This window comes from Vulpes lagopus, chromosome 1 (assembly GCF_018345385.1).
Source record: "Vulpes lagopus strain Blue_001 chromosome 1, ASM1834538v1, whole genome shotgun sequence".
In the NCBI taxonomy this organism is placed as follows: Eukaryota; Metazoa; Chordata; class Mammalia; order Carnivora; family Canidae; genus Vulpes; species Vulpes lagopus.
In genome coordinates, this window is record NC_054824.1 from 177,653,044 (window position 1) to 177,715,410 (window position 62,367).

Below are 62,367 nucleotides of genomic sequence, written 5' to 3' on the forward strand. Positions count from 1 at the left end.
GCGTTGCTTCCGGCCGGTGTGGGGGCAGGTGGGGGCGTCACTGCCATACCTTTTCCAGTCTGGAAAGAACAAGCCCTCAGAATGCTTCCCCTTTGGCTGCTGTTGCCTCTTCTCCAACCCTGGCCTCAATACCCTCCAAATCCAGAATAAATCATCAACGTTCTCTTCCTGGAAACGGTTTGCTCTGCCTTCCCCCAGGAGCTCCCCAAGGAAGGACAACATAAAGGGCTGGTTAACTGCTTGGTGGGAATTTGCAGGAACATTCTAGCAATATAGTAGCATCACCTGGCTTTGTTCTGATGGCGCGTGAGGAAAGTACCACACTCCCTTCACTCACAGAGCTGTCTTTTTATCAGGGGACAGCTGGAACTCTGTCTTGGTAGGAGCTAGGACAGGACTCAGCTGGCATTCCCCGCAAGCTCGGATCCTGCGGGGGGCCCGGCGGCAGCTGGGTGACCCCTTCCCGCGACCTGGGAGCTAAGTCAGCACAGCTAGATTTAGTCTTTGCCTCAGGTGGCATGACGGATGGAGCAGAACCGAGAAGTCTCCCTGCCCACCCGGTGGCTGGGAAGAGCTCTGTGGCAGGTGCGACACATCACTCGCCCCGGCCCGCCGGCACCTCTTCACCCCGTGGAGATGGAGCAGTGGGGGAGTCCAAAAGCCCAGTTCCAGGGGCCGGCGTGGCTACTTTTCAGGGACTGATAAGGACCCCAGGGAGACCCTGAGTGTCTGATGAAAAGGGCGAGCCTGCCCTCGTGGTGGCGCAGGGAGGGCCTGGCTGGCTCACCGGCCACTGCGTCCCCTTGATGCCCAGCCCTCCTTCCAGGGCCCCTGGAATGCGGCCTCCTGCAGGAAGCCTTCTGGGGCTTCTTAGAGGGAAAAAGAACCAGTATCCCTCCTGCTAGGAAATGTGGGTTTTCCTCCCCTACCCGCCTTCACTGCTACCACTAAGACAGACAGACAGACACACACACACACACGCACGCGTGCGCACATCCCACGGTGTGATGTTTCATTTTGTCATTCGTTTGGAAGTTTGCTCCTTTGATCCTCTGGAGGTGCCGGGATGCCCGCCCCCTGCCCCCCATTCTCTCAGTGCTCCCCCTGTTTGCCACTTGGGAACTGGCACATGGGGCAGTCGCGTGGGGGGTGAGGGTGTCAGTTTTCCTCTTCAGAATATCCAAGAAGCTTCCATGATGGACAATGGTTTGGAAAAATGCAACAATGAGCAAGAGGAAGTGGTTGTCCCCTGCCTCACGGCCACATTTAGACAAACCGATGGGAAAGTCGAAGGAAGGCATGAGGAGGAGGTGTGACGGCGAACCGGGCCAACTTCACAAAGATGATCGTCTAAAGGGGGCAAGGGGGGCAGCTCGGGGGGCCCAGCAGTTTAGTGCCACCTTCGGCCCAGGGTGTGATCCCGAGGACCCGGGATCGAGTCCCACATTGGGCTGCCTGCGTGGAGCCTGCTTCTCTCTCTGCCTGTATCTCTGCTTCTGTGTCTCTCATGAATAATAATAATAATAATAATAATAATAATAATAATAATAATGGGGGCAAGGGTTGAACAGGGGCAGAAATGGGGATTGGGTACTCTGGGCACAGGAAACAGGATGCTCAGAGATCTCCAGCCTTGCTTTATTTTCCTCCAGCATTTAGCACCATCTGCAATTATACTTTTATGTAGCTTATTGTTTACTTCCTGTCTCCCCCATGAATCGGACTCTCTGAGTGCGGGGAGCAGGTCTGTCCTACTTACTGCTGTGTCCTAAGTGCCTGGAAGTGTTCCTGGTGCATCATGAGTGCACGTACATGTTTGTAGAACAAATGAATCAATGGGCAATCCGGGCGAAAGGGAGAGAAGGGGACTTCTGTAAGCTCCATAAATACGTATGTGGTTTCATTCCATCCTTAACAATATCACTCTCCAAGAGGACATTTTTTTAAAGATTTATTTATTCATGAGAGAGACACAGAGAGAGGCAGAGACACAGATGGAGGGAGAAGCAGGCTCCTCACTGGGAGTCCGATGTGGGACTTGATCCCAGGACCCCAAGATCATGACGTGAGCCAAAGGCAGATGCTCAGCCACTGAGCCACCCAGGTGCCCCCAAAAGGCATTGTTATCTGTGCCTTGCAAATAAAGAAACTGAGGTCAGACACTTTCCAAAGCCACTTTCCAAAGACCGCACACCCGGAAAAAAGGCAGGCTAGGATCAAAGCCTAGGCCAGCAGCTTCCAAAGTCTGGACTATACCAGGAAAAGGGCAATAAAGGCCTGAATGAAGTAAAAATGTGGGAAGGGGAAGGGAAAGGAAGGGAGGAGCTCGGGCTCGGAGGCACTGCACTGATAAACCCGACCGGACCCGGCCAGGCTGAAGGGGAGAAATCCCTGTGCAGATCCTCTCCATCCCAGGGCCTGCTCCTGACCTCTCTTCTGCCTGGAGCCAGTCCCATGGGGATGACAGAAAAAAACACATGGCTTTGGCTGTTTAACTTTGGGGGAAGTACTAACACCTCGGAGCATCTGTTCCTCATCCCCCACAACGGTGACAGATTCTAGCTCTAAGGTTGTCCTGAGATGGTGTAGGGAAGGCACCCAGATGGCTCCCTGCCCACAGTGTTCAGTCAGTATTAATTGACTTAGCCTTTCCCATGGCCTCCTGAGGTCATTTGACCTGGGCAATACTGTTCCTGAGAAGACCAAAGGAGGAAGCGTCAAGGGGACATCTGCCCTGGTGCAGGTGCTGTAGTGGAGAGTGTCACGACAGAAGGGAGTGACAAACTAGGCCTGGGACACGTGGAGGGACGACGGGCTAGGGAACTATGCAGCAGGGAAAACCCTCCTCTCGGCGAGGAACTCTCTGGCCCCTCTGGGATGACGGTGCAGACAAGCACCCTAAGTTCTAAGTCTGTGGTCAGTCTCTTCTCCACTGAAAAGGTGCTGCCAGCGCGTGGTAAAGGGGAGCCAGGGCTCCACATGGCTTGGGACTCATGCGTACAAATGGGGCTGTATCTCCAAAACAAGTTATCCATAAAGTTGCTATACTTGAGGGTTTAAAAAAAATGTCACCTTCTGAAAGTTATTCGCAAGCTGCATTATGCCTTGCACCTAGTAGGAGATTTCCCATTTCTTACGACATCATGCCCACTGCTCTACAAACGTGTCTGGGGATAAACACAGCATCTGGGACTGTTTTGTAAAGTGTTAACTTATAAACAGTTAAATCACGCCGCAAGTTTTTGCAACTGTCTTTGAATCTCTGTGAATCCTCTTTGAATTTCCCATGTGTTGGAGGGAAAGAGAGAGAGAGAGAGAGGAAGGAAGGAAGGAAGGAAGGCAGGGAGAGAGGGAGGAGAAGAAGAAGGGAAAGAAAGAAAGACAGGCAGGCAGACAGACAGACGGACGTGGGTGCCTGGGTCCCTCCCGCTCCGAGCACAGGACAGCAGCCACCCGGAGGCCGCAGAAGGGTGGGGAGAAGCCGCTACTGCGCTTGTTTACAGCGCCACCTGCTGCCCACGGCTCATGAAAATTCAAGCTGCTTCATCCTTAAAGAGCTGAACATTACGGAGTAAGATCCCCCAGCTACCCTGGGAAGCATTCTCTCTCAGAATCTCTTGTCCTACACTTGAGAAAGTAGGAGTCTTCTAAGCAAGAATAGTCCAAAATAACAGCTGATTTCCCTTTGCTTTCACTGAGCTTTGTAACGTGTAAGGGAAGGTCTGTGTGTAATGCAAGACCGAGCCCTACGTGCTGGGCAGTGTCCGTAGCACCCAGCGTGGGCCAAGTAACTTCGTCATTGTAACAGCTCTAGAGACAGGTCTTACCATTATCACGCCCGTTTTGCAGATGTGCCAACCGAGGCGCGGAGTCTAACGAATTGGCCAAAAATCACAGCCTTAAAGCAGCAAAGCAGGAGTGCCTGGGTGGCCCAGTCAGTTAAGCGTCCAACTCTTGCTCTCAGCTGAGGTTTTAATCTCAGGGTTGTGAGTTCAAGCCCCGTGTTGGGCTCCATGCCCAGTGTAGAGACTGCTTAAAAAAAAAAAAAATAAATTAACAAAGATTTAAACCAGGGCAGCTCTGCTGCCGTGCCCATGATTTTAACCACCGTTATGCTGCTTTTCCATATTGGTGTGTTTCAAGAAAAGATAGTTTTTGTATTAAGAATTTAATTTCTCTGTGTAAAGCTTGGTGGACCAAGGATAAACAGAGCAGCAAAGAAGTTAAAAATATGCCTTCAATAATCCTCTGCTATATGAGACATTAAGCTTTCCAGAAGCCCTGATTACCTTTAAGAATGTCATACAATCCAGAAGGATGGTATTCAAAACAACTTCATTAGTGTTTGTTTATAATAGCTTCCCCCCAAGAAAATATTATAATCCCCTCAGTGCTTTTAAGAATTCAACAAGTCAGGAGGTTTCTCCCTTAGGAAGAGTGATAATTATAGCTACTACTTATTGAGTGCTCGCTTTGCATTTTAGAGAAACGATTATCTACAGACAGTCACTGACCTACAATGACCCGATTTATAATTTTTAAAGTTTACTACGGGCGTGAAAGCCATACATGTTCAGTAAAAGCCATACTTTGGATTTTGAATTTTGATCTTTTCCTGAGCTACTTACTACCCAGTCGTGATGCTGGGCAGTAGCACTGAGCCACAACGCCCAGTCAGGCCACGATCATGATGGTGAACAATCAACACACTTATGACCACTCTGTGCCCACAGAACCGCGTGGCTCTTCAGTATAGTTTCCGATTACATGACAAATTCAACACTTTATTTTAAAATGGGCTTTGGGTTACGTGATTTTGCCCAACTGTAGACTAATGCAAGTGTTCTGAGCACGTTTAAGATAGGCCAAGCTAACCTGTATTTGGTGGGCAGGCATATTAAATGCATTTTCAATTTACAGTATTTTCAACTTATGATGGGTTTATCAGGACATAACTCCATTCGAAGTCTGGGAAGATCTGTAGTGAAAAACGATTGTAGGTTTTTGGGATCACACTACCTGGGTTCAGATCCCAGCTGTGTTACTAAGCAAGTCACTTCACATCTCTAAACCCCAATTTCCTTTATGACAGAACAGGGAAAATAACGTTGCCTATACTTCAAACAGGTACACAAACATTTTTTAAAGATTTTATTTATTCATGAGAGACACAGAGAGAGAGACAGAGGGAGAGGCAGGCCTCCCTAACGAGGAGCCTGATGCAGAACCCGATCCCAGGACCCTGGGGTCACGACCTGAGCCAAAGGCAGACGCTTAACCACTGAGCCACCCAGGTGCCCCTATGGGTTGTTTTTTAATAAGAAGACCAAAAGTGCAACCTTTTCCAGAAAAAAGAAAAAGAAAAATTATTGAAGGAATGAAGACTGACTTGGAACAAAGAAGTCTCACAGAAGACATGGTAAAGGTCTTCAAATAGATGAAAGGGTTTCTTCAAGTGGAAGAAAGGGTTGTGCTGTCTGACCTCAGAAACTGAACTAGGACGGATGGATGGAAGCTTCAGAGTTCTGGTTTTTAATTGGAGCAGATCAGAAGAGCCAGAGAGAGAGAAGTGCCTCATCCTGGGAAGCATTCACATAGAGGCTGCAGACGGCCTCTCAGAGATGATCTACAGACGACAGACACAGGAGTCAAGTGGCAGACTGGGTCACGAGACCTCTGACTTCCTACCCAACTGGGGATCCTGATTCATTACCTAATTTTGCCTTGAGACACAGCGGAACAGATAAAAGGCAGGTGATCACCAGCTTTTAGAGAGCTAGTCTGTTTTCTTGCCAATTATTTCTCTACTATCAAAATTCCATTAAATCCTACAAGAAGACATGGATCCAGTGTGGACTGCAGGGGACAGCAGTGATAGCACAGTCACCTTGGCGCTCACTCCCCACTGTCATGGAGTGGCCAGGCATCTAACCCTGAAGTACAGTCCCCATGTGGGACCCTGCAGAGAACAGAAGAAAGGAGAGGTAAAGTCTCTGGACTTCAGGACTCTGTGATCCCATTTTTGTCCTCTATTATCAGTTAGGAATTGCTAATCATAGAGGCCTGGCCTCAGTGGCTTAAATAAATGAAGACTTTAGGTTTTCACCTACAAGTGCAAAGGGAGGCCACGTAGGACTGGTACGGCACCTTCAGGGTACGATCAGAGGACTAGGCCACTCTTTCTGCTCCACCATCTTCTCAAGAGCTTCATTCATCACTTCTGTGTTCCAGGTAGGCAAACGGGAAGAACAAGGGGCAAAGGGGAAGTGTTAAAGAGCTCTCCTCACATGAGCAATGGTTAGTGCTCCTTTCCCTGGCCACACCTGCAAGGGGGACTGGCAAATGTAGTTGTAGCTGGGCACTGTCACCCCAATAAAATTCAGGGTCCTGTTCCTAGGAAGTAGGACGTGACTACAGAGCAAACAGCAGCCTCTTCCACATCCTCCCATGTCCCTCTGTCAGGCCAGCAGGATCCTTTCCTACTTTATAAAGAGGAGAGAAGGGACGGTGGGACCCATGCAGAGCCACAGTAGGTCAGCAACGTCAGTCGCAGCATCCCGCTCAGGGCCAGCTTTGAAAAATGACGGCAACTGCAAAAAGCAGAAACCCGTGAACATCTGTGGGCACACACCAGCTGTGGGCCCAGGGCCGTCTCTCTGCAGGGAGTCACGCTGGCATCTGAGACGGGCTACAGAGGGCAGGCAGGACACCGATCTACATGTCCTTCCCTGAGTTGCCAAGAGGTAGATAGTGCTGGCCCTGGCTCAGTTGGGAGAACAGATGGGCGGGAATTCAGTACAGCTTCCAAAGCAGCCAAGCGGCAAAACTGCCTTCCTTCCCTGTCAGCCGCAGCTAGTTCCCACCTGGTCACAGCCAGCTGCAGAGGCCCAAGCCTGAAGACCATGCCTGCTTGGCCAGGAGCAGCCCAGGAATGTGTCATTCTGCACCTGATGTGAGGGGCTGTCAGGGACCAGCAAGTGCAGCTGTTGGTCCCAGCGGCGAGTGTGACACCTGGGTAGAGTTGCTCGCCCGGCAGCGGGTGGCTTCCTTAGTGGGGCACTAACCGTTGAGGACCTCACTATTGAGATGGCCAGCCTGTTTCATGGAGGCCTGGAGCGTGTTTTCTTGTGCCCTCGCCTCCCACAGAAGCAACGGCAACGTGGCCAGAGAGGTAAAGGGAACCCAGGATTTACACTGAAGTACGTGCCAGGTGAGCAGAGGTGATTCCTTCCCACATCTGAAGCAAGCAGAGTCCTCAGGGAACAAAGCAACTTGATGAAGGGACAGAACCATGCACTGTTTCAGAAGCAGGACGTAAAATGCACAGAATTTTATTGCAACTCTGATTAGAGCATATGGTATAGGAGGAAGGGCTACAGGTGTTTACAAACACACACTTTCCTGTCAGCTGAACATGGTGGGGTTCACCAGGGAGGGGGCCGACAGGCCCAGAGGAGAGGAGAGAGCTCTCCTCTTGCCTTCCAGAGACTACATCAACTTTGGGTTATCTGTGTATCTACTTCCAATTCCCAGACTCTAATTAAAAGCTGACTGAAATTTATTTAGAACCCTATTGAGCTAGGCTTCCAGAAAAGCTCTTTTAAATGAATTATCTGGAGTAGAAAACTGATAATAAAGATCACTACCATAAGTCTTTAAAGACAGAAAAATTGGGGAAGAGACTGGAAGGGTAGGGGGTGGAAGGAGAGGCAGGCTAGCTGCGAGGGCCCCTGCCCTGGGAGGATGCTCCCTGGGAGGTGAAGTCCATGCGTTTCCATTCCTCTCCTTCCGCAAGCTGCTGGCACCTCACGGCCACCTAGAGGTTGCACAATGAAGCTCTTCAGAATATTATAAAGAACTTCCAGCTCTGTTCCTGCACCCCAGGCCTTCTCTCATCTTGAGGCCCTCGACTCATCAAATCTAAACTCTGCAGCCTTAAGATCTGCTCATGTGGCCCTGGGAAGGCTGGGCAGACGGCAGCCAGCAGGCTTCCACACCATCTGCCTCTGTCTCCTCCCGTAGCAGCCTGGCTTCTTGTTCCGAGGGCGCATCAGGGCCAAGAGCCTTCATGAGCCCCCTCTGGCCCTCTGGGGTGCAAGGAGTCAGCAGGGACACACTCCCCATCCTGTGGGGCCATCTGCACCAATTATAAGCCCTTTGGAAGCCAGTGGAGGGCTGTTTAGCTGCTGGTTCTCTATGATTAGCTAGTTCTTGTTTTATGAATATCACGCATGGTGCAGCCAGCTGTACGAAGCATTCATGATTCAAAGCTTTTTTTCCCCTCAAAAAAAAAAAAAAAAAAAGTGCTCCAGCTAGTTGTTATCACTGTGGGGAAGGAAAAGTTTAAGTCTTGCTTTCTGGAAAAGTTCTTTTTCCCACCTTATAATTCTACCTCTTCCCAGGATGGAGACCATTCTTTTACCTGTTTTCTATAGGCACTAGAGAGGCCCTTGCTTGCTGCAAATGAGTCTTGCTAAGAAATACCAAGATATATGTAATTCCAGCTCAGGCATTATCATCCATAGTCCAAAAGATTCTCTTCTCTCCCTGACTGCGTATGAGAGACATGATATTAAGGCATCTGTTTAATGAAACCATTCCAGAGAATCAACTTTTTGCAATCAACTCAGGAGCCAGGGCCAACTGCTGAGGCTTACCTTCTTTCCCAGGTGCTGAGCCAGGAACAAAAGCAGTACTTTGTTCACACTTGAAATCCTCAGTGCTCTTAGAGGTGAGAAGCAGTTGGCTGGCTATAAACCAGCACTAAAATCACTAGGGATGCTTAATCAAATGCAGACTCCTGGGGCTACATTATTCTCTTCCAGAATCTGGGCTTGAAATCCAGATTCACAAGGGTGTAGAGATCCAGAGAAGCTGGAGATCCGGGAGTCTTGTGAACAGTGATAATGAAGGTCATGAGATCAGCTACAATGCACAGGGTGATGAACATGCAAAGAGAATGGGGTGGGGGGTGCTTCTTCCTCCTATTTCTGAACTAGGCAAGTGAACTCATTTTTCTCGTAATATACAAAGCTCTATAGTAAACAGTAGCACAAGTAGGCCAATAACCACAGGACACTATGAATATAAAAATTCTTTTCTTTATATGCTATTCTTTATAGCATGGGTTTGGCTAGTTTGTCACCTCAATTTTTGGAACTTCAGGAACCCAGTTGTATGTGGAGTTAATTGTTTTACCTTCCATGTTGAGTAAAGAGAGAAATAAAATGCCTATTTAAATATTCAGCAGGAAGAACTACCCAAAAATGATTTTACTTTTTTTTTTTTTTGATAAGCAATTTTAAGTGCATCCTAGTAAAAGAAAATCTGTGCCGATTATGGGTTGTTCCACTGAGGATAATAGGGGCCATGTGTCTCACTATCTGAGAAGCAGTTACAACTACAGAGAGGGAAAAAACTGGAAGGTATCCTGTAGTGTCAGACTGGAATCAGAGGTGTGCTGTGAATCCATGGCTTTCTATACATGGATACAGAAATAAATTTAGATGCTGTGTGTGTGTATACATGTCCACACTGATAGTAAAGGATTATAACCCACTGAATAGAAGGTGAAACTACAAGTCCACACTTGTCCACATAAATTAATAAAGAGGTTAAAAGGAACTCCATACTGAAAAAGCTGGGCAAACACTGCTTTAAACAAGTGGCTGGCTCGGCAGGTAGGGCACATACCTCTTGATATTGGGGTTGTGATTTCGAGCCCTGCATTGGGTATAGAGATTACTTAAAAATAAAATCTTAAAAATAATAACAAACATAAAAGAAAAACAAATAGCATCATCAGTAATGGGGCAAGTGAACACTGTGTGCCACCTGAGGAGATGCAGTGAGGAGGATACAGCAGTGCTCCTGCCAACGATGCATAAACTAAACTTAATCGAAGGGAAACATTATCCAAAATAACCAGCCTGTTATCTTCAAAAGTGTCAAGGTCAAAAAAGCCAGTGAAAAGCTGGGGTACTCTTCCAGAATAAAGAACACTACAGAGATGTAACAATTAAAGGCAGTATGTAATTCTAAATTGTATCCTTTGCTAGAGAGGACATTACTGGGATATTTGGCAAACAGCGTCAGAGTATGGCAATAGGTATTAACAGCAATTCCAGATTTGATATCTGTTTTTTGGTTACACAGAGAAAGGTCCTTGTTTAGAGGTAATACACACTAAATCCAGGGGTAACTTTTACAAGTGATAAGGCCTATCGAGTCATCAATTTATCCTCAAATGGTCTGGGTTCGGTACTTGTAATTTTTCTGGGAATATTTCACGATAAAAATGTTTTTAAAAGTGCAACTTCCCTTTCATTTTTAGCTGTTACATGATTTACAAAATGACTACAGTAATGAAGACGGTGATATTAAGATGGCTATTTCAACACCAAGAGTTTCATAAAATTCTTGAAACAAGAGATTAATATTTTAAATAACGTGATTTTAAGTGTAGATTTTAACTGAAACACTATTATGAGTTTAAAAAAGATCAGTGGATACACTCTCTGAAGTTGAATTAAAATAGAATGTTTAAAGTTTAAAAAATGTATGGCTGGAGAAAAATAAGTCTTGCAAAACCTGCATGACCCAAAATTAAAATGATATTCAGTACCAAGTAGTATTCCGATTTCTTATAACCAGTTCTCACAAGCAATGTCATGTATGCCTTACTTTTAAGAAAGCATCAAACAGAAACAAGCAAACCTGAAAGACTTTATCAAGTACAATAGAGAATAAAATAACAATAGAAGAATTCATAGCTTACAAAAAATTTCACAAGTAGAAGTTTTTCCTTCTATCAGTCTTTTGGAATTCTATTAGCTCTCTCCTGAGGTCTAAGAGATGTGACCAAAATGTGGTTTACATTTAACTTTTCAGGGACACATGACCTGAAAAGGAAGAAGTATCCAATATGATACTGCCTGATGCTCCTCTCCTATAGCAGTCCTTCTCTTGTGTAAGTGATCAGAACTGGGTCCAAGTGGCGCAGCATCAGCATTATATATCCCGCCAATACCATTTCCTGTCCAACAGATTCTCATCTTTCTCCAGTAATGAAGAGGTGGACGTTCTTCTTGGACTGCAGCATCTGTGCAGCCCGTGTCACACCAACCACAGCAGCCAACCTCTGGGCATCATACCTGGAGTAGAGGACAGTGCAAGTCCAGGCAGCTTCCTCTCCTCTGCTGGTGGCTTTCAGCATGTTACAGACTTCACTGTAGAAGTGGGAGTAAGTTGGCAGTTCATAGAAAATCAGGTTCCTGATCCCTTTTATGGTATACCTATTAAAAGGTGAAAGAGAGACTAGTATCTACTTGAGAAAATTTATGGAAAAGCTACCTAAGAGTTTGACAGGGGTAGAGCTCACTCTTGCTGCTCCATGCTCAAGGAGGAAGATAATGCCATAAACAACCAACAGACCAAAGGTTATTTTGAATTGGAAGGACTTATTTTGTAGCAACATATCTGAATTCCTAATGTTTGGCTTGATATATTGATAAATTTGATTTTTTTGAGCCTACTCTGGGTAGACTGAGGTAGACTAGGACTGAAGATCTGTCACAGAAAACTTCAAAAGCAAACACTTAACAACTCAACACTGCCCTTAGTATAATCAGGCAAAACAGAACGTTCTGTAATGGAGAGGAGGTCAGACCCAGTATGTAAAATAAACTGCATAAACTGTAAATGCATTCCCATCAGTCTTTTCTTGTCACTCTGTAGACATGTTAACTCCATAGCAGATGTCCCAAGTTAATCCATTTACAAAATCCTGCCTGAGGATCCATTAGGCATTATGGAAAAGCAATTAGTTTCAACAGCTTATGCACTTCTTTCCCTGCTGCAGTGCTCACAGTGGTGGTGGTGGGGTATAGACCCCAGGGACTCACCGTATGGTTTGGGTCGAGGTCAATTATTCCCTCTGGGGCCCCATAACAAAAGATTTTATAGTTGACAAGGTTCTGATTTTTCCTGTTAAAACTCTCTGATAGGCTGCTGTTAGACTCCCTTCGGAGTTTTATTTTATTCCCAGAGGATAAGCCTTCCTTGTCTCCTCATCCCATGGATCATCTGACCCTTCTGGCAACCCTAGTCTTCCAAACTTTAATTGCAATCCACTATGTGGCTCACCTTTTAACATTATCATAAAGAAGAAATTCTAATGGCTAATGAATAAATCCTGTTCCACCTCACTAGCTATCAAAACAAACAAAAATAAATACGAAGTTCCACTTCTGCCTAGTATACAGTAAACTCAAGAGAATATTGCTTCCACACTAACAAGAAAAAGGCACATAACCTAAAAAAGCATTCCTTTTCTTCAGCCTAGACAGCTGATGTCACAACTCAACCAAGTGAACTGATTCAAGGGTGCGCTTGTATATGTTTAATACCTGGTTCTCAGTGGGGAAGAAAGTGCTAAGAGTGCTGATTTGAAGCAGCTGCCAATTTCTGTGGTGTAAATACTCCCACCATGGCCAATTTCAAGCTACCAGTGTCATGGTGCTGGGCTCAGGGGCTGGGAGGAGATGTGCAACCTGATCTCAAGAGCCAGCTTACCAATAACTGAATTCCAAAGAGGACAAAGCTCACTGCAGAGACAGGACCCATAACTACTCCACTTTGAAGGAGCACAGGAGGAAGAGGGCACCTGCCAAAAAAGTGGGTAGCAAGAAAACAGCTATACTCTGAACAAACTCTTAAAGGGCAAGTGTGGTTCTATGTGACAGTTCAGAATCCCTGGGATCTGTTTATACTCACTCATGAATTCTTTTCCACAGGCCTCCACTAGGAGTCCTGGAGAAAGATGGGAGGCAGGACAGAAGACCTGAGAGAGAGACCCCTTTCCATATGAAGCAGAAGTGCAAAACTGACCAGAGGGGGCAAAGGTCAACTGCTGTTGGGAGGAGGGTAATAAAGCAAGTTATCTGGGGTGGTAAAGCCCCATCCCATCCTTTCCCATAGTAGGACTTAGACCCAATAGAAAGCAACAGTAGACTGCCTCTGGGGAAAGGGCCCAAAATCCACTCCAGCCAAGATCCTGCACTGACAGAAGCAGAGATCTACCACCACCGTGGGAGAAGCAGGAAACTCTCTTCTACCAAGACCCCTTACAGATAAAAGACCAGGTTCTGCTGCCATGGCGTGTGCTGTAGGAACGCTGAGAAGGCCCCGCTTCCACAGCCCAGAATGAAAGGGCCTGCCTAGAACGAAGTTACACCAAGAGAACCCCAACCCCACCTCAAGTCTTGCAGGGAGTAACAAGCAAGAGCAGCCCACCGCCATGGGAGGGGTTAGAGTGGAGGGAGACCCCCTCCGCTGGCACAGGGGTACAGGGCTTGGTGAAAGCCAAGAAGATTTGAACCCTGAGAAAAGACCCTCTGGCATCCCAGGCCTCACACTAAGCCACTGTGTGCTAGAGGAATTTGAAGTCTGTGAAGTCTGGAGGGTTAACTATAGTAACAACCAAATCCTGACTAGATTCACAACTCCCACACTAGTGGTCTGACAGTCAGAGGTGTACCTGGACCTCAGCCTCTATGTTCAGTTGACAATTATGAAAAAAACAACAAACAAACAAACATGAAAATGCAAGAAAAAGACATTAAAACATTGATGTTATCATTGGGCTATCAAGTGGGGTTTTGCAGAAAATAGGTGAATGGAGAAAAAAAAATAGGTGAATGGAGTATAAATTATCATGTGTGTATTCTGGGGAGGGGGAGACAAGATATGGGGAAGATGGTAGGGAGCAAATAAGCAGCAATGTATAATAAATTTTTCACCGTGTACAGATTTTGAGCTAACGAGTTTTCCTCTTCATGTTCATCCTAATGAAATAACTAGGCAACTACGCCATCAACTATGCATATGGATATTTGTGGCACTGTTGTATATAATAGAACAATTTTTTTTAAGTCTATATACCCATTAAAAGGAAACTGGGCTAATTATATACCCATACAACATAATACTATGTAACCATTAAGAAGGATTCAATACACATCTAACAAACTACTTATTAATTAAATAGAAAAGATACCTCACAATGGAGAGATCTAGCAGACCCACCTTGTAAGTGATTACATTTTACATCACCAAAAATGACATAAACTGACATTATGTGCTACTGACAAGATGCAGTGGAAAGTATACAATATCTTCTATGTAGAGTTCTTAGCAAAGGTATTTAACCTAAGTCAGTGGTTCCAAACTTTGCTGCACTTTGAATCACCTGTTTGTAGGTGTGAGGTATCTATCCTTCATCCCCACTCCCAGACACAGGGATTTAAATGGCACTGGAACATGACCCGGTATTTTAATCTTTAAAAGCTCTCCGAGGGGATTCTAATGTACAGCAAAGTTTGGGAACCACTGATATAAATATTAAAAAAAAACAATTACACAATCCAGACTCTGGGACGTTCTACAGGAAACTGGATTGGACTCTTCAAAGAATGTCATAGAAAAAAATGAAGCAAGAGAATTATTCTAGATGAAGGTTTCTTTAACCTCGGCACTACTGACATATTGAGCCAGATAATTCTTTGTTGTGGGGCTATCCTGTGCACTCTGGGATATCCAGAAGAATCCTCACCTCAACCCACTAAAACCACTACACCATTAGAATAACCCTTCAGTTTCGATGACCAAATGTCTCAGCAAAACCGCCCCTAGCTGAAAATGGCTAAGACAGACTAAAGAAACATTAACCAAATGTAACCTATGATCCTTAACTGAATCCTGGGTTAAGGAGTGAAACAGCTATAATGGTCAACGTAGGGAAACTGGGAAAATCTGGATACAGACTATATATCAGATGATATTACTGTAGTAGTATCAAGTGGTATGATAATGGTATTGGTTAGAGAAAAGAATATTCTTGTTTTTAGGAACTACATGCTGAATGATTTGGGGATTCAGTGTCATGAAGCCTCCTGTAGTTTATTTACAAATGGTTCAGGAAGGAAAAATAAGACTCAAATGCTAACACCTGATGAAGCCCAAGTAAAAGGAGTTACAGATGTTCACTATTAGTCTTATGATTTCCTTTGAAATGAAAATCTTTCCAAATAAAATGTTGGGGGAAGGGAGGATGTGACAAAGCTACATACATCAACTTAAAAATGCACCCATAAGCTACAAATATACATGCCAAAGTGTTAACATTTTAAAGTTGTTTTTCAATAAGCACATACAAGATATAAAAGAAAACAAATCCCAATGAGTACAATGTGATCCCAATGTAATATTTTCAAAAAAGTGTGTATACATATGTCTATGTTCATGTGCACCTATTTTTCACATAGAAAAACAGGAAAGAAATATACCAAAATGGGTGTTAATATCCAAGCAGTGAGATTCCATTTTCTTTTTTTTAACCTAGATTTTCCAAATTCTCTACAATAATTGTGTAATATTCTTAGAACCAGAGTACTTTTAAAACAAAGCACAAAACCAATTCCAGTAAGTGTTATATTTAAAAAACCAAGAAAATCTCTCTCAGTTTCAATTCTCCCACAATAGAGACTAGTTATCTTCTGGAAATAGTGAACGTGGTGAGGGCTTCTTCAGAGGGGCAGTCAGTGCCAAATCTCCTTAATCTTTAGCATCCCTTCCCTTCTTCCTCCCTTGGTATAGGCTTTGGGTGTTCGTGACCCCTACAAATATGACCAAGGGGCACCTGGGTGACTCAGTCAGTTGAGCACCTGACTCTTGGTTTTGGTTCAGGTCATGATCTTGGGATCCTGGGATTGAGCCCTGCATCAGGCTGGGTGGGCTCTGCATCCAGCACAGCTGCTTGCTTGTCCCTCCCCCTCCCCCTCTGCTCTTTCCCTCAATCATGTGTGAGTGTTCTCTCTCTCAAATAAATAAAATCTTAAAAACAAAAATAAAAACACACAAATATGATTGAACAGCTGGATGGGACCTTAAACTAAGGACAAAGGACATTCTGGATGTCTAGCTCACCTACCAATTGTGAAAGATAAATGAGGCACCCACAACTGATTTGAAAGGGTAGCTCCTCCACACTGTCTATAAAGATGGTAAACTACTTCCAGAACTGGGACTCTCATGTAGGGTAGGTGGGGTGTACTCAGAAACACCCCAGCAGCCTTTACCAATCCCATAAATCCCACCTCCAGAGTTCTGACTTACTCCCTGGTTGAAAAACCTCCCTGCTGTGGCAACCCAGTGATAATGCTAAGGGAAACCACTGTGAAGCATCCCATGCTCAGGCGGGCCGCCATGACCAAAAGCCTGTCCAACCCTAATTCTACTGGTTTCATGCCCCAATCTCACAAAAAAACAGACTCATCTTCAGGTTGAAAATGTTCTGGTAGCTCACAAATGAGCTGTGATGTTTCTAACACAGCCTACTTCCACAGAGAATATAAATACTGAATTTCAGAGTTGGATACTAAAGTTTAATATACAAGTACCTTCCCCATGGTCAAATCAAATCACAAAGGCACTGCAGATAAAAGCACCTATCTTCACCTTGGGGATGTCCCAAGGAAAGAAATCTATAGTTGGAAACCCTGAGATAATTAGCAGTCTCGGGACACTGAAACACATTATTTCTATTCGTCTTAAATACAGGACATACCAATTAACCAGACCCAAGGTATAGAGAAAGTGGTACATGCTAGGTTTGTCTTTATAATGATCTGGGGGCAAAACAGTTTGGTAAATACAGTGGTGTAAGCCACGGGACTGTCCTGCCGACTTGAGACATCACGCCCTCTCTTCTTGGAAAGCCGCTCTTTGAGAGCAGTCTTCCTCCCAGCCTAATTCATACTTGCTATAAACAATCACACTGGGAAGTTTTCCAATCCATCCACTTCACTTAAAAGGCTTGCTTTCATGTGTCAAGCTGATAGAAAACTAAGGGCTCTTAAGATCTGCTGAGTGCAAACTCCCCCAAAATATCACTTTCCAACATGAATGAAAACAACTTACTTGTTCCACAAAGCAAATAATGACACCAATAAGCAGGCATTCATTAACACTCTTTGGCCAAACAGCCCTGTGTAGGTGGCCAAGAATGCAGCCCAGGGAACACAAGTGCAGCCATTTCTCATCTCTCCACTCACAGATTGCCTAGTCAGCAGAATACCCAGAGAGGCCAAGTCATGTCAGCCTGCTCTGCCCTGGCTGTGGCAGGAATCCAGGCTGCTGGATTCCTCCCTCCCCGTCTTGGTAACAAGAGCACGTCTGGGGAGCACATCCTTACATGGGGCATAAATTAAAAGGCAAAGCAATGCCAACACGTGTCATCAAATATGCTCCAAAGCCTGGATGATTTCTGGCTTTTATGTTTGGGGTTCTCTGAGAAAATGTGCCCCTGGGTAGTATGTATGACTGAGAGTTAAACAGTAAAGGCAAAACATCAATTTACTGAACATTACTGCACATCAGGAAGGAAAAGATAATAGGATGCAATTTCCATCTCTATAGATAACGGGTTTAAAAAGGGCTTTTTCACTTGGCAGCAGAGACAGACTTGGCAAACAATGGAATACCTGACTTCTGGGGGCACAAATGGCTGCAAATAGTAACAGAAGGCTCAATATTACTAATGCTCTAATTAGAATTTTTTTAAAAAAGCAAATCCAATTTGTTTTGTCAGACTCACAAAATGGGGAAGCCAAACAAATGCTGAAATCATTAAATATTCAACTCTAAGCCTTTCACCTTTTGCCTCCTGCAAACAGGGGGGCCCTCCCTCCGGTCTCCTGCGAGGAGGCATGTGTGCACCTCCTCAAAACACACTGTAACTTTTGGAACATTGACCTTGTGCTCGGCCTCCACCTCCCCAGACCACACAGTTCCTGATATTTTGTCTGTGCTTCCATGACAGTTCCTTTCCTTCCCATATTCACTTCAGTTGTGCCTACTGAGAAGTGTTCAACTCAATGATGTCTTTCTTGAGGTATACAACCACAGCTACAGGAAGTATCCCAAGTGTGGGCCCACTCCAGATCTACACACAGATCATACTATAGTCACTCATTTGTCTCTACCTCTTCCAACAAGAGAAGAGACCAACCAACCAAGAAGAATCTGCCCAGTTCCAAAAGTCTCTAGCTTCTCTGTACAAAGTAGAGTGAAAGAGGACCTCACAGCACCACAAAGCCCACCAAGCACTCAGAAGCAGGCCATGATTTGCAATACATTTCCCCTCCTAAGAGGACACTCAAAACCCAGCACTACTTTACCTTTTGTAGAAATGGAAGCGCTCTGTGAGGAGCAAAAACTGCTTCTCTCCTTGAAGGAAGAAGTGTCTGGCCCTGGAAATACCAGACTTCGGAGTGTACTCGCAGATGTGGGTGAAGTTCAGTTCTTCCTTCTTGAAGTAGTTTCGGAGGCGCACGAAGTCAAAGTAGGAGGGGACATAGATGAGCGTATGAGACATGACTGCATCACGATACTGAGGCAAAATCTTGTTCACAAAAAAATTAAACCTGATTTGGAAAAGCAAAGGGCAAAGTCAATGATTTAGAGATTAGCCCACAGTGTCACCACTAACTGCGTTACCCTGGGCAAGTCACAATCTCCTTCCACCTCCTGCAAAGAGGCCAATCTGGCTTACCTCATCACAAAGAGCTAACGTAAGAATAAATAAAATAAGTGGTAAAAAATTCACTATAAAAAATAGTCTATCACTGTAAAAAATAGAGGTGATGCCAGTGTATCCAGAGAATTACTCCAGAAATAGACAAGCACACCATTCATTTATTCAGTGGTTAATCAATCAACAAGTAATTACTGAACACTTCCCATATGCAAAGTATCTTTCTCCTACCATGGTCCCCTGATGAAACACAATGAAGAGACAGGGGAAATAGAGAATTAGAAACACTGGAACCTTGATGTTTGCAGGAGCCAAAAGGTGAAAGGCTTACAGTCGAATATTTAAAGGTTTCAGTGTTTGCTTCTTGGCATTAGTCCTTGCCCTGAAGGGCTTATAATTAAGTTGTTGACACGGAACACTTAGCAGTATCAAGCAGTGTTAATTAAAAAATGCCACAATCTTGTGGGAAGAACCTCTGATTTACAGTACTAATGCTGCCACTAACCACCTAAGAGAACCAGGACAAAGTACCATTCCTCTCTGGGCTTCAGTTTCTTCCTGTATCAATGATGATTGGGTTCTATGATCTCATCAGTAAAATCGACATGGAATCCAATTTTAAATTTGTATGCCAAGGCTAAAAACTTCTCTGTACCCCCGACGTGTCCAACAAGTAACAGGACTAGAGAGAGAGAGGTACCTGGCATCAATCACCGAAGCTACATTTTCAGCTTCCATCCTCTGGAAGACATGTGGAAGCTGCACCAGGACATGGCTGATGGAGCCAGTTATTGGGACGTTCCTCACAGCCACCTGCCAGGAGTTGATGAGAAAGTTAGGAAGCAAGTCATCCCCACCACTGACCAAATGCCTTCCTTCCCGTATGCCTCATGACCCAAACAGTATACAATGCTTCAGGAAGACCCAAAGAAACAAGGAGAGCATGCCCACCTGGCCTTGGAGATTGACGCAGTACTTGCTGAACACGGAATTGATCTGCGCATCCTGCAGGGCCCCAAAAAGCAGAGTCTGGCGATAGTACTTAGACCAACTATTGAGGCTCCACATCCTCACTCGGGAGAAGTCCACCCCGTGTGAATCCAAGGGCAGTAGGTTCATGTGGTTCATCAAATGCTTTGAGCAGAAATAACACTATCATTAATTTTTATGGAGAATGTACCTGTTGACACTAAGCATTTTACAAGTCTGTCATCTTATTAACCCCATGGAGTATGTATAGTCAAATTCCAAATTACATCAGAAAATCAAGGGTCAGATGGGTGTGAATTGCCTAATTAGCTGAACACCCCCAACAGAAAGGTAAGCTAAAACTGACTACCTCTTAGATCTTTCAAAAAATGGTACCTACAGGAATATCCCTTTGAAAGGAACTTCTGAAATGCCACCCTGGTCATTCTATGGGTTCCTCAGTCCCAAATTTGGACAAGAAGCGAAATGCCATGGATACCATAGCCATTGTTCTTCAGTGGCCTGGTTTTCAAAAATTGAGGAGATCCTAGAGCCACCACATGTGCCGTTTCCTCAAATTACATTGACATGCCTTTTCTATCTTAATTGCATTTTCACCTTAAAATATATATTAAAGGATAACAAATACTCTGCATTTATTCACTACTTTATAAATTAAAGTATCCCCTTTATTTGCCCCACCTTCCTACAAGCCCTGGGACTGTAGAAGTGAGTTCTCACAAGCCTTAAAAAAACAAATCTATGGTTCTGTGATAAGGATTGTTCCAAAGCACAGTTGTTCAATCCTAAAGTGGAGAACACTGCAGAGTATGCAGGAAAGGAGGAAAAAATTATAGCACAAGTTACATTAACAGGATAAAGATATCCTACATTTCTCTGTAAAACAAGATCACACGTTAAGAAATCCTGAGTAATGTTTTCCCATTTCCACTGAAGGCCAAACAAAAGAGAATGAGCATAAACTATAGGAGGAATTATATTAGATGAAGGCATTCCAGGTCAGGAGGAAGCAATCTACCAACCAGCCACACTAAAGTGACCTTAAGGCGAAGGAATCTTCTGGAGATTTGAAAATACTGGCAAGAATTTTTACTTCTCTGAATAATTATTGACCAATATGTGTGTAGAAGAGAACCTAAAGGTTTTTTCAAACTGGAAAATGTGAAACATTTCCATTTCCAAACTGAGTTCTCATCTGGATTTAAGACTTTAAGACTTAAATCACTGAGCTCCTTCGCTCTCTAAACATGAATGTTGGCACTCTAAATGTGAATGACCACATTACCAGGACATGCTCCCAGTTCTGCATCAGATAAATGTCGGCTTGATCAATGATGAGCAGCTCAATAGAAGACAAAAAGTCAAAATCTCTCTTCTTTTCTCCTTCTGCTCCGATGATGGTCCTCAAGCCCAGCGGGGAGGCAATGAGGATGTCGGAGGAGTAGAAGGGGGCATAGAGACGAATGCTTCTCTGGAGTATTGCCACGCCTACATGAGAGAGCCAAGTACACAGCCGTCCATTATTCCCACCAAGCCATCAGCTGCTACCCATTCACCTTGCATTGTTGACCTTCACGTCTTTCCCCTTAGCACATGACCCATGTTCAAATTGTTTTCCTTACTAAAATAATCATCCTCCTCTAGCCTCTATGGTCCTGTCTAGCTCTCACTCTCTTCCTTCCCTTTCCGCTAAAACCTCTCCAGAGAATGGTGTCTGCTTAGAAATCTCTCACTCGGGACACCTGGGTGGCATTTGCCTTCAGCTCAGGGCGTGATCCTGGGGTCCGGGATCGAGTCCCATATGGGGCTCCCTGCAGGGAGCCTGCTTCTCCCTCTGCCTATGTCTCTGCGTCTCTTGTTGTCTCTCATGAATAAATAAAATCTTAAAAAAAAAAAAAAAAAAAGGAAAGAAAGAAGAAAGAAATCTCCTACTTGTTCCTCAGTACATCACAATCTGGCCTGATTCTCAGGACTCCACTGAAAGGACTCTTGCCAAGGTCACCAAATCAAAGATACTTCAGTGTTTGTTACAAATGCATGAGGTAGCATATGGAACACATCCTCCTCAAAATGTTCTTTTCCTTCCTGGTACTTTCCATTTCTTTAATACTCACTTCCTCTTCTAGCCCTGACCTGGCTCATATCTATCTTTTCAGATCCAAACAGCTCTTCCACAAGTCTGTGATTTGGCTCTAAATTCCAATCACACCTTACCTAAGTTTATGGGCAATAAATGGTTAAATTTATTCACTAACCATAGCTATAATGCCATCTTCACAAAGATCTGTATTTCCAGCCCAACTTTTCTTTCCTGAGCTCAAAACTGACATATCAGCAACTGGCAGGACACCTGCAAATGTTTAAAACTAAACATCTACTCTTGCAAAAAAAAAGATATAAATAAATAAATAATAAAAAAAAAACAAACAAACAAACAAACAAAAAAACATCTACTCTCTTGCCCCCTACTTTGGTGCACCTGACACTCCAGCCATGCTGAAGCCTTTGTAGATCTTTGGTCATACCCGGCTTATTCACCCTGATGCCTCTGCAAGTGCAGTTTCTTCTCTAAAACCTTTTCCTGCATTCTGACCACCCCTCCTTACAACAGAAATTTTAGTACAAAAATCACTTTAAACACCCCCAGATCATCCACTGCATCCTCTGATCAGCACTTATCAATCTGTACTGTTTGCCCATTAGGCTGGATTTCCTTAACAGCAAGAACCACAACTTTTATTTCTATATCTTCAGCTTCTTAGCAGTACTTGGTACAAAGTGGACGCTTAATGCATGTTTTTTTGAATGAGCTTATGTGGCGAAAAAACATTTTCCTAAGAATTTACTCTATCAATATACAACCAAGTATATGGGAGTTGGTTGAGACAAGCAAAGATGTGACAAGTTGGGTAGCAGTCGGTAAGTCCTGAGTGGAGACAATTCAGGGTAGGCACTCTCCATGGCTGGAAGAAGGGAAGTCCACCACTGCACATGGACACCCAGTTTATTCAGCCTCCCCGGAGGGACCCTCTAAGGCCCTATCACTTCCAACTCCCCCTGTTGCATCAACTACTAATTCTGGATGTGCTGAGACATTTCTGCCTTAAATGTGCATGTGTTTTTTTACATACAGCCTCAGAGATGCTCCACCCTGAGCCAAGTGTCCACCCTATTAGCCAGGCAAGACTCTCTTCCCTGGCAGACAAGATGTCCCAAATGCACCCGGGTCCTGTTAGGAGGACATCTCACCCCACTGAGAGAATGCCCAATTACCAGCTTCTAGCCTCTAGTCATGTGAACCACATATCATAGGTCTTCAGGGTTTGAATTAAAACAAGAAGGAATTACCAATCCGAAAGTGGTCATCAATGTTGCCGACAAACACAGCTTCATAATCCTCAGGCCTCTTCAGGTTGGGTGGTCTCTCCTCAGGATCTGAGCCATACTCTCCCTTAAACCTCTTTTTATTGCTCACAATTATTTTCTTCTTGCTGTCACCCTCGAGGAGGCTGATGAAGAGCTGCACCACCCGCAGAGCAGCTTCTCGGAAGGGCACAACTATCAGCACCTACGGAGAAAGCCACAACAGCCTCGATGGGACCAGGGGAAGGGTCCGCAACTGCGGTCAGCCTGCTGAAGACATGGTGCTGAAGAACCCTTCATAAAGCAGCAGGCCCTGCAAGGGCTCACATCTCAGCCACCTCCTTTGCACAGGACCAGGTTCGGGACTACAAACTAAGCACCTCTCATATCCACAGCACTGTGTCCTATGGACTTTAATCTAATGGCCCCATGAGAGGCAATTCCCAGACAGAATGTGGAAATATCTTTCAGGATTAAGTCAATGCCTTTAACAGGAGTCCACTAGCAAAAATCCAATATAAACATACAAGTGTCAAGGAATGTTACTCATTTCTGTCTCACACAGAACTTACTACAGTATTTTTATGCATAAGCTGCAAGGGATAAATAAATGCTGAATAAATGAATGAATTAGGAAAAAAATTCAAAAATAAAACAAAAAATAAAATAAATGAACTAGGTATAATAAGTAGAGAACAAATAAAGCTGGCAAGGAAAAGGATTAACGCATCTAATATATTTCCTAGCATGTCTTTCAGAAATGATGATAAAGCATTTCTGAAATGAGATCATATCGCAATGGGAAATGTAGGACTCAGTTTTCCCAACATTTCCAAAAATGCTTACAGTTACAACTGGTGAGAATAAAAATAGAATATGCTTAACAAACAATAAGTTTCTCATTATCCTTCTGTAAATATCAACAATGTAAACAACCCCTGTCAGAGCCCACAACTCATCAAATTCTAAATGTGCTTCATGGGTAATCTGACTCATTGTTTTCTACAACTCTAAATGGAAACAGATAAACTTATAATCCTTATTTTTAAGACTCTGAGATAGTTTCCCAGAAAGGGAGCAAGCACAGCCACAGGGGCATAGTGAGTCAGCCTGGTACAGTGCAGCACCAAGGGCCCTAGACTGAAGAGGGCCAAGTTACTGCTGTCCCAGCTGTGACACTAAGTATCCAGGCTTCAGCTTCCCCAGTTATCATATAGGGGGCCAGACTAAAAAATGTCTAAGAGCCACATCAGTACTAAGCCCTAGAATCCTATTAGACTCAGTGAAACAGTCTAAAAAGATGAGACTTCTTCAATATGGAGGGATACAGGTTAAGGAGGTGTGGGGAATGGAAGACACACGATATAGCCACATAACATGAGTAATGTGGGCACAATTAAGACATTTCCTACCAAAGCCCCACATCCACTGGAACTTAGGCTTATGAGCCCAAATAAAGGTTATCATCACTTTAAGCAGCCTAAGTATACAATGGAAAAACAGGAATTTTTGTTTCCCAAGATTTACTTATGTGTGTGGCTCAGTAATGAAAATTCTTGGTTCTAATCCCATCTCTGCTACTCATTTCCTGGTTCTCTTCAGCAAGGTCCTCTATGAATCTGGGTCTCTGTCCATAGCTGCAGTATTTAGAGATTGGATAAAAGGCTGGCTAAGGTTCCAACCATTTCTGACAATCACAAAGAGATTTACAATGGAGTGTCATTTATGTATGCTCAGGGTTATCTCAAGAATTATCATAGAGGAACCTCTGACTCACAAGTTTCCAGTTAAATCCAGTTAGAAACAGTCCATTGAGCTGTCTGCTGCACTGCTCTGGCACGACCTGGCCCATCTAAGGTGTTCACTCTTGGACTCATTCATTATTCCAGTATTCGTATCATTAAAATACCTGAATATCTGCCAAGTGCCAGACACCTATACGGCAGAGCCAGAAGCCTCCTTCTGGAGGACAAAGCTCTCCTGGATGAAGCTCTCCTGCTGCCACTCACCTTGGGCCTTGTTAGCCCTTGGTCTCTGAAGTCATCATCGTCACCCACCCCAAGCTTCTGACTGCGACGTCTGCTATTGTTACTAAGCACCTGGGCATTGGCTTTGAGGACGTGATTTATTGCGTGTAGGCAGTACACATGGCGGATCTCCTCCCCATTCTTCAGGGCAGTCCTTTCTGGGTAGAATAGGTCCTGGTAAGAGTTCATAATTAAGAAGAGCTCTTTCTGGAGGGGTGTGAAGGGGCTACTTGATTTGGAGGGACCAGAGAGGAACTGGCTGTTGGTCTTGGTCCAGGTGGATTCCAGGGGCTTCTGGAGATGAAGTGACTTTAAGTCAACGTCCTTTAAGGGTTTAAATGTTTCCAACTTCTGAAACTTGGATGAAAAGACAAGCTGGCCCAATACAGGCCACTAGGAAAGAGAGAGAGAGATCAAGAGCTAAGTTAGAAATGCTTTTCAATACGTTGCTTTCACACAGTACTTTCTAATTCACCAAGCTCTCTCCGATTTATCAGATTACCTCATTTAATCCTCACCAACAACCCAGCAAGGTGGACACTATAATGCTTGTCTTATAGTTTAGGGAAGCAGAGGCTCAGACATTACAGGATTTAGACAAACTTTACCTAGGAGAGAAGAGAGCTGAGAGCTAGAGCTCAAGGTTTCTGACTTCCAACCTGAGCTCTCAGGTCAGAATGTCCCAAACTATTTGGTGGAATATGTTCTAGGAAATCAAAATTCATTCTAGAAAAAAAAAAAGGGGGGCTCCATGGTCAAATAACTTTGGTAAACAACACAGAAGCTAATCCCCCTTACAGAGAGTCACAATGTATATTAGATACAAAAGGTTCTGATGAGTCCTATGACAAGAGCTCTGTTCTATTGTATTTAACTTCAAGTCTTCCAAATTTACTTGGGCGTGAAATAAATTTTTTGAGATACAGCCATTAAAATCCTAAAGCATATATATATATATATATATATATATATATACATATATATATATTTTTTTTTGTGAGATGCCAGTATGAGTGGGAATTTTTGCATTGTAACAAAATCGCTGATCTCAGAAAAAGAAAAAAAAAAAAAGATGATCTCAGCAATAAAAAGAAATGAATTATTGATATGCCCCAAGAACTAGAGGTGGATCTCTAGGGAACTATGCTAAGTGAAAAAAGCCAATCTGTAGGATTCTTTTTATATAATGCTTTTGTAATGACAAAATTATAGAAACGGAGAACAGACTAATGGTTACCAAGGATTAGGAATTGGGAGGAGGGGGAAGGGTGTGGTTTTAAAAGGGCAAGCAGAAAGAAGAGAGATCTTTATGGAGCTGGGAATGTTCTCATCTTGACTTTGGTGGTGGATAAGGGGAACCTAGACCCGACAAAATAGTAAAGAACTACAGACACACAACAGAGTAGGAGCAAAACTGGGAAAAGCTGAAGAAGACAGAAGTGTGTCAATGTCAATTTCCTGGCCCTGACACTGTAAAATAGTTTTGCTGAGATGCTACCACTGGAGGAAACTGGGCAAAGGGCATAAGGGATGTCTTTGTGTTATTTCTTAAAAATGTAGCTATAATTATTACTTTAGTAAAAATTTCAATTAAAAAATGACCAACTCTTAAAAACAGCATGAGCTGACAAAAAAACAAAAAACTAACTAAAAAAACCCCACACAAAGCAGCAAAAATGACTCCACACATGAGTAACTTAGTTATGAACCTCTCTCAGATTTTTTGAACAAACCAACAGCAGCAGTAGCTACTGTTTTACTCAATATTTTTTATGTATGTCAGTAAACTACATCACTTCATTTTGAGGTAAGCATTACTGCCCCCCCCCCAACAGAGGAGAATAGTGAAGATCAAAGAGGTAGATTGACTTGCCTTGGGTCATGTGACAGCATCTCTCAGATGCTGGTCCACACCCTGGTGGACCTGCCTGCAAAGCCATTCTTACCTGCTCCCACACTCCAGCTTCCCCAGGCCTTTCCCAGCTACACCTGTGCCACTAAGCTCTTCCAGCCTTCCTATCCTATGCTCCCCTATCAACTCCTCTACCACTGGTGTTTATCATACATTCGAGGAGAACGCCAAAACCCAAGACCACTGCCTAACTTGGAGCTTTACTTTCTTGGTGACAGGAATGACTAGGCAACACTTACTTTTAGCTGGTGAGTAGTTCTGGGATTTGTGGCAACAGCTTGAATTTCTTTTTCTTTCAGTTCTTTGTTCACATGTTGTAGAAATGGATCTAATTCAGAAATCAGGAAATGTCAGATCACTTGGGAGGAGGAAAGAGCAGGCATTTATTTGGTCTTCTCTCCAAATGACATACTCTTTTTTTCTCGATTTTAACTCATCCTTTTCCCCATCTTTGTTCCCCATCCTCTCTCCCAGCTCAAAAGTTTCTAACCGGTTCCTTTCCCTAAAGCATTTTTCTCATCACATTACTTCTCAGCTCAAAACCCTTGGAGAAGCTTCTCAGTCTGAAATTTGGGGCACTCTAGGAGGTACACCTCCAAGCTACCTCTCCAATGTAAGTTTTGAATCATATGGCCCTCAAATTCTTCTGCCTCTGTGGGTTTTCTTCCTCTGATTAAAAATTCTATCCTTTCCTTCACTTCATTTCTATAAGTCCAAATACTATCAGTTTAATGTCACATCCTGACTCACAAGAACTATTTCCTTGGAGCCTATTATGCCAGGCACAGCACTGGTTCCACTAAGGGGCCATCCATGGTGCCCTTCAGACTGTCCCCAACCCTGCCCCCACCTACTTGCTGCAACACTGTAAGATCCCTGAGAGCAGGATCCATCCCTGATTTATGTTATATTACAGGACACACAGAAATGTTCAATACTCAACTGAGCTGAACAATGATCCAACTAGTGTACCTACACTCGAGGTTATCTTATCTTCAGTCCTCTGAGCTAGCCACCCAACCTTACCTTCCAGTCACTCATTAAGAAGCAGAGAAAAGTTAAATGACCTATGCAAGGATCCAAATGGCAAAACTTCAAATGCAGTGCATTTTGTACTAAACACCCAGAAGCAAACTATAGGACATAAGAATCCTAGGTGCTAATATATCTGTATAGGCAAAACAACCAGAAAAATTTTAGGATAATCAAACTTCCTCATGTCTCCTCCAAGGTTCTGATTTTTTTTTTTTTTTTAATTTCCTTTCTTTTAGAGAGGGAGGATGGGCAGCCTGGGTGGCTCAGCGGTTTAGCACTGCCTTCAGCCCAGGGTGTGATCCTGGAGACCCGGGATCGAGTCCCATGTCGGGCTCCCTGCATGGAGCCTGCTTCTCCCTTTGCCTGTGCCTCTGCCTCTCTTTCTGTCTTTCATGAATAAATAAATAAATAAATCTTTAAAAAAAAAGAGAGGGGGAGGGAGGAAGAGAGAGTGCATGTGAACAATGGAGCGTGAGGGGTGAAGGAGAGAATCATAAGCAGCAGAGCGCCTGACACAGGGCTTGATCTCACAACCCTGAGATCATGACCTGAGTGGAAATCAACAGCTGGATGCTTAACCAACTGAGCCACCCAGGCACTTCTCCAAGGTTATTAAAGTTTTGATGGTTCAGAATGGGGTTTGTGCCCAAATTTTATCTACTACTTCTCCAGCACAATAGCCAACAGAACAAAAGAGCCAAATAAGGATTAAAACATCAACTTCATTAAAGGTAGAGCTAGGCAGAAGAAGAACAATGAAGCCAAAAAAGGCAGTCAGAACACTAATGAGACCAACCTGACTTGCCCTCCAGGCACAAGCTGAGAAAGTGGACCTGAGAGAGAGAGCAGAGACCTGACTACACCTACCACACAGGGGCAGGCCTTGTCCTAATCACTGCCACTGGGAGAGAGGCATGGCCAAGAGGCCGAGAGAGACTGGAGGGACAGAAGGGAGCTTTTTGGCTTTGAAGGTGCTCCCTGGTAATGAAGACCAAAGAGATTAGCCAGTCCTGAGTCTTACAAATCTGGAAAATTCCTACTCCCGTAACAAAGAGCAAGTGAAGGGCACAAAGAAAAGTATAAAGTATTTTTCTCCTTTCTCTTCCTTCCCTGCTTGGGGAGAAAATCAGAAGTCTTCCCCTGACCCCAACGGTGGAAATACCAGGTCTGGGGAGCTGGCCTTCCCTACTTTCACTCCTAGGCTACCTGTCCTACTAAGTAGCCTCCTGACTCCCAGCACTGCCTCACCACTAAAAACCAAAAAATACCTTTGAGAAGTCTTTGTTCCCAGTTCTTGATATAGCTGCTAAAATGTTTCTATCGCTGCTCATTGCAGTACCAAGAGATTTAACACATACTAGCACACAAGCCCCCATGCTAAGCACCTGCTGAATTTGAACAACACACGCTGCTCTGACCTTGTGATACTTTCAGAGAACATGCGCCTTCACTTTCCTCGAGAAAATTGGTTTCCAGGCTGAAGAGTGACTCGTGTTTTGCATCTGTAAACTCCTCAAGAGATTCTTGTGATGTGCCAAGTGGCCCATCCCCATCTTTTCCTTCAGGGTCAGCAGGCAAAACCATACCTGTAATTTTGAGAAACATTTTGTAAAATTATTTAGGCATGAATATAATTATAGTTCTGTGAACAAATAAAATTTAATTCCTTAACCTAAATCAACACTGATGTTCATTGCTATTATTTACTTTTAAGGAAATTCAGGTGGAAGATTTAAGTTTCAAAATTAAGCCTGATGAGTGAACCAGTTCCAGTTCTAGAACTTATTTTAAGATGATAACTAGACGAAGTACACTAAGATACACATGTAAGGATGTTCAAAGAGCACTGATTAAAACAAGAAATAACTGGAAAAATTGATTTCATCCTTTTCTATCAAGAGTGCTAATTACATTACCACATATCATTTACAATGAAATACCATGTAATTGAGAAGCTAATATGAATCCCTGATTATTCACATAGAAAAGGTCTGTGGTATACTATTAAAAAAAAAAAGTAAGTTGCAAAAGTGGATGAGACCATTAGCATGCGTGCACATACACACACACACACACAACTATATATGTACATACTTGTACTCACACATGTATCCATAAAAAAGTAATCTGGAAGGTTATATAAAATGTTAAAGGTGTTCATCCGAAGGTGGTGAAAATATAGGTTAACTACACTATCCTCTTAAATTTTAACAGTAAGCACATGTCACTTCTATAACCTAAAAAAAACAAAAACAAAAACAAACCAACCAAAAAACCCAAACTTCTTTTTTAAAAAAAAAAATTATTTATATGAGAAAGAGAGAGAAAGAGAGGCATAAATACAGGCAGAGGGAGAAGCAGGCTCCTTACAGGGAGTCCAATGAGGGACTCAATCCTAGGTCTCTAGGATCACCCCCCGAGCCGAAGGCAGACGACCAACCACTGAGCCACCCAGGCATCCCAAACTCAAACTTTTCATTAAAAAAATCCAAAACAGGAAATAGAAAACAAAACAAAACCCTAAGTCTGAGGCAATGAATTTTTATCCTAGTAAAATTGATAAATTAAAATGTTAAGAATTATGTATGACCTTACGGTATAGAGAAAAAATATGGCTGCAAGGAAAACAGGCATTACCATAGCGAGATATAAAAAGGTACCCAGACACACTGGCAACGCAATACGACTCCAGCAGTACCAACTCATGAATTACTGGTACGTGAACAACTTGGATCAGTCACAAAAAACTTGAGGAGCCAAAGAAGCCAGACACAAAAGGGTACAGACTATATGCTTCCATTTATATGAATTTTTAGAACAGGCAAAACTAATCTTTAGTGAAAGGAAGCAGGTCAGTGGTTGCCTGATGCCAGAGGAGGAAACCGACCACAAAAGAGCATGAAGACATCTTTTGGAAGTACCGGAAATGTTCTGAATCTTGATTTTGACAATTATAACATAGAGGATGTATCTGTCAAACTCATTGAATTGTACATTTAAAATAGGTACACTTCATTGTAAATCATACATACCTCCATAAAGTTGGTTTTAAAGTTAAAAGAAAAAAGCCACCTGAAGTCTGAATGAGAGAATTCCTTTAAGCTCTCAATCTCAGCTGTTCTCTGAAGCCCTCCCTCATTTACTCGGACAGTGTGCAACCACTCCATGTCTCTTCAACGCCTCTTAACTGGCTGCTCCATACAAACCTGCTGCTTGACAATTTTTGTAGTTTGTCTTCCATTAAACTTGGTTTCTCTAAGGGAGGGACAGTGATCTCTTTGAGACTGGCACAAAAACAGCATCATGTTCCCTTTCCTCTGAGTCAAGGGCTATTTAACTAGGATTGATGAAACCCTGGAAATGGTAAGCAAAAATACTACTACTGCATTTTTCTGGCTATATGGTCTTGTGTTTTCACCAGATTTTCAAAGATATCACAGAATCAACAAGGTTAAGAGTCCCTGTTTTGGATCTATGTGCTTTGGTTCAACTCACACAGTACCCGGCACCATGTTCACGGGGTAGCTATCCTGACAAAGGTGACTGAGCCCACACCAAAGAGACTTACTCTCCTGCACTTTGGTGGACTCTGCTGTTGTCTCTTTCTCCACGCTGACATCACTACCATCATCTTCACTGTTCGTTTCTGCCTCATCTACAGCACTGTCTTCTTCCTCTTCTTCTTCGTCCTCCTCTTCCTCCTCATCCTCTTCTGATGCATTCTTTAACGTGGCGAGTAGTTTGTGGTACCCAGAAACTTGTTCTGGTTCACTCTCTGCTTCACTTTCAGAACCTGAAGCATCTGAATTCTCTGACTAAAAGGAAAATGGGAAATTTTATTTTTAAAAAATATTTTATTTATTTATTTGAGAGGGAGTGAAAATGAGTGAGGGTAGGGTTAGAGACAGGGAGAAGCAGACTCCCTGCTGAGTCTGGGGCTCATCCCAGGACCCTGGGATCATGACCTGAGCTGAAGGCAGATGCTTAATTGACTAAGCCACCCTGCTGCCCGGAAAAAATGGGAAAATTTAAAACAGAAACATATTCTTGTTTCTGCCCTAAGATTATCATTAGGCCAAAAATAGAACAGGTTGAGACTTTCATAAATAAAAATTAGCTTTTCTGTAAATATGCATATCCTATCTACTCAATCATGCCTAGCCACAAAGTTATTTTTAAAAGCTAGTCTAGCAGGACGCCTGAGTGGCTCAGTTGGTTAAGTGTTCTGGACTCTTGATTTTGGCTCAAGATCACGATCTCAGGGTTGTGGGATCCAGCCCCAGTGTTGGGCTCTATGCTAGGTGCGAAGCCTGCTTAAAATTCTCTCTCCCCGTCCCCACCCCTTAAGTGTGTGACTCTCTTTCAAAAAAACAAAACAAAACAAAACAAAAAAGCTAGTCTAGCTGTGATTCTAGAATCTATTCATCTTCTTTGAAATGCTAATATTCTACATGGGAAAAAAGCAGGCTAAAAACAGAACTTTTGGTTATAAGGAAATCTGATCTACCCGTCAGATATTTGGCATGCCCAACAGAGCAATAGGAAAATTACAATACAACAAAAGAATGCATTTTTAGTTTGCTGTTCTGAGCTAGGAACTTAGTTCAGTTTGCACTGTTTGTGGCTCCCTCTATGTTGAGTAAACAAGACACTTCTAAGGATTCACCAAGAGCTCTCTGGTGAGTCTTCTTGGCAGGTTCTAGTAGACTCAAGAATCTCAAACTCAGAAGCACCTCGATGGCTCAAGGGTTGAGTGGTCTGCCCCGGCTCAGGGCCTGGCCCTGGGGTCCTGGGATCAAGTCCCACATCAGGCTCCCTGCAGGAAGCCTGCTTCTCCCTCTGTCTGTGTCTCTGCCTCTCTGTGTCTCATGAATAAATACAATCTTTTTTTAAAAAGTGTTTCAAACTCTGATTATCGGTTATCACAATGGCATTATGACAGACATCTGCATTCAACAGTAAGCAACATGACTAAATTAATGGCTTACATCTACAATCGCAAAGAGTGAAAATGTAGCCAGGCTTTTATTATCATTATATACAATCTTAAAATTAACAGCCAAGAACCACCTATTACTTAAAAAAGAATAAAAGCATTACCCGTTGATAAATCTGTGGTTTTGCCTCCTTTCCAGAAACCCTGAGAAGAAACAGGTAACATTAAACTCTAACTACTAGCACGTAGCCATTAGTAAACAGTCTAACGATACAACTTTAAATGAAAAAGGCAGAAAATTCCAATATAAATACGTTATGACTACGGTCATGTGAAAGCTACATGTGCATTTGGGCAGGGATTGTAAGAATATCACAAACGAATAACTGAGACATGAAAAGTTTAACAAGGTCACATGACGAACACAGTTAACGGGCTCTCCTTGCAAAGAAGTATCAATTAAGCAAATAAAAGCACATTTTCTAGCACATTTCTTAATCATAATGCCCCTAACTGCTGGTGTGAAGCGGCCCAAAGCACAGTGGCGGGTGAGCAACAAGATGGGAACCGAGAGTCTGGACACGCGGAGGCGGAGTCCAGTCTTGTGTTTTCACCAGATTTTCAAAGATATCACGGAATCAACAAGGTTAAGAGTCGCTGCTTTGGATCTATGTGCTTTGGTTCAACTCACACAGTACCCGGCACCGTGTTCACAGGGCAGCTGTCCTGACAAAGGTGACTGAGCCCACAGCCAGTGCACTGGTGTCCCCACTGTACCTGGAGAGAAGACAGGTGTCCTAGGGCCCAGGCAATTTTTTACAACACACACACACACACACACACACACACACAATCTTAGGAAACCTCTCTAAGGGCACAAAAACAAGCAGCCCAGCCCCACAGGAGGTGTGAGGTCTAGCACAAAGCTAAGGGGCTCCACTCCACGAAAAGGCAGGAAGACTCACGAAGAAGCCCATCTGAAGAACCCCATCTCCGGTGCCACCTGAACCCACGGTGGGGGGCGGGTGGAAGGAGGGGGAGGAGCGCAGGGGTGGGGAGGAGCGCGGGGGGGGGGGGAAGCGAGGGGGAGGAGGGGGGAGGAGCGTGGGGGGGCACTGGGGGCACGAGGGGGGAGCGTTTGGGGGGCAGCTGCTGTTGGGAAGCCCTGGGGGGTAAGCGCAGTGGGGAGGAGCGTGAGGGAGGAGCGCGGCAGGAGGACCACGGGGGTGGAGCGCAGGGGAAGGGGGGAGGAGCGGTGGGGGAAGCGCAGGGGAGGAACGTGGGGAGGAGCGTGGGGTAAGGGGGGGGAGGAGCGTGGGGAGGAGGGTGGGAAGCTCAGGGGGGGAGGAGCGTGGGGAGGAGGGAGGGAGCGTGGGGAGGAGAGTGGGGTAAGCAGGGGGGAGGGGCGTGGGGAGGAGGGTGGGGTAAGTCTGGGGGAGAAGCGTGGGGAGGAGAGTGGGGTAACGGGAGGAGCGTGGGGAGGAGGGTGGGGTAAGTCTGGGGGAGGAGAGTGGGGTAACGGGGGAGGAGCGTGGGGAGGAGGGTGGGAAGGGGGGAGGAGAGCGGAGGGAGGACCACAGGGGGTGGAGCGCAGGGGAAGGGGGGAGGAACGTTGGGGGGAGCGCGGGGGGAGGGGGAGCGCGAGGGGCGGGGCGCGCGGGGGGGAGGGGGAGAGGAGGGCGGGGGAGGGGAGCGCGGGGGGGAGGGGGAGAGGAGGGCGGGGGAGGGGAGCGCGAGGGGGGAGGGGAGCGCGGGGCGGGGGGGAGCGCGGCGGGAGCGCGGGGGGGAGGGGAGCGCGGGGGGGGGGGGGAGCGCGGGCCGCGGCAGCCGCGTCTGGACCCCGCGGAGACGGCCCCGCGCCCGGCAGCGGCCGCCACACCTGTCGTAGAAGGGATGCTCCTCGCCGAAATCCCGGAGGTGCTTCTTCTGCTTCTTAGTCAGGGTGTGGAGCAGCTGGCTCCGGCTCCGGCTCCCGCGTTTGCCCATAGCCGGAGCGTCCAGGTGACCCGCCTTCCACCGCTTCCACCCGCGCGTCTCCCTCCCGCCCCCGCCCCCGCCCCCGCACCCCGCGGAAGTCGCCCGTCAGCTCACCCACGCGGGGCAGCCCACGGCGCTTTACGGCGGAGGCCGGGAGGCCGGGTGCCGCAAAGCAGAGCCGTTTCACGTCGTGCCCGTACGACGGGCGTTAGAACTTCCTGGCCTCGACTCTGCCCTCTAGGGACGCTCTTTGGAAGCGCATCACGGGCGCCGGCAGGTGCTGCGAGCGGCGGGAGGTGCGCAGGTGGGCGGGCGCGCTTTGTGCCTCGGTTGCGCTGGGGTGGGGTCCTCCCGCGGAGACGGGTGGCAGCCGAGATGGTCGAGGGTCCTGGCTTTATGTCGTGCCGCGAATAAAAATACCAACCAATATGTAAGGGTGCTGGCGCATCTCACTTCATCGTCGCAGCGGTACACACACAGACGTCCCGTCCCGTCTCTGAGCCCAACACTGCAGAGGAGGAACCTGAAACTGACGCTTAGAAAACACTGCAACCTAAAATTAAAATAAAAATAAAATCCGATAAAAAATAAATTTATAAAAAAAATAAAATAAAATATAAAAAATAAAATAAAATAAATAAAAAATAAAATAAAATAAATAAAATACAATAAATACAATAAAAAGTAAAACAAATACAATAACTAAAATAAAAAATAAAATAAATACAATAACTAAAATAAAAAATAAATAAATACAATAACTAAAATAAAAAATAAAATAAATAAAATAAAAAATAAAAAAATAAATAAAATGCAATAAAATACAATAAAATAAAAGGAAGGTGTTACACACTAGCAAGAGAGGATGGAAAACTTGGTCTGAAGCGACCACAGGCTTTTTTACCTACCAGGGTCAGCCACCTGCCCGTCATCTATCAAGAACCCAGATGCAAGCTGAGATAACCGCCCTCACCGCCCCCTTATTCTGAAAGTATTGGAAGAGCCCCTAGACACAAAGCTATGCCCACATTCATCATGATAGGAGAGCAGAAACACATCCAGGGACTTTCCCCAAATCACCCAGAGTCAGTATTAGAGAATGCCACAGAACTGAATTAAGTGTCTCAAAACTGCCCTCGGGCAAAGAGGGATGGAAAACCGTGTTCAGGTGGTGAGACTGTTCCAGATCCTGATGGTGTTAATGGTCACACTCCGTACACAATTACCAAAATTAAAGCGCACATGTAAAAGTAGTGAATTTTACTGTGCATAAATAATAACCCCAACAAATAGAGAGAAAACACAAAACAAAACTAGACCCGGTGCTTCAGGGACATGCACAGGTGTGCGGGAGTTCTCGACTCCACCGGATAAACACAGCAACTGTTTTCCCCTAGTAATAACATCATATCGTGTTCTATAAAAACAAAGTGCTGCTAAATCATAGATTGCAGAATTCATCTGAATATTTAAAGTAAAACAGGAGCCATCAAAGAGAATGCTCCCTTGGCTCTGCTCTTAGGGGTGCTTCTGTGGGGGGAAATCTGACCTTTGACCGATGCCATGTCACCCATGGAGAAACTGTACTAGAATTACTAGGGTCCCATTCTCGTTGGTTCCAGTGACCCATCTACTGCTCCCAATTAGATTCTGGGAGCTTGGGGCGGGGTAGGGAAGGTAAAGAAAGGACTATCAAGAAAATATGCAAATAGCCAGTGGTGTCAGCACCTGGCCCAGACAAGGAAACCATAAACACACATCTGTCTTCTGTCTCATTTCAAGATAAAAGGTACACTTATGTCAACAAAAGGCTGTTTGCAAAATGTCATCATATATTTTAAGGCACTAACCACAGTATAATCTGGCTGTAACAATAAAGTCATACTTTATTTTTCCCCCACCCTGTCCCAAGTACTCCAGCTTCTCTCCCCAGAGGCAACCAGTTTCTTGGTGTTCTTCCAGAGATCCTCTATAAAAAGCTATACTCTTGAGCACTTAAGATGACTCCTTACTCTCTCCTGGTTTCCACATCCTTGTAGTCTTGTGGACAGGTCTAGACGGTTCTCAGGCTCAGGCAAAACTGTGCCTAGCCCCACCCAAGCAGTCTCATCATTGGCTCACTAGACAATGAAAAAGGAGTCCTTCTTCTCCTAAAAAATATTTATATTAGCCTTTAACAGCATGAAAGGGACCCTTTGTGAAATTTTAACCTGAGAATCCAGAATTCAAACATTTTTTTTTCATGCCTCCAGTGGAAGTTCTCTTAGTAAAACCCCAGACAAAGAAGATGCAGGTGCCAACCAGTGAAGGCCCTGGGAAAATCATAATGAAGACCAAATTTGTTCTTCCTTGCTTCTTTTCACACCCAGCCCTTATTTTTTCCTCTTCCAAGGTTTTCTTTTATTTTATCCTCAGGCATTCAGTATTTTCAGGAGTAAAGACAGCCCAGGACATAATCTTTTAACTAGTGTGCAGACATATTAATGAATTAATGTAACTTTTCCTAGGATATTTGCAATTCCCCAGAGATTCCCTAGGATAATGGTCTCAAAAGGTGGGAGAGAAATGGTGATCCCTTAGGACAAGAATATCAGAATATTCAGGGAAGTATTAATAATTTAAAAGAAAAAACTTTTTCTTTGGAAAATGTCAAGAAATACAAAAGTGCACAAAATGGCATAATGCATTCCCATGTACCCATTACTTCAACAATTCAACACAACAATTGCCTTCAACAATTGCCAACACAAGGCCATCTTGCTTCATGTATGCACCCTCCCATTGCCCCTGACCTCCTCCAGCCCCACATTATTTTTGAAGCAAATCCCAGACATCTTATGATTTCATCCGCACATATTTTAGCACACATTTCGACAAGATAAGGATTGAAAATAGCCACGGTGGCATTATTTCACCTAAAAAAATGATAAAATCGGTGTTCAAATTTCTCATTGTTTCATAGATGTCATCTTTTTTTTCGTTACACTTTGTTGGCTTAATGTCTTCTGTTGTTCTCTGTATTTCTTACGAATAGGTTGCTGGATCTAGAACTTTGATCAGACTTCGTTATACTTGGCATTTTACACTTCCTACAGGAGGCATACAATGTCTGATTGTCTTTTATTTGTAATGCTACCAGCCATTGATGCTTAGTGTCTAAATTCATTAATTCACCAGAGGTTGCATTCTAATTGCATCAGAGGGGCTATATCCTAATTCTATCATTTCTTCTTCACTCACTTGCTGAACTATTTCTATGAAGACAAGCTTCTCCCTTATCTAATGTTGGCCTACACGGTGGTGTTGTTTACACAGGAAAGGCAGAGTAAACGCTTGATTCTCTCCCTTCATTTACACATTTTCAATGCAAGAAGTCAATTTGCTGTCTTCTAATGGTGATTGATCAAGTTTTTGCTTTTTTCTTTTTACTATCATTATGAATTCATGGAGCTATACAAATTGATGTGTTTTCATCCCTTGCAAATATTATGGTATATATGATTTGAAAGAGCCTATTTGATCTTTAGCTCTATGTCTGAAAAGATGAATAAATAAATCACTTTCTACTGAAAACTACAGAAAGTTAACAGGAGTCTATCTCAGGTAGTCAGTGGAGTAGGGGGCAGTTTGGGAGGGTGGGATGGGGGGTGTAGGGGCGAGGGGGCTGTGCAACTTGAGGCTACAGATCAGAAACGGAAGATATTTCAGTTCTGAAACTAATGTGATAACTTATGTAATCACAAGGTCACAGGGGTTCAAGATATGTTGACAGGGAGCCAAAGGTAATCCAAAGGTATGACTCTCTAATAATGGAAGTTCAGACTCCTCAGCCACTGATAGGAGGGTTTTGGAGAAGGTTCTTATATGTTCACCCATATGTTTATCTCCTCTCCTCCAGAGGCCTTAAATCAGTTTCCTAACACCCAAGACCAGCTCCTCCACCACATGTATACACACATGTCTATATACACCCCAAAGCAATCCAGCCTCTTGCTGTGGATGCTGGTAGAAATCCCTATCTCACTACCCTTATAATGAAATGAGCTTATTTATTTAAAATACGTATCTAAACACTGTGTGCCAGGTGCTATGCTAGCCGCTGAGGCTAAGAGAAAGAATAAGATCCACGCTGGCCTCTTAAAGGAGTTTGCAAAAAAAAAAAAAAAAAAAAAGAGTTTGCAGCCCTGTTTAGGTATGGACAGATATGCAGATTATTGCAATACACTGTGATAAATGCTGAACCCATAAATGCCAACGCCAAGAAAGCAGCCAGGACAGTTGTTTTGGGGCTGGGGTGGGTGGAGTTGAGGAGTGGGGAACTGCTGCCCTTGAGGATTTGCCAGTCAGTCACATTCATTGAACAAGAGAACTGAATTCCAAATTGATCTAGATTCTAGATCTTTGGCTGTATGAGTTGTTTCAGCTGACTTCATGAACAGCAAGTGTGTATAGGTGTGCGTGTTCAAGACAAGATAGGAGAGATACAGGACAACTGGAAATCAGAAAGCTGTGTGGTCATCAGATTCCACAGCATTTATTGTGTATGGGGCAATAAATGTTCAAGGTGGAGCATGTTTTAGAAAATAAGACTATGTTTGAGGAAAGAAAAGTTTTGTGATGTACTTAAGTGCGCTCTACATGTAAAATCTTAGTATAGATGGTTCCTACCCTTTCTGTTCATCCGTACCCATCCATGAGAACCCATCCAACCTAAAATGCTATGCTGGAGGAGACAAAGTTTGACGTCCCTCCCTCTACTGGCATAACTATACTCTTCGTATTTGGGGGCAGGGCTCAGCATGCATACATTCATTCATTCACCAAACATTTACTAAACAATCACTGTGTTCCAGGCATGATGTTACGCATCAAGGATTTTAAGAGCTCCAACCTTAGAAAATTCCCTCAAAGATCTCAAGGCCTTATTGGGGAGACAAAGCAGGTAATAAATACACTGTCATGGGCTAAAATCTCTATTTGGGGGCGCTGGCTGGCTCAGTTGGAAGAGTGTGCTACTCTTGATCTTGGGGTCATGAGTTTGGGCCCCATGTTGGATATAGAGATTACTTAAATAAGTCTTTAATAAAATAAAATCTGTATTAGAAGGATGCACAGGGGGTTCTAGGAACACAGAGGATAAAGAAACTCATTCTTCTGTAGAGGGCAGGGTGAGAGCCATGGGGAACCACACAGGGGACGTGCTGAGTCAGGGTTTCCCGAGTGAACAATAGGGAAAGAACATTCCGTGGAGAGGGAGTAGCATGAACAAAGGTGTAAAGATGTGTTTGGAAAAGTGCAAGTCCATGCTTCTGGGGTGGATGGATTAGGGAGGAGGGGGTGGAGGGCCAACAGGTGAGGAGGCACTTCACTGAATGCATTATGTACCTTGCTTGGGAGGGGGATCAGGCCCAACCCCACATAAGGTGAGAAGCTGCTAAGAGATTTGGGGCAAAGGGGTTACTTGATCAGATGTGGACTTTAGAGAAATCCTAATGATGTCTGCTATAGGGGACAAGGCTATTAAATCTCCCTTTTTGGTGCTTCCCTTGAGTGGTTAGTTTGCTATCCATGCAGCCCACCAACACTTGAGTGGCTTTTTCATATTTTTACCAAATATTTCCTTCCACTTCCTAACATTTTTGAAACTAGCATCTCAAGTGTCCCAGATAGAATCATCCTAAGTAGAGACGATGGTGAATTCAATTTATGAAGCCCACACCATCCATGCTGGTCCCTGTGCAGGATGTGGTTACAACACAAGGGCATCCCATGGGCCAACCTAAGGGACTTGCTCCCCACAGCTGTTCTCCCTTTTTGGCCTCAGAGATCCTGCATCCATCTGCCTAACAAAAAAGGATCATTTGAGTCACATGTGCTTGAGAATTTTATTAGACATCCAAGGGGAGATATCCAAGAGGTAGTCAGAGATGCGTGTACATCTGAGCTTCAGGGGAGAGTTCCAAGATGCCAGGAGGCCCAGACACATCTGGGAGTGGTCAGCATGTGAATAAGACACAATGAGATCACTTGGTATAAATACGAAGAGGAGGCCTAAGCAGTGAGCCCTGGGGCCCTACAAATTTAAGAGGCTAGGGGATTGAGGAAGAACCAGCAAGGTGACTGAGAAGGAGCAGACATCTGGGAAACAGGAAAGCGGATGTTTTCTTCCACTTACTAACTGATCCTTCTCAGGAAAGATAGGTTTACAAAGAAGCTAAGACTGAGGGTCCTGGACTGGTATTTGGATCCAGATTCAAATGTCAACCACATATTAAGTATTAAATGAGTTTACACCACTGGGTCCAGTCTAGGACCAGGAGGGTGTCTGTTGAATAATCACTAAGTGTGCACTACCGCACGCTGGGCACATATTGAGTGCCAAGGGCATTCACGTGAGAGAATCAAACAGAGGCCCTAGCCTCAAGGAGCTCGCAGTCCAGAGGAAAGGGGCAGCCCTAGAAGCCCTTGATTCTCCATGACATCACAACATGATCAATTCTTTTATGAAAGTATGAGCCATGCACTGAGAGAGCAGAAAGGGGGAGTGATTAATCCAGCCCGCAACGGCCTGACTTAAATGTGATTCATTTTTTTTCCTCATTTGTCTTTTACGTACCAAGTTGCCCAAGAAAATCGTGACTCTTGTGAGCACCACCAAGCAAGCCGCGTGACAACTGGCGAGGATGTTTTTTTCTTTTGGAGAGAAGAAGCATAGATTGTGGGTATAGACTGTGGTCCTACTTTTTGAAAAATGAAGAATTACTGTCGTGAATGAAATCGAATCCGTAATCGCCTATTAGCTCAAATCAACAGCAGCTGTTCTTCTGTTCTCCCACATTTGACTATTACCAAATCACTCTCCAGTGTAGTCCCCAGACGGCAGGCTAAACCAGGGAGCCTATCATATTAGTGTGGCAGGCTTCAGTGATTGGAATCTTTTTCCTTTCCCGATGATGTATCTTCCATTTGGGTGAGGGCAACAGGGGGCAGATTTTTTTCTTCAGACACTGGAGCCCCAGTATGCATCAGCCTTTCTGAGATTTAACAGCCGTTCATTTCTCATGAACAAGATTTCTCGCATCTTCTTGTGCTTTTTATTTCTCCTTGCTCTCTTCTCTCTGCATTCACTCTGGTTAGAACTGAACATTTTATTTTTATTTTTTTATTTTTTAAGAACTGAACATTTTAGACATAAAATTTGTAACTAGAGATGTCCTTTCGTGAGTTTATTATAAAGCCTTGCACTGCAAATTCTACAAGGGCAGATTGCAAAGCTGTTTTGTAGCTCAGTGTGGAGCACCATGAAGTAAACTACCCTTATTCTGCAAATTTGTATGTCCTCCTGCTCGGCCTGAAGACAGGGCTAGGGGTTTGGGAGCCAGAGAAATGTTTGGATCACTGTGTCCTCCAATAGTAAAGTAAATGTAACAGCAGTCCTTCGGGTGGCCTGGTGTGGACGATGGTGTCTTGGGACAAGGCAAGTCCCAGTGGAAAGGGAGATGATGGTAGTCTAGGTAAGGGTTGAGCATTGGCAGCTGGCATCCAAGGAAGAAAAGTTTTTCAACCACACAGGAATATACCCTGAAATCAGTCTTTGCTCATCAGAAAACAAAAAGACCTTGAAAATCATTAAAAGAAAAGAAAGTCAGAGAACTATGCATTCCTGATTTTAAAACGAAGAACACTCTACCCCGTTCTCTCAGGAATGATAGACTTGTTTCCTCAGTAGAGTATACAATACTTGAAGAAGAGTCATTCTTCAAAATTATCTCTGTGCTTCAGCCTTTAACTAAAAGGAACGAGTTTCTTTTAATCTAGGAATCCCAGTGATGCTGAGCACAATAGACTGAGTATTTGCATCCCTGCAAAATTCATATGTTGAAATCCTAACCTGTAAGGTAAGAGTATTTGGAAGTGGGGCCCCTGGGAAGTGATTAGGTCATAAAGGTGGAGCTCTCAGGCATGGAATTTGTGCCCTTATAAAAGGGACTCTGGAGAGCTCCCTCATTCCTTCAACCATGTGAGGACACAGCGAGAAGATGGCCTGCTAAGAACAGGAAGCAGGCTGTCATCAAACTCCGTAGCTGCCAGCTCCCTGCTCTTGGGCTTCCCAGCCTCAGAAGTGTGAGAAACAAATTTCTGTGGTGTGTAAGTCACCCGGTCTGTGGTATTCCATTATAACACCCCAAGCACACTAAGACGTCAAGCTTCTACACACGAGTATGAGCTCTGAGTACAGCCTTCCCCCTGGTTTGGCCAAGTCTCTCAATGCTGGCACAGTCCAGAGGGCCAGTCCTGGTTACACTCACGTTAAGCAGTGACTGCTGAAGCCTGGCTGTGTTCTGGGGGCAAGAGCAGACATTCTCCCCTTCGACCCCCTTCCCCTCCCTTGGCTCCTCCAGGTTGTTACACTGAGCCTCGGGCCTGCTGTGCCAGAACTATCTCCCAGTGGTACAGTCCTTCAATGGATAGCCACTTCCTCAGACTCTTCCACAGTGTCGAGCTGGATGGGTCGGGAGGGGGCTCCGGCATTAGCCTCATGCTGTTCCCAGAGTGGGATCTCCCCTCTGATGGACTCGAGGCCCTAGGACACTGGTCCCAATGCCCCCCTGCCTTGTGGTGAATGTCATTTCAGCAGCCTGGTCTCAACTGTCTGTCACTGAGCCTCTGTTAGGGTGTCCTAAGTTCATCTGACATGTTCGGGTAACTCTGAATCTCAAAGAGACTATAGTAATCAATAACAATATGAGCTGGTATGGTTGTTGAGCATTAATAACTCTCTAAGCGCAAGTTCCTATTAAATTAAACTGAATGAAACAGGAAGGATGAGGAGTTGGACTCTGCTGCTTTCAGATGACTATGTGCACAGGTGCATGTGCGTGTGCGTGCATGCGTGTGCACACGTGTATGCTGGGGAAAGGAGCGGGCTGTGAGCATCAGGTCCCGAGGGCAGATTCTTCTGGGGTCTAGGACTCTTCTTTATTGTGATTTCCTAGGAGAAACCTAGGGTAAGACCAATACAAAGGTATTCAAGAGAGATTTGGGGGAACAGGGAAATTTAATAACATCTTATTGTTTTGCCATCATCAGTCTAGAGTCTAAAATTCTTGAACTTTTGGCCACTTTGGGTAGTTGGGCAGTTTGCCCTGTCGACAGTAACCACATTGGACATTTCTGTAACTTTTGACAATCACCTGACAGGCGATAGGACATATATGACAGGAAACCCCAAAGCATTAGAGCCCTGGGAATCGAGAGAGAGAGAGAGAGAGAGAGAGAGAGAGAGAGAGAGAGAGAAAGGCCTATGAAAAAAAGATTAATTTGGCAGAATTAGTAATCCTGAGCATCTCTGTGCTAAACCTTTAGGGAAGGAAATGTTGTGGTTCTTTCTGTGGAAGAGTCTATCGCCTCCCTGGGGACAACAGAAAGATTCAATGCTAGAAACAATTAAGACAACAGACTCTGTACAGGGCCTCTGGGCATGACCTTTAGCTGCCCTGGCTACCACTGTGTGACCAGCTACCTCCAGAGGGAAATGCTTACGTGTCCTCCCACATGGCCACTCTGCACAGCAGCAACTGATTCTTGGAATCAGGGAAGTGTTTGCTCCCAGCAGCCAGGGCGTTTGGGTTGAGAGGTGGCACAGCAGCAGTTGGCATCCCTTCTGTCTGGTTCAGGGCTAGGGTAGAAATGGTAGCTAGAGGCTTCACCACCATTCACCAGGTGTTTTCAACCCAGGAAAGTAGGCACAGACAAGTCCCAGGAGAGGGTGGCAGTTACTGCGCCCAGAGAGCTGGATGCCTGGCCATGGTGATGAATCATCTGAAAAGGTAAAACCAAAACCAAAACCAAGTCTAGGTCAAAGTGGGGGGTAGGAATGGAGACTGGGGCTGGTAGGGACATCTAGCTCAGTGTTGGATCAGAAGAGGTTGGCTGCCTCTGGGAGACTGAGGTAGGTTTTTCTTACAAGAAGCGAAGTTCCCAGGGATGCCTGTGTGGCTGGCAGTTGAGCACCTGCCTTCGGCCCAGGGTGTGATCCTGGGGTCCCAGGATTGAATCTCACATCAGACTCCCTGCATAGAGCCTGCTTCTCCCTCTGCCTATATCTCTGCCTCTCTCTCTTTCTCTCATGAATAAATAAAATCTTAAAAAAAAATAAAATAAAAGAAGTGAAGTTCCTCGTTTTCCATAGGGCTCTGAGAAAAATTGCGTGTAATTATTTTAATTACAACAACAGAGCCCTTCACTTCTCAGGAGGGCTTTTCATCTTCAAAGGAGCCCCGGGATGGAGCATTAACACTTGACATGAAAGTCTTCGGAGTTTCAGAACTGAAGGCGGAGGGGCCCAAGCTCTGTGGGCTGAGGCACCAGGCTCTCCTGGAAAGCCAATGCCAAAGGAATTCTCTTGCTTCAGGGTGAGGGGAGCAGGTCAAAGCAGGGACATGTTCCAGAAACTGGGCCTTGCCTCGCTGAAATTGGAGGGGCAGAGGGATGCAGTCAGCCTCATTCCGGTTCTCTCAAGCCCTGACCCCCTAGATTGGAACACCCCGTTAAATCTGAATTTCAGATAAACAATAAACACACAAATGCACTCCCCGATTTGCTTACACACACCCACACACAGCCCCTGAGCAATCAGAGGCTGGGCTTCCTACCTGACACACTGCTTCCAGAGAGGTCAGCAAATCGGGGCGTGTCCCCCCAAGGCCACAGGGAACAAGGGCTCTTCAGACCTGCCCAGACCCAGCCTCTTTCCCACCCCCGTGTGGGAATGCCAGAAAGTCCTCCTTTCAGCTCTGTTAGGGCTAGAACTCAGGGCTGGGTTGCTGGGTGCAGTCCAGCCTCCCCAACTCCTTTATTTACCTTGGATTTGGGGATGAAACAGCCTCAGGAGTGGAATGTCTAAAGCCTCCCTTCCCTCCCTCCCATCGTCCCTTCTCTGCACCCTGACCTCCACCCCACTGCTCTGTGTTTAAGGGAGACATCTGCGGCCACCCACCCCCATCTCCCCAAATGGCTGGAACAGAAATTCCCCTGTGACAACAACCAGAGAGGGACGGTCACTGGGCCGAGATGAGCTTGCAGCCTCGGCGGCGGAATCCAGGCTGCCAGGACGGGTCTGGGCCTGAACTAGACATGCGGCTGGGTTCCCGGGCTGGGCGGGAAGGGAAGACAAGCTGGCACTTGCCACAGCGCAGAATAGTACCTGGGAGGTGGCGAGGCTTGCTCTGAAACAGAGCGAAACTCTCGGGGCCTCCAGACATGGACACCCTGAAAGAGGTTCCCAGGCCCCTAGAGCTCCAGATCCAGCCCCTGCGCTCAGTGAGTCAGGGTCAAGGACAGAGCATGTTGCCTGCTTCACGCCCCCAGGACAGACAGATGGTCACACACATTTACATCCTGGGACATTACTTCGGGCCTGTGGGCAAGATTAACATTCCGAAGCTTTGGTTCCCCCTCATGACCTCATGGAAAGGGCACGGAGTCAGATGGGGCGGGGTCAGCTTCCCACTCACCGGGTACCAGCTGAGTGACCTTGGGTAAGAGACTCTTTTACAAAGTAAATTAAAAAAAAAAAAAAAAAAAGAAGTCTCCCTAGGTACTTGAAAATAAAGCCATTTAAGGAAAATGGATGTGAGCAAGATGATCCTGGCTGGGGGGCCGGCCGTGCTGCACGGGGGATTCGTGCACACAGGGCAGGACGTCGAGCCACAGCCGTTCCTTCAAAGTACAAGATGCTGGAAGGATTCCAGAAAAGCTAATATTAGTAAATTAACTCTTAGAATTGTACTGGGGAAAAGCAACTTTCCCCTGTGAGTCGCAATGGTGGGGAAAGCATGCTAGTGTTTCCTTCTCTCCTAATCCTCTCTTAATGAATTAAAAGTGCAAGAAAATATGAACGGAGTATGACACACTCAGCTCACGGGCATCATTTAAATCATTACCTGCACTGACGAAAGTATGTCGGACACTGAACAAGAAGTGTTTGCTGATTGACTAACCTACCTACTGTCTGATTAGAGGAAGAAAGGGCAGAAACAAGGATTGATTTTATGTCCACTGGGTCGATCTTATTAGAAATCCTGAATCTTACTTTCGAAGCCTCAAAGACTAGTATCTTATCTCCCCAAACCCCCACTCACTAGTTCTACTATTTTCCTAGCTCCTTCCATGCTATTTACGCAGCAGTCATGCCCAGCTCTGCAGATAATGTTTTGTAACTAGTGAACTAGAGCAGCTACTTGGCTCCGCTGAGGGATTTGTCAGCCAGGTGCCTGGCCAGTGAAGGCCTGGTGGGTCCTTCCTTGCATCTGAGAGGCCCGGGAGACACTGCTACTGCTAGCAGCTTGACGTTACGCAGATGTCACCGTGCTGCTGGGGAGGGACAGGTGGTGTGTGGGCCGCCTCGTCTCTAATTCCTAGGTCTGAACAAAATAAGGGAAAAAACAGCCCCAGAGAGTGGGATCAGAAGTATCCCAGGGGAGTTAAAACCAGGCGGTGCCTCACACAAGACTTTGGTAACAAGTGGAAACAGCCCTGGGATCGGGGGTGGTGTAAGGGTCAGATGAAGCCCTGTTTTTACTCTTAATCCACCTCCCTTGTGAGTCATTTTGTCTAATTTCAAGTTCAGAGATTTGATCTTGAACCAGAGTATGACCACTTCCCATGTGATCTATTATCCTCTGTGAGTCTCAGTTTCCTAAAGTGTAAGTAGGGATACTAATTACTAACCCATATATTCACACCGAACAAATATGTATTGAACACCCACTGTGTGCCAAGCCTTGCGTGCCAAGCCCCGAGCACACAATGGGTACAAGACAAAGTCCCTGTCCTCCTGGAGCAGAAGCCCCCAAACAACAGCTCCTGTGGGGTGTTCTATGTGGCCCATGTAATTAAAATTTCAAAAAATGTTTGCAATCATATAAAAAAAGTTTTACATAAAAATCTACATTTTGGGATGCCTGGGTGGCTCAGGGCGTGATCCTGGGGTCCTGGGATTGAGTCCTGCACCAGGTTCTCTGCATGGAGCCTGCTTCTCCCTCTGCCTGTGTCTCTGCCTCTCTCCATGTCTCTCATGAATAAATAAATAAAATATTTGAAAAAAAATCTAGATTTCTCAGTGGCAAATCTGGGCCTGTTTTTCTGTATGGGAACCATCAGCCAGAGCTTAGCGACTACTTCCTTTAAAAGGAAAGCATTCTTTTTCAGGTCACCAGAGTTGAGCATTTCCAGACACTCTTATCTTACTCAAGCGTAAACGCTATTTTTGTTTGTTTGTTTACTTACAACCTTTCCACGTTCCCTGACTTTAAAGAGGAGAAAGCCCAACTCTCTGATTCGGCATTCAGGGCCTTCTAGGTCTGTTTCCTGCCTGATTCGTCCCTACAAATACTAAAGCTCCAGCAAGCTGCAGTTTTCTGACCTTCCCACATGGTACCTCTGAACACTTGCAGTGTTATTTCCTTTGCCCAAAATGTCTTTTGTGTCTTATTTTTTTCTATTCGGAAAATTGATACTGATCTTTTAGAGTCATCTTAAACATTTCTCTCCCCATTTGTTCAGACTTCCCGTGAGGAAATATCTGAGAGTCACATGGGCTGGAGACCCTCAAAGATAGAAAAGGTCCCTTTGAGACCCAAGGGGCAGCAATTGTTCTATATCTTAGGGTTGGGCCCACGGTCCTTCCAATTGGTGACAAAAGCTCAGAGTTCCCAATAAATTGGGACAAAATATAAGCAGTAAGTGAAATAATGCCTGTGAGGGAAATTAGATCATTCTTCCAAAAAATACATTTGACTGGAGTTGTGGATGCTTGGTAAGTAGCAGCTATTATTCTGGCTGTATTATTATTAATATTCCAAGTGGAGGCAACTCCATCAAGCATGGTAGGCCAGTAGCTGCTGGGTATGTAAGACTCTTACCCCATAGCCATAGGGTAAGAGATGTGGTTAGAAAAGCAGGCTAGAGTGAGAGAGGAGCCTTCCAATTAGTCTCCATGCCTGGCCTTTCCCTCCCTTCTTTCTATCTGAACACAACAGCAGAGAGATGCTGCAAAACAAGTCACCCCACTTATACTCTAAAGTTCCTAGTGGCTCCCTATCTCCCTCAGAGTAAAAGCTAAAGTCATAATCTCTCAGACCTCATATCCCAACACTCTCCCCTCACTCCTTGCTCTGTTCCAGCCACTGAACTTCCTTCTGATCTCCCTGCCCATCCTTTAATGGGCAAGCATGTGCTCACCTCAGGGCCTTTTCATTTGCCAGTCCCTCCTTCTGGAACAATCTGCTTTCTGCTATCTACAGGTCTCCATCCATCACTTTCTTAGCTCTCAAATGTCATCTTCTCCCTGGTTAGTCTATATAAAACTTTACTTCTCCCCTGCCCCTTCCTCCCCGCTTTTTTTAAAAAGGTTTTATTTATTTATTCATGAGACACACACACACACACACACACACACACACACACACACACACAGAGGCAGAGACACAGGCAGAGGGAGAAGCAGGCTCCATGCAGGGAGCCCGACACGGGACTCGATCTGGGGACTCCAGGATCAGGCCCTGGGCCGAAGGTGGTGCTAAACCACTGAGCCGCCCGGGTTACCCCCCTGTCCCCTTCGTGTATCGTTCTTCTTGGAACTTATCACCAACTAACGTGCTTTACTTGTTTTGCTCATTTATCTTGGTATTGTCTATCTCCCCCACTAGAATATAAGCTCTATGAGAGCAGAGGTTCTTTTCTGTCTTGCTCACTGCTGTACCCCCCAGAACCTAGAACAGAGACTGGCACATTGTAGATGCACAGTAAACATTTGTTGGGTGAGTGAGTACAGTTTCTTGGTTCAAAGAAACCTTGGGATGTCACAGAATGTTTTTGTTTTTTTTTTGTTTTTTTGAGCAGGAGGATGAATGGATCAGAGCTCACAGAGGGCTGTAGGATAGATTAGAATGGAGCTGGAGCTGGTGGGTAGGAGGTAGTCACAGTAGCAGAAGGACGCATAAGTGAAAGTTTAAACAGAGGGTTTCAGTACAAATAGAGGAAGACAATAGGGGGCAGTAAGTTCTACGAGGGCAGGGAGTTTGGCATATAGATGTTCAATAAATATTTACCGATTGATGAATGTGCGGATGATGTGGGATTTTTTCAGATTTTATTTATTTATTCATGAGAGACACAGAGAGAGAAGCAGAGATACAGGCAGAGAGAGAAGCAGGCTCCCTGTGGGAAGCTCGATGCGGGACTCGATCCCAGGACCCCAAGATGACGCCCTGAGCTGATGGCAGACGCTCAGCCACTGAGCCACTCAGGTGTCCCGATGCTTGTGTTTTTCTTACGGGACGGGCTCAGGCCTCTGGTCTGGATCTGTTTTAGGAAAGCCCTGAAACTGTTCTGCTTTTGACTCTGGGGTTCTCCTGGCCAGGAGTTCCATGAGATCAACACTGAACTGCTGCATTTGCAGGTACATCTTCCCTCCCTTCCTTGATTGGGTTAACCCTCCATGGCATGCAGTCACCTTTCAGGCCTTGGCTTAGCTCAGACAAATGGGGGTTCAGCCTGGAGGAACTGAGGTGGGGTTCAGGCTGCAGGTTTCTAGGGGCAGAGACCAGGTCAAATGACATTTCTGAATATTATACAACTAAAGTTTTAGGTGATGTGCAGAAATTAGTGTGGAAGGGAGCTGGGAGTATGGAAATTAGTGTATCAGTCCAGAGCCACTCAAGAGTGTGGAAATCCCTGCGGACATCATCTTTACCTTTCCTGCAGAGCCACCAGCTATTGGCAAGGAGGCTGATCTAGGTTGACGCTGGGTATGTGGATCGTGTTAAGAAAAAGTCCCACATTGGAGGGGTGGCGGGGTGCAGGTGGGACTGCTGCTTGGTCACAGAGCCTCTCATTATACCCTCCCTAGTCTGCCTTTTTGCTAGCTACATCTCCTCAGAGGAATTACTCACTAGGCTCTGAGATCCACACTTGGACCTGGCACCTAATCCAATCAACAGGAAGGAAGTGCTTCATAGCCTCCCTGCCTCAAGAATAAGTATATAGCAGCTCATTGCTGAATTCTCCAGGTTTCTATTAAGCAAATGCCCGGTGCCCAGAACTGTGCCAGATCCTTGCCTACAGATGGTGGAGAAAAATAACATTCGCAGAGGCCTATTCTTGTTTTTTTATTTGTTCAATTTGCTCCTCTTGTCAATCCTGTGAAATAGTATCCTCATGTAGGAGGTGAGTAAGCTGAGGTCCAGGGAGTTCATATAACTAGAAATTGAGAGAAGTGACATTTGAAACAAGTTTTGGCTAACTCCAAAGCCTAGGTTGGTTTTCTGAGGCCATCAGTGCTGCCTCTAAAATTCAATCACTGAACTAGGAATTGTTAGAACTAGAAGGTGATTGCAGAATTTGCTTAGCTCCTTCCAATGAGGGATATTAGCAGCAATGAGCTTGGCAGTCACTGAATGCCAAAGAAAGGTCTGACACTCAGGCCTCCTGACTCCTACGTGCTTTTTCTTTTGCCTTTGAAAATACATGATGATAAAATCTTTCTTAAATATTATGTTTATCTGCTTTAAAAATCAAATCGTACTGAAAGCTCTATAACCAAAACATCAGCTGTCCCCACTCCCTATTTTTGTTGAAATAATATTTCATCTCCTAATATTTCTGTTGGAATCTTTCATCCCTTCTTATCCTCCCTCCCATGCTTTTTGTCCTCTCTTAACCTTGTGGTTGTACTAGAATGGCCGGAGGAGAGAAAAGAGATGAAATACACTTGGTCAATCAGTTTTATTGGACAGAAGTCCAATTTCTTACCACATTGTTCTCCATAAGACTCTGTATCCCCAGATAACTCATTTTTCTGAAATCAACACATGTCCAGTGCTCACGTAGCTTACCCTGAGACTGACCTGTTCTAGGAGCTACTGGGTCACAAGAATGCCTGTCTGGCCTGTGCCTAGTTGCCCTCAAGGACTTGACCGAGGCCAGAGAATGATTTACATGAGAGAACAAAGAGCAGATGACCGCGGTGATGATCCCTCTCATCCACACTTGATCAATTGCAGAAAGCCTTCATATCCACAATCTCATTGGACACGACATATAATCACAGGATGTGTTGTTTGGTGCTGACCACGGAGTCGAAATCGGGACACTGCTCTGTCCTGACAGGGCAGCATATTTGAAATCAGGACTGTGAATCTTCACACTCAAGGTGGTTTCTTATTTGGCCCTTTTGTCTGCAGGGCCAACAGGAGCTTTTTTTTTTTTTTTTTTTTTTTTTGCCAGGACAGGTGGAAGTGGACTCTCAGATTTGCACTGAAGGGGAGGGAGAATGATGGGAGGACCCCAGGGAGACAGCTTCCTTCCAAGTGATTTACTGGGCATTATTTCCGCCCCCCCCCAACTCCTCCTCCCCGTAGACCCAAGTTTGGGATAAAGCAAGCTGCTTCTTTGAGAACACTTATAAAAAGAGAGTCAGAAACTAATAATTCTGAACACGTTAGAGGGGAGTTCACCTAAAATCCCAAACTGAAGTCAGTTTCATTGCCTGGGCTGGAAAGTGAGAATCATTTATCAATTTATTTCTGCTGTAGCTTCCATTGTAGAAATCTCAATGAGCCTCTAATTAGGATCACACTCCGGGGTGCTTCTGTAGAGGGTAAGGGGACAGAGGCAGGGTAACAACTCAGGCTGCAGTTTAGGTAGTGTGTTAGACTAACCTGTAGCCCCAGTACCTCAAAACACTTGCGTGGAACCAGATCTAAGTCAGGGTAGGATTTGGGGTAGGCATCATGGGCTCCCAAACGCCTTCTAGAAGGCTGGATGGGGTCTGAGTTCCTCCAAGAGAGCACAGAATTTAATCTTTCAGCTTGATGTCTTCACCTCCCTCTTCAACAGCCCCACTGACAAGTAGCCCAGTCCAGTGCTATTACTGAAACCAAGGACACGAAGTTCTCCACTGTACTGAACCTGTGGGAGCAGACCCAGTTCCTATGCTCTCTGCTCGCCAAGATGAGTGGGATTTGGGTCATATTACTTTATTGTCGTATGTTTGATATTGTAGTGGTTAAAGCCTCTGGGTTGTGAAAAAGACCCATCCTCACCAAGTAAGAGCTGCCTGGGAGCAGGAGCAGGAAAGAGGAATTCCCAGATTCAGTGCCCCTGTGCTGAAACCTACATCACACTGCCTGAAACTCAGACTCATGAGTGAGTCAGCAATGCCTTCCCTGAATGGGGATGGAAGGCAAAACAATGAGAACATCACAGGCCCAAGTCACATTGGGGAATCTCTGAATCTTAAGAGCACTCTTTTGAGAACATAGAACTGATTCCGCCGGAGCCTTTGGAGGGGATTCACAAGGTGTTCTTATTCCCCAGACCAAGCAGATGAGGCATATCTCAAGCATAGAAGACTTCAGGGTGGCCCATTTCCAGGTCTCATCATTTGAGGAGCCCAGAAGCTCTTTCTGATCTCTGTCCTAATTCCTCCTGCTTCATCCCCTTTCACCGATTCTTCAGTAGAGCGACTGCAGAGTTGGGACTATATTTTGTTTACCATAGTAGCAACAGTGCCTAGAAACATGGGTGATTAAAAAAAAAAATAACAACCAATATAGCACCAGTGAGAATAGACCCTGGTTGGGATGCTGAGCAGGGTCCAAGTGGAAAGGATCCTGGGTTTGGAAGTTCTAGGCTTGGCCTTGTGCCTAATTTGCTAGCTGACCTAGAGCAAATCCCTTGATCTCCTTGGACCTCAGATTTCTCATCTATGAAAGGGGGGAATTTGGATTAGAAGTTGCAAACTCATATGCCTACAGATCAGGCAATTACAGTAAATGAATGAATCCAATAGGGTGAGATAAAGCCCAATAAAGTCCTGGCTTTAACATGTGGATTCTGTCTAAATGAGCCTCTGTTGTCGGACGCAACTGCTGAGCCAGGCTGTCCAGAGCATTTGACTCTTCAAGAGATGCTGAAAATATGCATGTTTACGTGAAATCTCCTGGTGTTTAAAATACTGTGTGGGTCAAGCAAACATCTCTAAGCCAGTTCTACCCTCAGACTAGAGGACTAGAAGGGTCCTCCCAGCCTGAATTTTCTGATTCTAACATGTCTTCTAAAGAAAATCTTTAAGAAATCACGGTAGTTTTGGGGATTTCTTCCAATGCACAAGTGAATGCCTGTGTGTGGGCTCATGCTTGTATGACATAGGGCTTTTGGCTCCCTTGAAATGATGCTTTCCTGGTGGTCTTCCCCCCACCCCTCACACACACCTGCAGTGGACTGTTTGCTTGGTCTCAAGAGCCAAGCCCTGGGCCAAATGGGAGATGCTGCTTGAACTCATCAGCAGTAAAGAGCGGGCCACATTGATGAGATAGTCCTTCCCCTCATTAAGGGAAGAGCGATCACCAGCTAGAAGCTGGCTAAATCAGGCTTGGGGACCTGCTATCTTCCCAGGCTCTGCTGGTTATGTCCCTAACTGAACTGGCACTAAGAATCAAGTTCACATGATTCCAATCTGGAGTTCTCCAACACACCTGCACTTTCACCTGGGCTGGTGAAACTACCATGGTCTGGGTAGCTTAAGCAACAGAAATGTCTTGTCTCACAGTTCTGTAGGCTGGAAGTCCAAAATCAAGGTGTCACTAAGGTTGGATCCTTCTGAGGGCTCTAAAGGAAGGGTCTGTTCCAGGCCTCTCTCTCTGGCTTGTAGATGGTCATCTTCTCCCTGCGTTTCTTCACATCATCTTCCCTCTGCGTCTGTCTGCCTCTGTGTCCAAATTTCCCTTTTTCAATAAGGACACCAGTCATCATTGATTAAGGCCCACTCTAATGACCTCATTTTAACTGGATCACCTCTGTAAAGACTCAATGTCCAAGTAAGGTCACATTCTGAGGCATTGGGGGCTGTGGGATTTCAACATCTGAACTGAGAGAGGACACAACTCAACCATAACACCACTCTTTCATGGTCTCTGTCTTTGCTCTCAACCCCCAAACCTTAGTGCCCTGCCCTGCCTATGCCCCTTCCTACCTGTGACAGCTCAGTGCTTCAGGGTCTCAAGTGCTGGGACACAGCTCACTGTGAGCATGTACTCTACAAGGACTGGGGTTCACTGTAGTGGGGAAAGGAGAGGGAGCTCTCATCAAACAGGAGACATACAGGCCTTGAATTTCAGGTAATAACAGGAAATGTCACCTTATTCTGTGAGACACTGTCTACATGCTTTTTCTAGCCTTATACAAAAATTTCAAGTATTTATATATATCCCTCAGTAAGTGCCAAAATACTGCTCCAAATACTTTGTATGAGGCAAATTACTGAACTCCAACAACACCCCTTTGAGGTGGGTACTATTATTTACCGCATTGCACAGATAGGACCCTGAGGCCCAGAGAGTTTTGAAACTTTCCCAAGTCTGTATGTAGTAACTGAGGGAGCTGGGGTTTGGATCCCAACAGTTAGCTCCAGAGGCCATGCTTCTAATCATTACGGGATAACGATTGGAAAAGGTAGGAAATATTATTCTCATTGAATAGGAGAAAAGTGAGACCAAGAAGCCAAGTAACTCACACTTGGGTAAGAAGCAGAATAAAGGTGCAATTCCTGCCCTGGAAGCCATAGGGCTTCCCCCCACCCCGCATCCCCCCCAAAGGGGACCAGGTGTCCTGAGTCCCTGTTCTAGAATCCACTCACTTACTTACAGGCCCACAGGTAGTAGTAGCAGGGCCAGCCCTACTCTAAACCCTGATTTGTAGGTTAACTGTCTCCACACTGCAGGGTGACTATGGGGCACGAGGAAAGGGGAGGCACCCTTTGGGCTTCGATCTGACCTCCCAGTCGCTTCCAGGGTCCAAGACCACCAGCCCAGAGGCACAACGAGGTCCAGACCGAGTCGGGGAATTCTCTCGGCCCGGGGTTAAGAGCCCCAGAGCCGGGTGGGGAGGGCCCAACACCCCCCAGCACCCCCCAGCACCGCCCAGGAACGCGGAGTATCCCGTTTCCCGCGACCCGCCAATCCTAGCCGCGAGGGGGCGGGGCCGCACCTGGGGGGGCGGGGCCGGGCGGCGGAGGGGGCGGTGGCGTCCCGGGGCGAGGCGCTGACGTGCGCTCGGCGCACCTGGGCCGGGCAGGTAAGCGCCGGGGCGGGCAGGGGAGCGGCGCTCGGAGTCGCGGGCTGCGCCGGGCGGGCTGTTGCTTCCCCGGCCGCTCGAGGACAGCGGTGGCGCCGGGTGATCGTAGCTGGGGACGGGGTTCGGAGGTAGCCGGATCGAGAAGAGGTGAGGACGCTAACTTCTGAGCTCTAGCTTCGGAAGTGGGGGCGGGGGGGTGGGGGCGGTTGGGGACACACCCGCCCGCCGAGTTCGGGGTTAGGAACCTTGCTTTGGGGACAGCCTGTTTGGGGAGACCCCCTGGGGTGGGGTGGCTGTCGCCTGGCTTTAGGGAGCTCTGGGCGGTGCTAGCCCCGAAGTGGCCGCCCCCACCCCCGACCCCACACTTCGCTGTCTACCGCCTTTCCCTCCCTGCCCTCCCGGAGTGCGCTGCTCTCCGCCCCTACCCCTACCCCTACGCTGGGACCGAGCTCCGGCGCCTCCCCTCCTCCGGTCTTGCTCGGCCGCTGGCCCCGGTGTCCCAAAGAGGGAATTTCCCAGGCCTGCAGGCCCTTAGTCCTGGTGGGTGTTGGAGAAATGGGGGGTAGGGGCGGCCAGGAGCTTTAGCCAGTTTTGTTTAGTTTAGTTTCTTTTTTTCCCCTTGAGTTTGTTTAATGCAATCAGGCTCCTGCCTTGGGCCTGGGAGACACCCTTGGATTTCCAAGTAGCCAAGCTTGACGCTGGGGAGGGTGGCCCTGGGTGTGGTTGCTCTGGGGGTGAGGCCCTCTTCGCCTGAAGGGGATGGAGGGTGGGTGTGGAAAAATGGGGAAAGTCTCCTAGGCCCAACTGGAAAGGAGGCCCCGGGTGCCACTCTTTACAGGGAGCCTGCTTTGCAGTAGGGAGGTCATCTCTGTCCCAACCCTGCTTTCCTAGGGGATGTCAAAAACATCAAGCCCGGAGAAGGGAGAGAGAGGGAGAAGGTTGGTGAAGGCTGGTGCTGACCCAGGAGACTAGATTAGTTTGAGGTGTGTGCGTAATGCATGACAGCAGCACCCAGTACCTTGTGGTTCCCTCTCACCAGCCCCCAACTTCAATCCAGCAGGGAGGAAGGGCATGGGAATTATGGCTAGAGACTTGGAATTCACCTCCAAGCAGGGCTAAACTAAATGGAGGAAAGGTGGGGGAACTTGGAAGATGGTCTTCAGTTCCCTCAGTGGAAAGGGAAAAGCAGGACTACCTGGCAAGGGCATTTTACTCTGAGCCGAACCATTAGCAGCCCAATCTCGAATCTCGACTTTGAGGTAGTGGTGCCCCTGGAAAGGAATCTGGGCAGGGGCTGCAGAGGTGGCAGTGGAGGTTTTTGTAAAGGCCCTGCTCCCTGGAGTGGGTGTGAGAGAGAACAGTTAGTGCCTTGGGGAGGTTGAAAGTATCTGTGCTCAAGGCCCGGTGTGAGGGGAGTGGACGGGTTAGCATCTTTGTTCTTTCGCTGGGTAAGTACCTGTTGGAGACACAGGCCTTGAATTTCACTGTGATGGCCGCTAGCCTAGTTCTGTGGGCATTGAGATTTGGGTGATGAGCGTGTTTAGAAAGAGAACTCTGATTTAGGTGTGTTTGGGGGTGGGTGTCTTGCAGCCTCCTCCCTAGCCACTTCTTGGCTCTTCATGCCGCTGGCATCGTGTTAGTATTTTGGTTTACTCTCTTAGTGTGTGGAAGGAGGGACTTGGAAGGCAGGCTATGGTGGCAGGATTCAGTACAGCACACTCTGACTCAGGAGTGTTGGGTCCAGGCCCCAGATGAAGCACTTTTCTGTGTCTTAATTAACCAGCTATAAAAATAGGAATTATAAGAGTACTACTTCCAGATCATGAGGATGAAATCAAACATGTTAAATAAAAGTGCATATAAAAACTGTAAAGTTGGAACGCCTGGGTGGCTCAGCGGTTGGGCGTCTGCCTTTGGCCCAGGGCATGATCCTGGGGTCCAGGATCGAGTCCCACATCAGGCTCCCTGCACGGAGCCTGTTTCTCCCTCTGCCTGTGTCTCTGCCTGTCTCTCTTGCTGTGTCTCCTATGGATAAATAAATAAAAATCTTAAAAAAAAAAAAAAAACCTTGTAAAGTCCATGTAGTTATGAAGGATTGTTGGTGTCAAGGTCTTAGCAGCTGAGGGGCATCATCTTTTAAACCTATCTATATCTATCTGTATCTATACATATCTTTTATATGGCCGAGAAATGTCTTAGCTTCCTGTAGTTAAAAAAAATACTACTTGTAGGGGCGACTGGGTGACTCAGTTGGTTTAGCATCTACCTTCGTTCGGCTCAGGTCAGGATCCCAGGATTCTGGGATCGAGCACCTTGTTTTTTGGTGCTCCCTGCTTTGCTCCCTGCTCAGAGGGGAGTCTACTTCTCCTTCACCCTCTGCCCCTCTTCCTGCTTGTTCTCACTTTTTCTCAAATAAATAAAATTTTTAAAAAGAAATACAACTTGTAGTTTTTTTTCCATTTTATTGTAAATTGAAACATCATTATAGGAAAATGTGGATTATATACGAAAGTATATTTAGACAAGTATAAAATTCAGCCATAATCCTATCACAAGTAACCATTATGAATGTCTTGTTACTTTGGTATATTATTTCTTTTCCTTTTTTTTTTACCCGTGTGTGTGTATGTGCCATATGTACACAAGTGCATGTTACCTTACAATACACAAGTGCATGTTACCTTACAAGATGGAGATACTACTATACAGTCAATATTGTATGCTGTATTTTCTCCCTTAACCTCATGTTGTAAACATTTCCCCAAACCCAATAAAAATTCTTCAGACACCCCGTTAATGGCTCCTTAGTAGTGCAGCCTGTGAGTATGTAATTAAGCCATCTTCCTCTGTTATTTTGGTTGCTTCCAACTATTTCCTCTCTGCCAGTTTTTAGAGTCCTCGTGGTGGCAAGTGGGGGAGATCTTGGCGACTTTGAGAAGGTGGAGAGGGTTAGCAGCGATGGAGGTAGGGCTTGGAGCAAGGCAGGCTGGGGCGAGGCTGCTCAGGTGTAGTGCCATCTTGAGAGAATGCTGAGAACCCAGGGCTCTAGATCTTAACAATCAATCTCTCCGGGTGGCTGCTTCTCCTTCCCTAACACTATGTGCGGTTCCCTCTGTTGACCCGGTTGCTTTAATTTTTTCTTGATGAGCTGTCGATTAACGAGGATAAGCCCTTTTCTTCAAAGCCTGTGGTCCGTCAAGAAGTGGATTTCACATGTCTGACAAGCAGAGACATGGGACTTACCGGTGCTGCAATAGAAATTCTCAAAAGTCCCTCGTGAGATTGACCGATGTGCTACCTGGTGTCCTATTCGTCCTTCCCCTGCTCTATCCCCTTTCCAGTAGGATAGGACTTAAAGGTAGAACTTGCCCTTGGGAGGATATGCATTTCTCTCCTCCTTATAAGGTAAATGTTTTCCTCAGTTTGACTGATGGCTTGACTTGCTGCCCTACAAAACAACCTAAATGAGGCCAAGAACATGGGGGTTGGGTTTGGGGGGACAGCTGAATACTGCATGCCAACCTTACCTGCCCACTGTGAGCTGGGCTCCCAGGGGGAAGGTTTCAGTTGCAAGCCTGGTTAATTGGGTCAGAAGGCTCAGGTGAGAGCAGGTCCTGCCTTGCTCTTAAAGTGCCAGAAGCCGGGTTGGGTTTGGGTTTTCCCTGTTTGTTGGGAGTCTGGCAGGGGAAGGAAGGAAGTGGTATTAGGAGCCACCCCCTCAGCTAAGCTCCTCTGAGTGGGAGCCTTCAGCTGACTCAACTGGTTTGGTTTCTGAACTGTGATCCAGGTGGGGATCTTCCTGGGTGGGAAGGTGACTTATTTACCTTCCTTTCCTTGGGCCACTGTGGGGCTCGAGCAGTTCCAGTGTGGATTTCTTCAGGGAGTCTGATGAAAACCGTGTGCTTTCTAAGCGACATTAGTGCTGGACACACAGTAGCCGAAGAACACGTTATTTGTTGAGTGAATGCGATTTTGCTGGCCTCACCTTAGGTAAAGCACGAAATGAGAACACCAAAAAAAAACCTAAACACAACATCCAAAGCAAATAGTTCTGTAGTGACCAGTTTTTCCTCAAGGCACCCAATCTGGGCAGGCCTTTGTCTGCTGCTGTGAGTGCTGGCTGTTGCCGAATGTTATCTGCTATGCCCGGGTATTTTTATGAGAATCAATTGCAGACTTTACCCAGGCCGGCTCCTGCAGCCAATGGGTTCACTTTAGCCACGGTGGGGGAGATAAACAGACCCAGGTGGAGGAGGCTGAGCAGAGAGCAGAACTTGCCATGTGATTGTATTTAGCAGTCCAGGGTTAGGAGCTGTAGCATTTGATTATTCTAGGGCTCCTGAACTTTTCCAGACTCAGGTGCAAGGAAGGGTCCTCGGAGCCTTTGTCCCCTATGTTCCCAAGTCTTCTCCCAGCCACTGGATTGTCCTGTGGATAACCAACTCAGACACCCTTTTCTTGGTACAGAGTCTTTGGCTGACCCAGAGAAAGGAAAGCTGACTTGAGGCCCCGCTCTCCGGATCCCTGTGGATACATTGCCTGTTCATCTCTGTAAGTGAGGACTTTGGAACCAGGACCCACCCCTTGCCTACTTCTCTCTCACCATGATTGTGTCATTTCTTACTAAAATATTCCCGTTCGCCTTTCATGGTCTAAAAAGAGAGTACGCTTCAAATTCTTGCCCCTATCTTTGCTGTTTCCATAACATTTTTTCTCCCTTCTCCTGAGATTGAAAAGAGCAATTTCACTTCTCTTCCAAAGTCCTTGGTTTTTCAGGAAGCCTGTGCTCCAGCGGGAATGACATCATCTTTTTTATTTTTCTGCTTCAGGATTTAAATAGAAGAAATGTGATCTACTTACATGATAAGTCTGATTTGGCTAGAACATGAAGTATAAATGGCTTTGGAATGAGAATCAAAAGAACCTTTTAACCTCTTTTCTTTTCTTCCCCACCTGGCACAGTTTATTCCCATATTTAGTTTCTTTGCTGTAATCTAATGAAACTGTAGCTCTATCATACGGGAACAGTGGCTGGGAAAAGTTCCCAGAGGCTGGCCTAATTCTCCTGCTCTCTCCCTCACTCTTTACCCTCCCCCACCCAGATCATGGCCCTCCACCCCCGCAGAGTTCGGCTGAAGCCCTGGCTGGTGGCCCAGGTGGATAGTGGCCTGTACCCTGGGCTCATCTGGCTACACAGGGACTCCAAACGCTTCCAGATTCCCTGGAAACATGCCACCCGGCATAGCCCCCAACAAGAGGAAGAAAATACCATTTTCAAGGTAAAGCACTTCTTCCACCAATCTGACTTGCGATGCTTTCCAGTTCCATCAGAACTTTCTGGGATTTTTGTTGTTGTTGTTCTGTTTTCTATTTTGGCACAAGGAATATACTACATCCAAAACGCTGATGCATCAGAATGTTTATGAAGGGGGTGCCCAAACTTAGGCATAGTAATTTCTCTTGCTGGGGCATGTCTGTAATGTTTGAGGCTGTTTATTCTTTCGTATTGGTTGAAGGTACTCAACTCACATCCCAAAAGATCCAGGTGCAGTTGACTAAACTGGAAGTGATTGTATTGATGTGGTTGTTCCAAAAGTTCCTAGGGGTCAGCAGATGACTCTCACTCTTCATTCACTCAGGGCTCTTGCTATGAAGAGAGGTGCTTGGGCCTGGGAATGACTCTCCAGACCAGGACAGAACTACTGAGTGTTAGCAGGCTCCTAACATAACCTGTAGATTGGGTGTAGAGGGTCCTCTGAATGTTTTTCTTTTGATATTAAAATACCTTGCTCCATCCATGACTTCTGCTTATAAATTAAAGGTGATTTAGTACAAGTTTTTATTCTACAAGTATGTTTTCTTATATAAAAAATAGCTCTGATATGAGAATTGTTTTGTTTAGCTGAAAACAAGATTGAATCATATGGCATTTTACAAAATTTAGTGAAGCTAGAGGTTGGCCTAAGAAGTAGGTGAGAAGCTGGTTATGGGGAGAGGTGTTATGTGGTTTGTAACTCAGGACCCTGTGTCTCTGCTTCAGACCAACTTCTCGGTGCTGGTGAGCCTTCCATCTTATGAGTCGCTTTAGTTTCTGCATCCCCAAGACATGAGGTAGTAAATTTAGTCTTTTCTTCCCCCTATAAGCTGGAAGCTAGAAGTGAAATCCAGTCCCTACCCAGATTGATGCCTCAGGTTCTTGCTGAGCTTGGATCGGAAGAGGTGGGCTCACTCCTCAGAGGAGGCAAGCCATCACAGAGATGTTTTCCACCCAACTCAGTTATGTCAGGTATAGATGCAAGAGGTAGAAGAAATATTGGCCTGAGATCATTTAGGAAGAAAGTAAATGAGTGCTTTTAATTTTAAAACAATTATATGAAAATGATAAGGAAAACATCTG

General features: G+C 45.4%; 2 protein-coding genes across 3 annotated transcripts in view; one reads left to right on the plus strand and one right to left on the minus strand.

The window, feature by feature from the left end:
* Positions 1-9,085: 9,085 nt before the first annotated feature.
* UTP25 (UTP25 small subunit processor component) lies at positions 9,086-35,009 on the minus strand. Its single transcript, XM_041770691.1, has 12 exons — positions 34,735-35,009; positions 33,020-33,059; positions 31,488-31,734; positions 29,338-29,505; positions 27,124-27,212; positions 24,955-25,365; positions 22,931-23,150; positions 20,868-21,070; positions 19,544-19,726; positions 19,293-19,405; positions 18,237-18,482; positions 9,086-11,294 (listed from the first exon to the last, which is right to left on the minus strand). The coding sequence occupies exons 1-12, from the start codon at positions 34,839-34,841 to the stop codon at positions 11,051-11,053; spliced, it is 2,271 nt and encodes a 756-aa protein (XP_041626625.1). The 5' UTR covers positions 34,842-35,009; the 3' UTR covers positions 9,086-11,050.
* A 20,905-nt stretch (positions 35,010-55,914) lies between these two features.
* IRF6 (interferon regulatory factor 6) overlaps positions 55,915-62,367 on the plus strand; it is a 16,875-nt gene continuing 10,422 nt past the window's right edge. The window contains exons 1-3 of one of the 2 annotated variants that reach the window (XM_041757780.1): positions 55,915-55,970; positions 60,438-60,521; positions 61,073-61,249. In XM_041757780.1, coding sequence (XP_041613714.1) covers positions 61,076-61,249 — 174 coding nt within the window. In that variant the 5' untranslated portion in view covers positions 55,915-55,970; positions 60,438-60,521; positions 61,073-61,075. The other variant, XM_041757778.1, reaches the window with a different exon arrangement.

Excerpts from the sequence above, each read along its gene's own strand:
- UTP25 (XM_041770691.1), bottom strand. The coding sequence starts at position 34,841 with ATGGGCAAACGCGGGAGCCGGAGCCGGAGCCAGCTGCTCCACACCCTG. Across the intron at positions 27,213-29,337 it reads TTCTCTGAAAGTATCACAAG|ATCCATTTCTACAACATGTG; the intron begins GTCAGAGCAGCG and ends TTTCTGAATTAG. Across the intron at positions 19,727-20,867 it reads AGAACTGGGAGCATGTCCTG|CATTTGATGAACCACATGAA; the intron begins GTAATGTGGTCA and ends TTCTGCTCAAAG.